The 70,585-nt window shown below is 44.7% G+C and overlaps 6 protein-coding genes across 9 annotated transcripts in view; 3 read left to right on the top strand and 3 right to left on the bottom strand.

The window, feature by feature from the left end:
• The window catches only part of mcl1b (MCL1 apoptosis regulator, BCL2 family member b), a 21,657-nt gene extending 17,474 nt beyond the window's left edge, over positions 1-4,183 (top strand). The window contains exons 4-5 of one of the 2 annotated variants that reach the window (XR_014636754.1): positions 2,633-2,727; positions 2,949-4,163. Coding sequence is in view for 1 of the 2 variants with exons in the window: in XM_084471823.1 (XP_084327949.1) it covers positions 2,633-2,636 (4 nt within the window). In the remaining variant the exon portion in view is untranslated. Of the gene's footprint in view, positions 1-2,632 lie in introns of both variants that reach the window. The other variant, XM_084471823.1, reaches the window with a different exon arrangement.
• Positions 4,184-16,494: 12,311 nt separating this feature from the next.
• tmod4 (tropomodulin 4 (muscle)) lies at positions 16,495-30,422 on the top strand. 2 transcript variants are annotated; one of them, XM_084472354.1, is made up of 10 exons: positions 16,495-16,647; positions 22,158-22,359; positions 22,589-22,745; positions 24,095-24,214; positions 27,370-27,462; positions 27,723-27,853; positions 28,570-28,677; positions 28,843-28,986; positions 29,555-29,699; positions 29,945-30,422. In XM_084472354.1, the coding sequence occupies exons 2-10, from the start codon at positions 22,258-22,260 to the stop codon at positions 29,965-29,967; spliced, it is 1,023 nt and encodes a 340-aa protein (XP_084328480.1). In that variant the 5' UTR covers positions 16,495-16,647; positions 22,158-22,257; the 3' UTR covers positions 29,968-30,422. The 2 variants fall into 2 exon arrangements, with proteins under 2 accessions (XP_084328480.1, XP_084328479.1); XM_084472353.1 differs by having other exon boundaries at positions 16,500-16,647; positions 22,155-22,359.
• Positions 30,423-31,611: 1,189 nt separating this feature from the next.
• On the bottom strand, positions 31,612-34,424 carry scnm1 (sodium channel modifier 1). 2 transcript variants are annotated; one of them, XM_084471450.1, is made up of 8 exons: positions 34,196-34,424; positions 34,013-34,083; positions 33,834-33,922; positions 33,512-33,618; positions 32,768-32,868; positions 32,524-32,657; positions 32,312-32,426; positions 31,612-32,209 (listed from the first exon to the last, which is right to left on the bottom strand). In XM_084471450.1, the coding sequence occupies exons 1-8, from the start codon at positions 34,244-34,246 to the stop codon at positions 32,089-32,091; spliced, it is 789 nt and encodes a 262-aa protein (XP_084327576.1). In that variant the 5' UTR covers positions 34,247-34,424; the 3' UTR covers positions 31,612-32,088. The 2 variants fall into 2 exon arrangements, with proteins under 2 accessions (XP_084327576.1, XP_084327577.1); XM_084471451.1 differs by having other exon boundaries at positions 34,013-34,043.
• lysmd1 (LysM, putative peptidoglycan-binding, domain containing 1) lies at positions 34,422-37,629 on the top strand. The gene is made up of 3 exons (XM_084471452.1): positions 34,422-34,852; positions 35,034-35,347; positions 36,618-37,629. The coding sequence occupies exons 1-3, from the start codon at positions 34,670-34,672 to the stop codon at positions 36,793-36,795; spliced, it is 675 nt and encodes a 224-aa protein (XP_084327578.1). The 5' UTR covers positions 34,422-34,669; the 3' UTR covers positions 36,796-37,629.
• Positions 37,630-38,310: 681 nt separating this feature from the next.
• tnfaip8l2b (tumor necrosis factor, alpha-induced protein 8-like 2b) lies at positions 38,311-45,374 on the bottom strand. The gene is made up of 3 exons (XM_084471147.1): positions 45,063-45,374; positions 39,514-39,837; positions 38,311-39,136 (listed from the first exon to the last, which is right to left on the bottom strand). Exons 2-3 carry the CDS (start codon positions 39,829-39,831, stop codon positions 38,894-38,896), a joined length of 561 nt encoding a protein of 186 aa, XP_084327273.1. The 5' UTR covers positions 39,832-39,837; positions 45,063-45,374; the 3' UTR covers positions 38,311-38,893.
• A 4,370-nt stretch (positions 45,375-49,744) lies between these two features.
• On the bottom strand, positions 49,745-64,914 carry LOC311351984 (soluble guanylate cyclase 88E-like; the record flags this gene model as incomplete). Its single annotated transcript, XM_084472153.1, has 16 exons — positions 49,745-50,114; positions 50,574-50,692; positions 52,350-52,439; positions 52,980-53,089; positions 54,990-55,146; positions 57,455-57,601; positions 57,966-58,112; positions 58,751-58,880; positions 59,272-59,392; positions 59,904-60,029; positions 60,505-60,649; positions 61,482-61,739; positions 62,663-62,754; positions 63,862-64,036; positions 64,403-64,535; positions 64,787-64,914. The coding sequence occupies 16 exons, from the start codon at positions 64,912-64,914 to the stop codon at positions 49,745-49,747; spliced, it is 2,448 nt and encodes an 815-aa protein (XP_084328279.1).
• Between the last annotated feature and the right edge of the window lie 5,671 nt (positions 64,915-70,585).

Raw genomic sequence — 70,585 nt, 5'->3', positions numbered from 1 at the left:
AAAACAACCCATATAACGGTTTGCTGGTCTGGCACCCCCTATCGACTGGCCGAGGAAACAGCAACACGTCAGTATGTCGAGGGGCTGTCTGTCAAAAGAAATGGATGACACAGGTTATCTTCAGTCAGCTTATGTATATGATGTTACTTTGTTATTTGATGCAACGTTTTCTATTTTTGCCATGGTTATTCATATAGACGCTGCTATCCATGAAACCACTCAGTTTGCATATTGTTTGAATCAATGTCTTTGCGTTGTGTAGTCATCGGAGCTGTTGGACTTTGGACTGATTAGGACAACGTCTTTGTGTGGGCACAACGGAAGGCTCTGTTTGCTCTGCTTGCCTAAATAAATCCATTCTGAAGCTTTTTTTCATAAATACATTTTGCTAAGCAAGATAATCATGACACATTAATACCTCTGTTAGATGATGTTCTTTCGATAAAAACGTAAATTGCCGAGTGATCCAGGAACTACATTTATAACTCAAGCCTATAGTAGGCCATTCGAGCAAACAAGATCTTAGTCTGACCGAGCACGTAGAGTTTGATTGTGTGAACGCCTAATATTTTTTACGCATTCACACAACAACAACACAACGTTTTAGGTGTATTTTCTGGTTGTGGCCGGCAAGGGACCTTGAATCAAGGTAGTCGTACATAGGTACATTCATGAGGAGGTTCCGTCAAGGTTATCGAACAGTGTGTTGTGCAGGGATGACTAGCGTTGTACATAGATTACTGATGTGGGCGTCTACAAACATGCTAGATACTCATACAGGCACCTATGTATGAGTATGTGGTTGAGTATGAGTTGTGGTTTAGAAGGACTTAAGCAGGAGACGGTGAAGTTGATAACTTGTTGTAGCACTTCTTATCATTCTGCACATTTAGGGAATGTATGACAATAGCATCAGACAATGCGGAAACAATCCAAGCACATTTCCCCCCCCCCCCCCCCCCAACTATTTTTCTCCTTAGTTTTTATTCTTTTTCTTTTTCTCTACAAACTCCACAATCTTTCACCAAGAGACTCTGTTCCAATTTTAAAATGTTCAGATTAGCTTGGAATCGCGCGCTTCCATTCAAAATTGTCAAATATTTTAAACTTTTAAAGATATTCTACTTTTAAAATCTTATTTTTTACAATAGAAGTGTCATTCTCTGACACTTCAACTACTTCAGACTTCATAACTTGGTACATTTTTTTACCATTAACCTTCTATCAAACAAAAACAAACACACTTGTATCTTCAAGTATCTCAAAACAGAATTTCGATATCATTTATATTTTTTTCAGAATCACAGTTTAACTGTTTAATTTCATACCTGCTTTATATATTTTCAGTTGGTCTCATTGACTTACACTGAGGCTAGAGTGTGAGGACGTTCTACATGAGGCTCTAACATTTTACATTTTTTAAATTGTGTGCATGTTTACATTGTTCACTCCATTTAGACTTTTGAACTCTGTTCAAGTCTTTTCACTTGATTTAAGCCATTCCAAATTTCTTTACAGCTGCCTTTCCTAAAACATATTTTTAACCTCACTTTGCACTACAGCACTCACCTCATTTTCTGCAGGAAATGCATTTTCTAGTTTCAGATTAGTCTTGTTAACACATTGTACAGTGTTTCACGCATATCTCCCCTGTTGCCACATGATGTCCTTGATGTTATGAAGAAAACACATAGAAAATAAGTATCTAATAGTGTGAATATTGGCCAATGTTTAAACAAGAATAATGGCAAATCTGAAACTAATCTGTTTTTTTTCTTTTGCTACATGTATAGTTATAGAAACTAACAATTTAAAATGAATGAAGCTGTGGACAACTCTTACCATCCTATGTGTGCATTGCAATGCATCAGACGTTTTCAACATAGCATGGGTGCCGGGGTGCGTCCTGCTACCCATCTGGAATATTTCAAGCTCGGCCACAATTTACATTTTTGAGTAACCACATCTATAGATGAGGAGCACCTTTGTAATTTAAATGCCACATACCAGAAAGCATACCTTCTATAATTATAGCCAATAAGATGCTAAGTCTTTGTTTTTCTAGTTAACAGGAAGTCGGCTTCTTGCCCAAAGGCCGTGCATTTTATTCAACTACTTTTCAAAAGTTTGCAAGAAGCCTTCTTCTTCTTCCTCCCTGCAGCCTTAAAAGCAATTTGACTCATCTAAATATGTAAGCAGCCTGCCATTGTTTAACTTGAGTCAGGCAGGAACAGGTTTCCTGGCACTGCCATTGTAAATTCCCCCCTACGGGTTGGCTGTTCTAAAATGTCACACACCAATCATAACAATACATACTGTTTTTTGTTATCAAATTAGAAACTGACTTAATATGTGTATGTGCATAGGTTCACACAGGAAACCACTCAATCATACCATGACACCTAAGGGAAAGAGTGCAGGGGTTCTCCAATGTCGTCAAATGCAATTTTGTTTTTCATGCCAATGAAACCATTATGATTGACATGCTGTCGGTGTGTACTGTATGGCCAGAAACATTCTATTAACATTCTAACATTCTAAAAATTATATTTTCTGCACTGCAATTACATATACAGTACATGCTGTGCATGGTTTACAGTACAACTAATGAGTGTTTCTGTTGGTATTGCAGGTGAAATGACTCTTCTAAGAAAGCTACATGCCTCCTGGCCATCGCGGGCAGGATATAACTGACCGTGCTCTGTCACAGAGACGAGGCCGGCCCAGGTAAAGGCCAGCCCTCACCTGGGGTCTTGAAGAACACCATCTGTCTAGCCCTTAATGCAGCTTCAGGGTTGCTTTAATGCTGAAACCTCCAAAAAAAATCCTCTGACTTTGGATACAAGTCTGATATTTATGTTAATTTTACATAAATCAACGCCCAATGAACTGATCAAACATGACTTAATTTGCTCCTGCTTTTCTCTTCTGTCTTCTGATTGGACTAGACTGCCGTCCTACATTGTCGTCCCGCAGCATATTAAAGCAGGCCATGGATTGGTCCTGTGGCTTCAGGCAGAACCATGCATCCAGTGATTGACTCATAAGTATTTTTTTCCAAATGTTTCTGTGTTGAGCAAGAGAGAGAAAATTGGCAAACGCCTGAACATACAAATGGTTTAGGGGGAATACAAATGAAATGATTTCGAAGATCAGGTTCAACCATTCAAGGCCGGCCTTCTACAACCGCTCCTCAGAGATTCTAGAAGGGTTCCCCACCCAACCCACCAATAGGGCCGCTAGGTCTACGGGACAGCTTCATGACGTCAGTGTCCTTGTAGAAAACAATGGAAGTGTAGATGGGTGGGTCTTGAAAGGAAAAGAAGAGCACTTTCACATTTTATTTTTAACCCTACCCCTTACAACACGTTGACCTCACATCTGCCTCCAGCCAAGTCATTCCTGTTTTTTTTGTTGTTTTTTGTTGATGTTATTTAGCTATTTCATCTGAAGAATCATCCAGTGTCTCCTTCAGATTCAGACCATAGGTCCTTATTGGCAAAATGGTTATTTGCCTGTAGCCAATGCGACTCTTGATTTCTGTTCTCCATGATCTTATTCTATTGACTATTGATCATCTTTTAGCATTCTACCAAGATCCAGTATTCAATTCTAACCAATCAGCCACTAATTCTGCTTTGTCATGTTTGGTCCACACCTTGGGTCTGAATTCCAGTGTATTTGCATATCTATGCTTCATACAGAGAGCCATGCAAATGAACCACGTTGATAAAAATATTGATTCCGTATGATATCTTGCTAAATATAAACCACCTCACGATCTATAATATGAGTAAGCTATGTGATCTATAAGCTATTTTCCTTTCAGTAATGGAGGTGCTTCAGCTGCTATAGAAATTGTGTGAGTAAATTGAGACTTGATACTGTGTTCTTATATTACTTTATACTTTAATTTTGTATAATAACCACGCTGATACCGGTACATATTGGGAGTTTGTTTGCACTTAATAAATGTAATTACCAAGTGAGATTTGCCCCTGTTTATTTGATGAGGCAATAACATGGCCTGATTAATTCATATTCATAATAGTATCTCACATAAGTCAAATTTTACTTACGTTTTTTCTAAACTGGATTATGCATGTTGTCTTCTTTGAAATTCCTATTTTCAACACATTGTTTTTTGTTCCTGCCAGGGTTTCTTTACACATGCAAATAAGGCTGTCCCCTTTGTTTAGTATTTCTTGTTGGATGATGGGAAATAAATCAATATAAATAGTCAATGCTTTAAATCCCTATGCTACATCGCTTCACCAAAGGCCTTTCAATAGAGGCAAGAGACTGTGGGTGGAGAGCTGACGTCTGGCAGATTACATACACGATTTGGATGGATTTTGGTTGAAATAAAGACAACTGTTTGTTTTTTCAAACCATCAAGACGTTTCTCCTGTTGCGTCAACCAATCACGGCACCTCAGGCCCTAACTGATCCCCTGAGACACTGTTAATACATTTGGCACATCTCAGTCTCAGTGTGTATTGGAGAAGCATGGGCCAAAAAAAATATGCTGTTGCATCACAATCTGAAAACACTCTCAGTCTATAAGTCTGTGGACCACTTAAAATAACTGACCTACATTGTTGTGTCAATAAGTGTTGATCTCACACAACTATGTGTGTGTGTGTTTATGCAAGCCTTAATCTCTGTCTGTGGCTTTAGTTGTCTTGCACGCTAAACAGCAATCAGGACAAAATGGTGCTCATTTTCTGGATCCCTAAATATTGAGTTAAGCCCACTTTACCAAGTTAAAAAGACCCTACAAAAAAACAACTTAAACCAAAAAGAAAAGCATTCCTATGGCATTTAAAACGTGTCCACACTCAACATGTCAGGGTTGGGAGTCAGGATGAAAGGATTCCTATCTGCCACCTCATCATGGAGCTGGTTGTCCTCCAGAGCCAACATGTTGTTGGTTGTTGATGTTGTGCTGCTGGATCACAAGAATAAACTGCCTCTTCAGGCGCTTTGTGGAACACCATGTTCCAGGACTCAAAGGAGGCCAGGAGAAGGTTTCGCGTTGGGGCTGGGGCTCTCACAGCAGCATGCCTGGACATGAAGAGGAGAGCACGAGAAGCCTTACATAAGATGTGGATGTAATGGCACCAGACATGACATGAGTTCTGAAATAACCGGCTTGCCTCAGCTGATGCGGGGTCAGCTGTTGGCTTGAGTCACCAGCCAACCTCTTTGTGATTAAGGGATCAAACTCAGTGTTCCCTGCATCCCGGAAATCTCATGCTGTGTGTGAGCACAGGATCAGCTGTGTGTGTGTGTGTGTGTGTGTGTGGACTCAAAATACACTCATAGGGAGACAATAAACAAAGAAATGCAGAGCCAATCCTTTTATAAGGTCAACTTAACAAAGCTCAATCATTAAATATAAATAGTCAGGCAAAGCTGTCAAACTTTCCTGCATAGCATTCATTTAACACGGTCTTGTTTATATTGCCAAGGAACAAGGGAAATGTACTGGGTGGGTCCTGTAAAGAAAAACAGGACAGAACAGCATAATCTGAACCAGATTCACATACACGTCTAAAAGACTGCAATACAATCAATTTAATTTGTTTTTCAACAGTTCAAAAACATGGTCATTCATTCTTCCTCTTCATAACATAGAGAGTCAAAACAAAAGATGAAACACGATGGCGGATCGTCTTAACAGATTCTGAGGAATGGATGTAGGTATGCGATGTATCCGACAGGATGTGGACATCAGATACAGACAGATATAGCCGAGACAGATGTATCATATATCAAGTCATGACGTGGATCAGGACACAGTGTTCCTCTTGGATCAATTATGTTAGGTCAATTCAAAAATCGATTTCTCAGAATAGTGAAGTGGATGCTTTGTTTAACTATTTGTATGAGCAACAGAAAAACAAGTTATACGGGTCATAGGGGATGTTTGTCTTTATTGTCTCTCCCTTCCAGCAGTTTGAAGTTTCTCGTGAGTCTTATTTCCTCCCCAGCTTTACTTTGACTCTTCGGCTGCTATATGCTTGTCCCACACAGGGTTGTATCTGATCTTTTGTATTATACTGTCTTACTTTGATGTCTGTGCCCATCTCGCCCCTAGGACTCAATCATGCATTCATCATCATGTCATGTCTTTCATTTTTGATTCACAATGCAGACGCTCCCAGGAGAGATACCCCCCCAGCATCAAATCAACACCTTCTCTTCAACAGGACGGTTGATCACCCTGTGGTCTGGACTCCCCCCTTGTTTAAAAACAGTCTGGTTTCTCTTTTGCAAACCCTTTCTCTTTCGTTCTTAGTAACACTTAAACACTTAAATCCATTTATCCTCTCCAACGCTGATGCCAAACGTTATTCTCACCAAAACTAACTCTGAATAGAAAGCAAGAAAAAAAATATAAGGGGACTTATCTGCGGTCTTGGAATTCTCAAACATTCTTCAGATCTGCTTTATCTCGAATGTGACTCAGTAGCCTAACCTTGGTAGGTGGCATTTAAAAATTGTGAGAAGCTGCTACCACTGAAACCACGTAGCGTGCATGTTGTTTGCAAGATACATGGAATCTCTAGCTTGCAGGTACTTAGCTTGCTAAGGCCTTTGGCTAAAGTCTTGTATGTTTGGGCCGACCGTCCAGAAGGATCCAGAGTTTTCGGTGCTTGCAAACACACTCTTTTGAAACCAGGTCCCAGGGTGAAAAAGAGAAAAACTCTTAATGAGAACCCCAGATTCGCAAACGATGAGGTCATCGCCCCACCCAGCAGGTGGGCAATGTTAGATTTTCCGGCTAATTCGTTTTTGTTTGATTTGATTTGTATTATTTTTGTAGCTTTAAATACAGCCCCTTGGTAAATATAATTACTAACTGTACATTAAAAAGTATTCTTTTGCTGCAGGTTTAACAACTGCTGGTGTTCTTCTTCGTTTCTTCTTCTTCGACTGTATGTTCATATAAAGCATGCAGGCTTGATGCGCATGCTCCGCCTGTTCTTCTTTTTTTGGTGGCGTTCTGGAGCAGAAACAGTACCACATATAGGCCTGGAATATTTACGACAGCGTTTCCACAGCACGATGCATTTTTGCATGTGAGTGAGTGAATGAGTACATCATTACGGAGAAATTCCTGTCACGCTGCCAAGGAAAACGGGGGCAAAAGATAGTTTTCGTAGATGTGGACATGACCTAAGTGTCCTGGACCCCTAAGTCACCTGTTAATTGCATCACTCTCTGTAGCTCTATGACCCCCATGTTGATCATTTTAGTAGTCTTTTGAAAATCATTTTCATCTGCCCTTTACTGACCCTGGATTTACGCTTCGAGCATGAAATCTTTAATTTCGCTCTCATTTAAACCAAAGTTAATAAATAAAAAAGTTAAAGTAAATAAAAAAAAGTTAAAGTAAATAAAATAAACATTTCAAATGGACTTTTTGCTGAGGCAATGGTGAAAACAAACTTCCAGGTTGCCCCATAAAAGCATGTCGGCCTAGTATATCGAAAAGAAGAAGATTAACACGTGGTTAATACGTTTCCAAGGTATCAGCTTCCATAGCAACCACTATAGCAACGATCAAAAATGTTGAAATAACTAACAAACAACATTGTGTACAATCACTGAACGAAGATTAGGACTTTCTTGCTAGAAAGGTTTTTAAAATGTCTTTTAATGACGATCTGATAGATCTGTTGATTTATCTGAAAATATTGCATTTTCCATTGAGGATAAAACGAAAGTGGTCCATTTAGTTTTCTCAGACAGATACTCGACATACGTGACGTATTGCTGGTTTCTTACAGGCCAATAGGGGAGCTGGAACACCAAACGCTCATAATAGACCTCTGAAGAATAAGTCCCGCCTCCAAGGCTCTGGTTCCCTCGGTCAAATGTCTATGGGAAATAACATGGGGTTTATGAATGATCGAACAGAACATAAATTGTTTACTTCTTTAACGGCACCGACAATCCAAAAACACAGTCGAAACTAGATGGAACATGTGTGTAGTTCAAAACGTGACGCAGCTTTTACTTCGCCGCCACCTACAGAGTTTGTTATGTTCGATCATTCATAAACCCCATGTTATTTCCCATAGACATTTGACCGAGGGAACCGGGAGCCTCGGAGGCGGGACTTATTCTTCAGAGGTCTATGGTCATTTTGGAGAACAGGCTGCATTTTAAAGCTGAGCGGGGTTGGGGCGGCTCTGTTGGTCTTCCCTTCCCCCAAGGCTGCGTGTGTGGCATGCTCCTTGGATGCCCGCCCTGTGACTATTCTCTCTGGAAGAACAAGGACCCCCAGTCTGGCTTGTTTTCCACATTCCACAGCCCTGACATCAGCCGGCCTGAGGAAAGACCACCCCCAGCCCCCACTCCCCACCACTAGCGGGGCTGTGTGCGGGAAGAGGCCCCCCACAACACCTTCTTGACCCTCGAAAGTCTGGCTGGCGGCCCCTGACAGGCAAAAATAAAAACAACAGCCTTGGACTCAGGGAGGGCTCCTCGACAATTCAATCAAAGGGATGCTTTACATGCCACATGTTGTTTTGCAGTATAAATCAGGACGCCGACGCTCTGGTTACCCTAAGATGGATTATCCTCCCATGCCCCTAGTCCCTCCCACCCACGGCCACCCACAACCGTAGACAGCCCATATGGAAATCTAGGTCACCATATTTAATGTAAGCACTTATCTTCCGCGTTTGGGGCAAAACAAAAATATGCCTAGTGTGTGTCTTAGCAACCGTAGCAGTGGTGACTTAGTTTCATTCCGGGACATGTTGTCCCAGGGCAGATCCGCGGCGGGGTATGGCTGTGCGTCAACGGCCTTGGCTCGGAGATCATATTTCCCAAGGCAGGGTGGCGCGGGGGTGGAGAAGCGTGGGAGGAGACATCAAACGCGGGGAAATTTGATCCCCCCCCCCCCCCCCCCCCCTCCATCGTTCTCTCTTTCATTCGCTCGCTCTCTCATACAAAGCCGACTGGGGGGTTCAGAGACAAAGGAAACGCGATCGTAGTTATGTGACCGCAAAGGCCACGGCCGCACATACTTCTCTAGTCCCCGGCCGCTCCACCCCCCTTCTCTCCCTGTCTGGCTCCATTCAGCTTTCTGTCCATTCAGCTTAATGTGGCAGAGGGGGAACGCAACGGTCGGGAACCAATGGAGGCACCACCAACGGTTCCTTACGGTGGTGTACAGTTCCTCTTGAGTGCCACCCCCTGCTGTGTGTGTTTGTGTCCATCGTCTTTATTGATTCATTTACAGGGTATTTCACGACTTTGCGTAGCTGAGGTTTGTTCATAAATAGATGTTCACAAAATGGCTTCCTGTGTATCCTAGTCTGTTTATGGTTCTATGCCCACACACACAAAAAGACACACGCACAAACACATACATATAGACACATATGTGTGGGTGTGTGTTTGTAAGTATAGTACTAATGCATCATCATAACCATCACCATAAATACCCAGCTGACACCAGGTGCCACACCTGGATGTTTTCCAGCTGATTGAACAGCGCCTTGTCACATGCAGGTAGATACCTGAGAGAGGACGGGCCTTGGGTGAGGCATCGTAAGGTATTCCCATCATCAACATAGCTGTCTCGACATGCTGCAATGTGAAGTCATCTGCTTAGGTCACTTCAGTCAGGTTTTGTTTTCCTTCCCCTGCATTTCCACTGGAGGTTGCTGTCATTGGTGTCGATTGACATCAAAAAGGTTGTGGTGGTGGGCTTTGCATGGATGAATAGCTTTAAACATGCTATAAATATTTTAAAAGGCCACTGAAAACTGCCCCGCCTGTCTGCAAAGCCTGCGATTGTGTGGAGTGGAGTCACACATTGTTTCCTGGTTCTTTACTGAGCCATTCTACCGAAGAGGAAACTATTTTAGCAAGTAGACAAAGCTTTGAGATGGGGATTTTATGAGTGCATTTGGCACCATGGCCTGTCTACACGATGATTTGAAACCCCTAACACAAACTCTTTTACTTTCTCGCCTGTTACGTGCTTACAGATCCCCGCTTCGAGCAATGATTGGTCATAACAAATTGAAAGAAAGAGAATTGACCAAGACTTCAGACGGCTCACCTGCAGTTCCATTTTCGTGATTCTACCCGAAACTCTGTGTTCAAACCGAAAGCGAAAGTGTGGTGTGAATATTTACAAACACAAAGATCCGTTGGCCAAGCAGGCGGTGCGGATGGCTTCAATGGGGCAGCGCGTAGGACCTGGCTCATGCAGATTTCATGTGATTCTACTCGCACAAAAAATTCTAATTCGTCATTTGTTCAAGCCTAAATATTTGGACTTTCCCGCAAATTTCGCTTGATGCTGAATCACTCGCGTGAGAAAAGTTTGTGGTTTGTGTGAGCAACCTCGCCCAAGTAAGCAAGCGTGTAGAATATTGGCTTTGCTTTTGGTGTGACGGCACCTTTGCTACAAAGACTAGGCCATTTTGCAAGAATTTTCCTAACAGCGTTGGGTTCTCCGACGTGTCTACTTCCACAACAAGTAAAGACTCATAGTGGTGCTTATCTCGGCCATGGTGGAGAATGAATCGGAGGAAAGAAGCTTTGGCGCCCTTCCGCCTACACCCGCGCGAGTAAACTTGCATGAACAAATCACTCCCTCGAGAAAAGTTTGTCTACTTGCGAGAGCAAATTCAGGCGAACACGCTGCGCTAATGATAACGCAGCTTTAAGTGTGATAAATTTCGCGAGTGCGATTATGGTTGAAAAATGCAGCATATTCACACTGCGGTGTGTTGTGTGTGTACAGTCCCATTCAGCTCCATGATTTGGAAAGAAATTGCAACATATAATTTAGTTTAATTAATAAAAAGGACCTTTAAACTTACAAAGATTTAATACTAAATATTACTATACTATAATAAATTAATACTTTCTTGACATGCACAATCATCTTAAACACACAGAACTTATTACACCATATTCATATATTATACGAGCAAAAGTAATTGTATGTCATTTTACGTAAGCATGACCTGGAAGTTCGACGATAGGATCATTTTGCTGGTTTACCAGGTTGACCTTTACACCAAACTATAATTCTCCAGAGCTGATTACGACCGGATGTTATTGATAATCCTCCCAGCCACTCCTCCATTCCATTCTCTTATCTGTGCGTTCACACAGTTCAACCGGTTGCGTTGTGTTTTTCACTCAACAGAACTGTTTGAATTTGTATAATTCTGGTCCTGAATCTAACTTATAGCTGTTTAATAAACATGCTGTAAGTTAGCATGTACAATAGGAATAGGTCAATTACAAAAACAAACACACGTGATAGCCACGCCTTGAGCTCATGCTTTGTGTTTAATCGTGAATAATGTGTCAATGCCTACACCTTGATATTAACAAATTGTTTGTACCATATCAAGGTAAACAAAGGCATAGCTGAAGCAATAATGGCCCAATAATGGATTACACTGGGTGAGTTGGGACATTTGTTTGGTACCATGCCCAGTGTTGGGCTGCAGCAATTGGAAAGAGCTCAATGCTGGCCTAGGAATCGAAACAACAAAGAACCGGACTTGTGTGTTTGCTCCAAAACAAACCAATGTTCTCCTCCCATGATAGGATATTCTGCACACAAACAAGAAGCTGGGTTATTCTTTGGTAGACAAAGGCCTTTTGTATGCCCAGCCCTTCTAGAGCAGGATTGTCGGTAACAGCGACCCCTGGTGATGTGTAATGAAATAAGTATTTCCCCATTATTTTTCCCGGATGCGTTTCTGGTTCCTCTTCAGCGGAGTTCTAGAGACACCAAGGGAAAGTAGACCAGAGTACTTCTCTTCTGGAAATTTGACAAAACTATCATTATGAGCCAGAGCCAAGTGGGGTTTCTCCCCTGGGAGTACTGGTGTGAGTCTGGTCCTACCAGACCCTCGTACTTCATTCCATTTGCACAGAGAGTAGTACTAAAGGGAAACGAAAATTGAGTGGAAGTTGAATGTGTATTTGAATGTGTTTTGGTTTGAATCGAAAGGGGAGAGCCGTGGGGTATTACAAACCTCGCTGAACATACCCAGGCTTTCTTTCTTTTCTTCTTCTTTTCTAACCTGGATCGACAGAGACGCAACTCGCGATCAGAGTTAAATGGTACCACGACTTCAGATTCGATTAGTCGAGCCAGGTTTTCCGCTTTAGGTTCAACGCGCGCTACCTCCACTCTACCACTCTCTCACAGAGACACCTGCGCAACAGCAAGTATTGTCTACATAAAGTCCAACAAAGACGATAAAGTAGCGAATACCCTCTGATGAGAACCTATATCTCTCATAAAGAATATTCTCAGGCAATGCCAAGGGATCGGATCTGTCCCAAAAGACCCTCTGTCTCCGGAGAGACCCCAGTAGCCTACGATACGGGCTCCGAGGTCTACGGGGAAACCCACAAATGGTGACGTCATTGTCAACGGAGGGGCGAGGAAGCTGCGCTTATCTTAGCTGAAAACCTGCTCCCGACCAGGATTGGTTGACAGCATAAGTCACCATGGTGATACAGCGACTTTCGTGTCCCAGCTAACCCAGGCTTTGAGCGCAACATACCTCGCTAACCCACTAATCGAGGTTCGTAGCCTACAGGGCACCGGTCTGCATTCCAAATCGCATACTTTTTTACTTGTACTGGTACTATGTAGGCCTACTGCACCTACCCTTACAAAGTACGTAGCCTACTGTTACACACAGTGCATTCAATTGGAACATACATAACATACGTGATTTGACTAATTAGCACACCTGTTGTGCCACCCACGTATCTTCTGCTGCGCAGAGGATACCGATTGTGGGTTAATAGCCAAAAAGCATGCTGGCTTGCATAGGCCTACTACGAAATGCGATCAGATGTATTACAATATCCTGGTATTTTATGGAATACTGCATTTTCCATACTATGTGAAATGCAAAATCATTTTCTAACATACTAAATAGTATGGTAGTATTTTTGTTTTGGAACGCAGGGCAAGGCTTTTGTCACATCCGCCTTCTCTTTCGTCTCTCAGACACGCCCACAGACCAAACACACTCCGGTCAAGCTATTGAGTATTATTATTTTTTATTATGTTGTCTCGTAAAAATAAGTTACAGCAAAGAATAATAATACAATAAACTATAAACCGATATCACTTCCTGTGTCCATGGAGTAATATAGCTTAACGAGACATTTGAGCCAATTCCTCCTTACCTTTATAGTTTGAAGATGCATAAACTGAAACCAGATGGAAAGACATTTAAATTAAATTATAATACCTGGCCTATTTAATTATATTTAAACAATTAGACCATACGTTTTATATAAAATGTATCGATCCCAGTTTAAAAACAATGTAAATGTTTCCTTAAATCTACATTACCCGAAGAATGAAAACATTCATAACAGTGAATGTCATTTTGCGTACAGGTCAGTTGTGATATAGGCCTACTATTTAATTCATACGCCAATTTGAGAATTGGGCCTAACTCTGAAATCATAGGAAATAGAGTTTGCACCATGAACGCAACAATTTCATAAGACGTACGGAGCTCTAATAATTTCTTATTCATGACTACATGCCGCCATCTTCTGGTAGAAAAGCTTAGCTAACTAATTACATTATGTGTGTCTATGAGCCAAGTATATTGTAATTGTTCAGACTCCAAGCCTACATCAGTAAGGTGCAGGTAGGCCCCCAATGTCATAATTAAACTTATATATTTAACTTAAATTTAAAAAAGTTATTTGGATAAACTTAAGTTACTTTGGATAAAAGGTTACGGTGACTAAACTAAATTATTAATATGATTAAAGGATTTTGAACATGTGAGGACTTTGAGAAAGTGACTATAAGGTGTGTGTATATATACAGGTCTATGAGCTGCCCCAATCTGAAAAAAAGACGACTATCAGGTGGGATGAAACAGCTATGATAGGCCTATATAAGTAATATCGTATAAATAATACAACCAAGAATAAAAATGTTGTTCCCTCTCTGAGAACACAGTTGAGTTGTATTTTTTAAATACTGGGCACAGAGCGTTTAAAATGGCTACTTCAGTTCAACGTCACAATATCGGAGAGAATAGTCTCTGCCAGGCCCTCCTCCCCAGACTCGAGGCTCATGCGAGCAGATAGGACCAACATATATAATTTTGAATTTGTACGTACAGTTAGTGTTCATTGTTGCAGGGGTTTCACATGGATGGTTTCTGACACACTCTGTCACTGGTTTAAGTGTTGTTCAGTGTGCCGGCCTGCAGGAAGAAGCTGTTTTTACATCTGGTTGTTCTAGTGTAGAGTGCTCTATAGCGCCAACCAGAGGGGAGGAGTTGAACAGGATATGTCCAGGGTGTGATGGGTCGGCAGTGTTGTGTCCTGCACGTTTCCTTACTCTGGACACGTGCAAGTCCTGAATGGAGGGCAGGATGGCACTGAGGATTTTCTCTGCAGTCCTGAATGCAGAGAAAGTCTGTTGTTATCTGTTCCTGTCCTGCTCGGGGTCTGTCCCAAACCAGACATTGATGGAAGTGCAGAGAACAGACTTCCAGTGTAAAACTGGATCAGCAGTTCCTGAGGCAAGTTGAACCTCCAGAGCTGGCGCAGGAAGTACATCCTCTGCTGGGCTTGTTTGATGATTGTGTCTATGTTTTGCATGCAACTTTATGTCCAGGGAGATCGTGGATCCCAGAAAGCTGAAGGATTCTACTGCAGACATAGTGCTGTTGAGCATGGTGAGGGGGGAGGGGGAGTGTTGGGGGGCTCCTCCCGAAGTCCATCTCCAGTGATGAGCTCTTTCAGCCCCAAGTTGTTCTGACAGCACCAGAGAGCCGGCTGTCCAGCCTCCTGTCTGTATGCAAACTGGTCCCCGTCCCGGAGGAGGCTGATGACCATTGAGTCATCTGCAAACTTCAGGAGGTGAACAGACGGTCTACTGATGGACTGTGTGTTGAGAAACATGAATAGGCTATGACCTCTGCCATGTCCTACAACATGGAACAAGGGTGACAATGACAAGGATATGCGTTGTGATTGGTTAAACTGAGTCGTTCGCAGGATAGAGATGCCAAAAATCCCCCTTGTTGCGATTAATATCAATTAGTGTTGCTTTTTCGCAAAAATAAATCGCGGCCTATAGGTGTGTGTCACAACAAACAATTGCGCTATGACCTATAGTTTAAAATTGACAGACTAAATAACAAAAAACAAAATACAATTCATTCAATCTATCAAGGAACCTCATCACTTCACACTTTGCCACTCGATGCTGTTGGAGACGATGACATCTTTTGGAAGTAGTTGCGTCTTACACAATACAGGCCAGTATAGACCACCGTAGTCATTGGATTGCCACTAGTGCCGCTTTTCCACCGCCAGTACCAACTCGACTCGACTCGACTCGCCTCGACTCAACTCGGTTTGGTTGCGTTTCCATCTAAAAAAGTACCTCTTCAATGTGGGCGGGTCGTAGAAAAGAACCTCTCCACCATGGGCGGGTCGTCATTAGGTTTTAATCACGGGAGACGCGATTCCCGGGAAATCTGAATCTGATCAAGACTATTTCCTGATTCCCGGGAAAGGTTATGATGGGAAATAAAATAAAATAAAAAGCGCAATGACTGCACGTCTATTGTTGTCATACGGTAACGTTGATAGAGGCGAAACTCGAGCCCTAGGAAAGGAACGACACTGAAATGAAACAGCGAAACGCCGGTCCGTGGACTCCAGCCACGCCGGACACACACAACCACGCCCGACACACATAACGACGCGCAGCCTAACTCTAGCCCCGGGAAAGGAGTGACACACACGGCGAAACGCTGATCAGTGTCCCCCTCGGGAGCGGGTTCGTGGACTCCAACCACGCCGGACACAACTTAACTTGAGTGAATATTCCCATTTACAGCCGCTGGCCAATCAGTTACCAGCAGCCTGTTTACGTCACACAAAAGTACCTACTCCGCTGGCATGGAACCTCGACGGAGGTAGTACTAAAAAAAAGTACCCGGTACTAGGTACCAGGTACTTTTTTTGCCAATGGAAACGCAAATAAGGCGTGGCGAGTCGAGTCGAGTCGAGTCGAGTCGAGTAGGTACTGGCGGTGGAAAAGCGGCATAGGTGTCACCTCTTGGTAGTTCATTCTTAGTAATCCCCTCCAAACACACATACACAGTCACACACAGTCACACACATTCTCACACACAGTCACACACAGCCTCACACACACACACACACACACACACACACACAGCATACAAACAATCTCTCTCCCTTGCACACTTCTGTTTAAGTTTGATGTATAATGGCTTTCGTTCGCTCAGCTGCAATATTAAATGCTGAGCCCGCCTTTGAAGTGATGCAATACAATACAGTGTCAGCACTGCCCAGGCCCCAAAGAGCTTCTGGGGGCCAGAGATATTAGGGTGTGTGTGGGGGCGGGGGGGGCACAGAGTGAGATAGACTGAGTGAGATCAAATCAGAGAGAGAGAGAGAGAGAGAGAGAGTGGGAGGGAGCAAGGGTAAGGGGTTGTGAGGGGAGGGAAAGAGAGACACCAGCGAAGGGAGAGAGAGGAAAGAGAGAGCCTTTCTTTTGGTTTTCATTGCAGGCTCTGGCTTGCCGCGGGGCTTCAGTACTGCTGCACTGTCAAGGTAGGTGGGAGGCTGCTTCTCTCTCTCTCTCTCTCTCTCTCTCTCTCTCTCTCTCTCTCTCTCTCTCTCTCTGTTTCTCTGTCTCTTGATGTGGGGGTGAGGTGGGGGCTGGTTGACCTATTCTTTAATCTCTCAATGTGGGGTTTTTCCTTTGGAGGGTTACCCCGCTGATTGTTGTGTGTCTGTGTGTTAGCCTTGCCTCTGCACACTGCCTGCTTGTGTGAATGAACATTGGGGTGACTTTTCCTCTGTAGAAGACTGAGGCTAGTTTAAGCCTCTGTAAGTGAGTGTGTGTGTGTGTGTGTGTGTGTGTGTGTGTGTGTGTGTGTGTGTGTGTGTGCTTAAGTTAGTGAATTGATATAGCTCCAACTAAAGTTGACATGGAGATTCTGCAGGCGAGGGTTGACCATAGCCTGGATTTAAAATACTTGTACTGAGAGGATGGTATCTGACTGGGAGGTGGAAGGGGTTAAGCTGTACTAATAGCTGCCTTCTCTTTGCGGATCATTCCATGCACAGAGGGCACTGGGTCTGTGGTCGGGGATGTTAGAAACGTTATAGGCGAGGGTTCAGTGGAGCACCTGGCAAGGTCGTAGCTCCTGGACAGCTCTGGTGGGTTATGGGTAGTGGTGGCTTGTTTGTTGCATAGAATGAAGAGCAGAGGGTGTAGCCCCCTCATTTAAGGAGCATGTTGCTATTTCATATACTATTCCCATAATGCATTCCTTTCCCCTGATCCTTACCCATACGTTAAACCACCACAAACCGGTACCTCAATCTATACCATAACCAATGCTGTAACCACAACAAATCCCTTATCTTAACCCATACCTTAACCACAACAAACCCTTAGCTTAGAGGACAATATCAGCGAACTGACGCACATTGATTCCAAAAGAGGAAAGTGCTTTATTGCCATTGTTTACAGTCATGACAGGAGCGCGTACGCTACATGCTCTTCGGCAGAATCGGTACAAGGAAGTAATTTTGGTTACAGGTGCTTGAGTGAAGCCTGGAGACGGTTATGATTGGTTAATCACCCAGCGGTATTGTCCTTTAACCCGTACCTTAACCACAACAATTCCTTACCGTAACCAATATTTTAACCACAATAAATGCATACTGTAACCAAAACAAACCCTTGCCGTAACATACCTTACATTTTAACACATCATTCATGGGAATAAATAAAAATAAATACCTGCTAGTTGCAACCATTGAGGTGAATTAAGAAGAAGGAAACATATTCAGGAACCAATGAATTCAGTTAACCAATGAAACATATGTGAGCTTATTAGTCAACACTTACAAGACCAATCAAAATGTAAACGCATTCATCACTAGGCCTTGTATAGTATTACAATCAACAGCAAGGCATTTTATAAATAATAGAACACACGTCCTGATGGGTGTCTTTGTGTCAGAAGTTGGAACTAATCCACAGTGGGGTGCTCAGTGGAGAGACATCATTCTTAGGCCTTTAAATGTGGCAGAGGCACTTGCCAGAAGCAGCAAACCAAGCTGAGGAGGATTGACACTGCTGGAAGTAGCTGACTTGTGAAGCTAAAATTAAGCTGGGGGCTGATTTGGAATTTTACACTTGAGCGGTAAGACGTGGGAGAGGCAACCTCACAAATAGTGAGACTTCTCCAGGCCGGCCAGTGGAAGTCAAAGGGAAGGGACGGAGCCATGGGGGTGACCCTTGGCTCCTAGTCTTGGCCCCTGATCCCTGGTCTTGACTCCTTCAAACCTTCAAACTTTATAAAGTACACCATTTGTGAAATTGCAATTGTGAATTTCTTCTTATACACAGATCTTTGACTAGTAGAGTAGTCCCTATATATAAGCTCTGCCCAGCCCATATGAAGCCCTAACCTCTCTTGGATGTTTTTCTAATAGGATCACTGGTAAAAAAGGATCCCACACATTTTCCCGTGTGGGATTAGTTAAGTATGTCCTAACTTATCACACCTACAGTATATTTGCACTGAACTCTAGGGCACCTGCCTCAGAAGCAGCACTGGTCGTCCTCGGTCCCTGCTTTTTGAGGTGATTGGTTCATTTGGAGATGTTAAGTACCAGTTACATTCTGCTACGTTGAAGCATGTAGTTGTTTCCAATTCAGTGCAGTCACCTCAGTGTTATATCTTACTCTTCTCTCATTACTTCAGTGATGAAATATACCACAATTGATGACATGAGACTGTGATGAAAACTATATATATATATATATATATATATATATGTATATACAGTATATACATTGTAATCTAGTTGATCTGCATTGAACAGCTTCTTCAGCCCAACAGTTATTTTCAGTTAAAAGCACATTTTTATACAAACCTGTGGCTTACAGACGTCATGTCAAATGTGCCGGAGGAGAAACAAAAGAGATGTATGAGTGTGATTAACTTCAGTAAATCTATCGTCGGTTGTTGAAAGTACTATGTACCACCAGGGAACAAGCAGGCTCATGAACAGGAGGTTGTTGAAGCGTTGAGGGGTGGGGGAAAATGTCCCGGCCAGCTGGAAGTGGCAGGTGACACAACCCCCCCCCCCCCCCCACATCTCCCACCACCCACCTCTGAACCCAGACGCCTCTCCCCCTCTCCTCCATTTTGTTTTAGATCCCACTGAAACCTGCCAGGGGGTTCTGGCGGCAAATGTACATTCACAGAGTCTCCCGGGGTTCCTGTGTGGGCCTTTGTTTCCTTCAACAAAGGCTCAACTCAACGTCAAGGCTCTAGCAGCCACAACGTTAGGCTAATGATAGAACCCATGGACATCATTCTCATTCATTGTGCTGGGTAATGATCGCCAAGGCTCATCGTTTATCCGTTGGTCTGTATGTAGTGGATCGAGAAGTCTCAGTTTATGTATCAATATACTTGATTGATATATAAATACAAGGATTATGGCATGGATTGCTACTTCTATCTCAAATCCAATTTTTGATCTATCCAGATTCTTTCTGATGTTGAACTCTCCCCTGCTTCTGTGATTTTCAGTTTCTTTATCGTTAATTACTGGCCTCACTAGTGCACATTTGTTCTGAACTGCCGCTTTTGGATAACATGTCATAAAATAAACAGCCAGGTATTTCTATGTACGATAACTGGGGCTCAAGGGCTCTGCGGCAAGTCAGATGACTGGCTGGAGTCCAGGGAATAAAGCCTTTTAAAGAGCCACACTCCAGCCCTTGGGGATGTCCCCGACCCAGATCTATGCTTCAAACACATGTCTGCTCTAATGAAGGTTTTTATTTGGTCGTTTGTATTTATTTTGAGGATCTAAATATACAAAGCAACAGGGAGCATGACTATACACAATAGGGAACAACAATAACAAAACAACACATTCAACAAGAATATTCTATAATATTAGTTTACATTTTGTCATTTAGATGGCACCTACAGAGAGAGAGAGAGAGAGAGAGAAAGAGAGATGGATAGATACCTGATAGATGCCTATAGATTGATGGATATATAGCTATAGATAGATTCCTATAAAAAGATACCTATAGATAGATGGATAGATGCGTCTAGATAGACGGATAGATTCCTCTAGATAGATGGAGAGAGAAAGATGGATGGTGGATGGACGTTATCTCTGTTCAGCGGGTCAGTTACGGTGTCTCCTCAGCTGCTGGAGGCTTGTTTGTGTGTCTGGATTTACACATTAGAGAGTCACAGTGAAGAGGAGGCAGGGGTCAAGAGTCACTCAGTCCCGTGGCTTCCTTCCTTAGCCTCGCTGGGAATGTTTCTGTTGCGCTGCAGTGGATGATATCATGATTATGATATTGTGATTATTAATAAGTTAGTAGCCTCTGTTTATTTATAAAGCACCTTTCACAGTCAACAAAGTCATAGAGTGCCTCACAACAATCGAGTAGTCTACAGAGCAAAGTAAAAACGTATACTGTAAATATTAGCTTTCATAAATACATTTATATTTGACACATTTACACGCGCATGCGTGTGTGTGTGTGTGTGTGTGTGTGTGTGTGTGTGTGTGTGCGTGTGTCTGAAATCGAATATGTTTGTATGGTGTAAGGTTAGAGTGCACACAGGTGTTTGATTGACAGCAACAGGACTGATTGTCTCTGGACCAACATGCTGCTGATTGAAGCTACAATGAGTTTCAGTAATTCAGTACAATCTAATACAACGGGGCAGCACAAAGTACAATGATATCCTTAAATATGAAACTATGTCGGTGATGCAACTTTGATATCTGATTACTAATTGAACAACATTGATGCATTGACTACACATCGCTAAAACAATAACACCGCACAGTGTTTTGTTAATGTTGCAGATGACATGACATCATCGTCTGTAGTAGTCAACTGTAGTTAATCTCTTCTCATTACAATGGCTATCATGACCTCACCCAACGTATCAGTTAATTCGCGATGACACGTAGAAGGCTGAGAGGGGTTTTCCTCCAATGGCCAAGTTGGGATGGAATTTGGACGGGACATGCATATTTTGGTGGTGCATGACTCACTGTGTGACTCAAGCGATATCCCCTGAGGTCTCCATGTTCTACGGTTGCTGGTCTGGTCTCTCTCCCTGGGTTCTGCTTCCATGGTCTTTGTTTAGTACTACACAAGACCCCCGGCTGGTGTGTGGGGCGTTGGTGTGTGTGTTATGTGTGTGTGTGTGTGTGTGTGTGTGTGTGTGTGTGTGTGTGTGTGTGTCATTTGTGGGCGATATTTTAGGGTGGGTCATCTTTCTGTGAGTGTTTGCTGAAGATAAATAAGGAGGTGTACTATCCAACTTCATGCACAGCTCAAACTTATTACTTACTCATTTATTTTCTCTCCTCCGCTCCTTTCCTATCTCCTCTCCCTTCCTTTCCTCTTTGCCCGCTTCAGTAACTTTAAACCATAACTCATCATGTATGGTGACTAAGAATAGCAGAGAACTTGCGCTTCTTCCATATCTTGTTCCTGGCTTCATGCCCTCATCGCATCTCTCCTCATCTCTCTGCTGCAGGGCACCCGTGGGTGGCACCCAGTATGCTTCTGTTCCCACTAGAATATACATAAAACATATTTATATTGAGAAACATGAAACAAATGACCAATAAACATCTGCGTGTATGTGTGTGTGTGTGTGTGTGTGTGTGTGTGTGTGTGTGTGTGTGTGTGTGTGTATGCGCGTGCGCGTGTGTGTGTGAGTGCCTGAATATGTGCGCTGGTGTGCTTGTTGGAATGTATGCAGCGATGGATCTAGCAACAGATGTTCCAAGTTTCATTGCAATAAAATAACCTTCTGTTTCCTCTCTCCCCAATCCAACTCTCAACCCCCCATCTACATCCTTCTATCCAACTCCATCCCTCCCTCCACTTTTGTCTCTTCATCACACCTCAACCCCTCCCTCTCCATGCTCCCCTCCACCCCACTCCCACCACCCTCCCTCTCCATCCTTCCCTCCACCATCTGTCCCCACCCCCCTCTCTCCATCCATCTCTCTCTCACCTCCTCCCTCTCCACCCCCAGCAGCGGCTCCTCTTCGCTGGTGTGAGAAGCCTTGTGTGCACGTGCGAGCGTGTGTGTGAGTGTGTGTGTGTGAATGCACATGTGAGCCAGCACTACAGGAGCCATGTCGGACCCCAGGGACATAGATGAGGATGCCATCCTCAGAGGCCTCAGCGCTGCAGAGCTGGAACAGCTGGAGTGTGAGCTCCAGGACTTGGACCCCGAGGTAAGGGCCCTTTAGTGGGGGAGTGATCTGCAGTAGGAAGGTTGCCCATAGTGGGGGAGAAAGCTCCAGGAGAGGGAGCCCAAGGTAGTTAGATAGATAGCTAGGTAGATTTAGTAGTTTAATAATTAATAATAATTGTTAGTGTAATTTAGTAACAGATACAATCCACCCTCAGCAAGATCCCTACTAAAACGATGAGCTTGACCTTCGACCGCCCTCTGTATCCCAGAATGCCATGCTCCCAGCGGGCTACCGGCAGCGGGACCAGACCAAGAAGACCCCCACGGGGGACTATGACCGCGACGCCCTGCAGGACTACCTGGAGAAGAGCGCCCTGGAGCATGAGGACAGGGAAGACCTGATCCCCTTCACCGGGGAGAAGAAAGGTAGACTGGACCACCAGTAATGTACCATGTGTGACCAGTAAAATGCCAATGTAAATGATCCTACAATCCTGAGATTCTCCTATTATTATTATTATGAGTGATAATAGAAGGCTGATCTCCCATATTTAGTATTGAGAATAACATTTTTTTTAGCAAATGAGTGCATTTTATCTATACACTCTTTATCAAAACTGGTAACTATGATCACATTATAGATGTACTTTGTACCTGAGGCTGACAATAGGCCTTAAAAGTATTTAACCTTGTGTCCCAGACCTTGTGTTTAACCTTGTGTCCCAGACCAACAACCCCTGCAGTACCTTGATAGCGTTACCTTGTCTGATAGACTTCATGTTGAAATGCTCTTCAGGCTGAATAACGGACAGTGTTAGGTCAGAACCGGTCCCTGCAGTGCACCATTGCACAGGAGGGCAAGTGTGTGAGTCTGTGTGTGTGTGTATGTGTATGTGTGTGTGTGTGTGTGTGTGTGTGTGTGTCTGCGTGGACACGTGTTTTGGAGGCGTATACGGGCATGCAAGCGTGCGTGCATGCGTGTGTGTGTGTGTGTGTTCATTCTGGCGTAGAGTAGCTTTTTCCATTACAGCCAGTAAAGTAAACTCCTTTAACTGACAGAGAGGAGGCTGTTTTCAATTCTCACCCACATTTAATAATCAACACAAACCTGTCAGCCGCAGTACGATAAGTACTTATTTGTACTAGTGTTTATCTATTTATAAGAAACAGTAACAGTAGCATGAAGCTCTTACGCAGTAAGCAGACGTGAGAGCAGCATGTGAGTCACAATGGAAACAGAATAAAACCTGATAAGCTGTCTTTTACTGGTGTTTCAGGAAACGTGATACTAGCAAAGCTTTTACCAAAACAAGTCCAGCAAGGCTGTTTTCTGTGTTTAAACAGGCGCCAGACAAAGCAGGGACGGGCCTTCATGTTGTTTAACCTTAGAAAAACCCAAACTACTATTACGTAATGCAGCAGATGCCCTTACCCAAAGCAACGTATAGATACAGATACAGATCATGTAGGAGCAGGTAGGGGTTAAGCATCTTGGTCAGGAATGTGCGGACATTGGGGATCGAACCCAGTACCTTTATGGCTTGCAGTTGAACACCCTAACCACTACACTTTACCCTATGCCTCTGATAACCTTTCCATTCACCTATTCATTGTTCTGTGAATGAACTTCGTAACACAGAAAATCTATACCAAAAATATCCATCCGTCGCTGTCTATCTCTCTCTCTCTCTCTCTCTCTCTCTCTCTCTCTCTCTCTCTCTCTCTCTCTCTCTCTCTCTCGCTCTCTCTCTCTCTCTCTGGTCCACCATCTCCAGGCAAGGCATTTGTTCCCACGGCAACCGGGCAGATCCCCCTCAGCGAGCAGATCACCCTGGAGCCGGAGCTGGAAGAGGCCCTGAAGAACGCCACTGACGCTGAGATGTGTGACATCGCAGGTGAGAGAGCTCCCCCTCCCCACTTTAGAGAGCCCCCCCTCCCCACTAGGCACAGTTTACTTACAGGGCTACAACAAGTTTGCACCTGTATGTTTTTGGATTAACAGTGCGTTTTGTATTAACTGCTGTCTCTGCTGCCTGGTTGTTGTACTGTCCGGTCTTTAGTTACTTTCATGTTAAATTTAAGCACCTCATAAACGTCTAATTCCTGCATGTCTAATCGCTCAGTTAAGAGTTCTGAGTCTGATCTAGGACTATGCAAGGGCAGGTTAAGGGGTTAGTTTGTTTGAACAGGTTGACTCTGTAGACCTGGGCTACGGTCAAGGGCTATGACACTAACAGAAATGCAGGCACTGTTTTAAACAACTCCCAAAAGTCACTAATATGGAGAAAACATTGGAATAATTGGGTTTCTATTCAGACACATCTAGTCTCCATTTAGACTTGTGTGTATGGCGTTTCCATGTTCTCATAATGTAGGCAATGATTTTATTATGAAAAAGGGTGATATTGACCCATCATGATGTCATGCTTATCCGTCACCAACACCAGGCATTGCTGAAGACACATTTAATCTCTGCTGTTGTTTTGTCATATCTTCAACCACCTGTAGTTACATCCACTTCTGTCACCACCATAACGACATTAATGTCTGTACGGTGGTGACCATGCCCTTCTTTCACTCGTTGTAAGCCTGCAGCTTCACCCATGTTACCAGCTGTAAAGAATCCGTCCACCAATGCTGTAAAAATATTCCAGTCACGTGACCCAAATGATCCAATCAAACAGTGATCCCATAATGATGTCAGTCAATGTTTGTCAGACAGACTGAGCTGTGAGTGCTAACATGGTGTCTCCGACTCACATAGTTGTATTGTGCTGTTCCTCAGTTCGTACCACCAGGGTTCGCTCCATATTGTTTAATCCCCCCTTCCCCCCATCGGTAACCCCCCAAAACTGCCCAGCCACCCACTGCACTCTAACTAACAGACACGGCCAGACATGGGATGTGGAGCATGGCATGCTGGGTTTCCAATTCCCCATGCTCAGCAACACAGAAATAAATCAATCTGGAGCCCGGCCACTGAAAAGCAGGAGAAGTGTCCCCCGTTGAAGTGGGTGGTGGTGGTGGTGGGGGCAGGGCTTTGGAGGTGGGGGCAGTACATTGGCAGTTGGGGGTGAATACTTTATCTGACCGGGCAAAACAACAGGAAGCCCATGTGTTCACAGATAGACAGTTTGCGTCGTGGGTTGGTTCCTCCAATGTTGATTGGTTAAATATTTTAAAAACTGGTTTGAGTATGTTGGAGGTGCGAGGTGCTTTGGAGGGCGGAATGGAGTGGAGCTGACCTTTCTGTGGGCGGTTTACATGATATAACATGACATCTAGACATGTCAGGGAAGTGCCTTGCCTGATATTATTACCATATGGCAGTAGAGTAGGGCTTTACCAAATGGTTATACAGGAAAGTAGACAGTCAGCAGTCTTCCACCCAAACAGATCAGGGTATCCCAGACAAAGTGGAGGCTGAAATGATGGAGTACTTTTCTGAAATTCGTTAGCGCCATTCTTTTGTTCCTGGTCCAGTTTTGTAATGGTTGTGGCTTCTTAGTTTATTGCCAATTCACCACAATATGAGAGAACAAGATTTCTGTGAAGACAGTATTTATTTGTTATTTTACGTTACAAAATAGCCAGGCCATTATGCTAGGCGGCTAGCTCGTTAGCCTGATTTCCCACAAGATTAGCCTGTCAGTGCGACCACCGTTTTGACCTTGGACAGAGTCCAGATGAGGATTAAACCTCCATCAGCCTCCGGCGCTCTTTTGTTTGGAGGGCTTTCTGGTGGGCACGCTGAACAGTGGATGGCTCCACAATAGTCTAGCTATCTCCGCCTAGCCAGCCTAGCTAACTCCCAGAAGAGACGTTTTGGTCAGGGGAGGGGGGTCGCCACAAACACAGTCATAACATTTAATTATTCGTAATTACTTTCTTTGGACATGTCTCGTCAGCTCATTTAATGGGAGACCAGAAGAGAGCCCTGAACTACTCCCAGGGCTGTGTGTTGGCAGGGGTGCAACGTTAGCATGTTGACACCCACCCATGCAGCTGTCTCCCCAAGGCTTCCTCTCCTCACAAGCCCCCTTCCCCTAGGAGGGGGGGGGGGGGGGGGGGGTGGCAGTTGGGTCATGTGGGTGGAGAGTCCAAATGAAGACAGGCACTGTTGCCATCTCAAGGTCCAGCAGAGTAACAACGATATAAAACTAAAAGCACTAAAAGTTATTTTTACCACCTCTGTCAAACTATATACATATGGTTTTACATGACATATATTTAAGGGTTTTAGGCTTAACCTTCTTATGAGTAAAGGCTGAATTAGAAATACACTAGACAGATTAAATAGATTGAAATGACCCTGATTCATATTTGGAGCCATGGAGATCATAAATATTTCCTGGTCGGGTTTGATGTGGTCGTAGAAAAAAGTAAAATTGACTGTGCCCAGTGCTACCCCCCTCATAAATGTGGACACATACACACACACTTTAATAGTTAACACTAGGTTCAAATTGTCTATTATGGAGCGACAATATCATCCAATGAAAGCCTATGCCTTCGCAACAATTCTCAACCACATTCATTACACATCTTCTACAGGGGAACATGTTTTGGATACAGGTCTGGGCCTCTGGGTAGCCTTGATCTAACCTTGAGTAGTTAAAACTACTTCAACATGGTGGAAATACTACTATTGTACTACTAGTATTATTGTATTTGATGCTGTGTTGTACCTTCCACAATAAAGTACACTTTTGGTTTCTGGTTTCTTATCCATTAATTTGTGATTACATCTTTGAACCGTATCTCGGAGAGATTGTGTACTTGGCCCACAACAGTCACAGTTATCGTTCAATATATGTATCATCCAAGTGTTTGCATTTCATTGTATGAGCCAACGAAGGCATTTACATGAAGTTCACACTATAATTTCTTTGTTGCATTTCTTTCACTGCATAATCGTACCATCTTGCTACGTGCATGACAGAAATTACAATCCGTCATTATGTCCTGATCCTGGTATCTCTCCCCAATGTTCCTTGCAAATGTAATATATAATATATTTATACACTGTGTCCCTTGTGTGTTTCTGCAGCTATCCTTGGAATGTATACCCTTATGAGCAACAAGCAGTACTATGATGCTCTGGGTTGCACGGGGAAGATCGCCAACACGGAGGGCATCAACAGTATGTATTACTCAAATAACACTTAAGGATGAACCCTGACATTAATTACATGATTTGGTAACAAACTAAGGATATGAAACAAAAGGGAAATGGCATTATGAAAATTTAACTTCGATTTGCCTTATATTCTGTTTCGGTGCGTCATTTCTTTTTTGAAACTCACTCACACTTGAAACATTTGTAGTTTCCTAATATTGATTGCTTCGTTTGTTCTCAGCCTCACCTGTTGGTTTGTTTCGGGAAATGTTTTTTTTATGTAGGTGTTGTAAAACCAGATCCCTTCAAGATCTTTCCGGAAGAGCCCCCAAACACCACCAACGTGGAGGAGACCGTGGAGCGGATCCACAACAACGACAGCGGTCTGACAGAGGTCAACCTCAACAACATCAAGGTCAGCCGCTAGGAATAGAATAGAAGAGTTGAGTGGGTTGATATGACTGAATGGTGGACTGTTGCTTTTCTGAGTATTCGATACTCTTAACGTAGATATAAATACTTTGCATGCAGAGAACGGAGTAATGCAGTCAAGGGCGTACATCTCATTATTTGATGTCCCCTCCAGAGTATTTTCTGGAGGGAAAGATATCAATAATATCACCAACGCATATCAAATGATCTGCTGTAACAGACACACAGCCATTAATAGTAGCTTATAATATATATTAATGAATCACCTTGAGGCCATCACTGTACATATTACCTATTTTACAGAGCCACACAACCCCAAATGCAGCGTATGCAATGTCTCAGACCACTGAGTAGAATACATAGGGGGGACATAAACAAAACCTTTAAAAACGTGTTGTGTTTATTTGTGAATTATTTCAAAAATGGAGTCGGCTTATATTAAATATATTTTCAATTACACAAATTTACAAATCATTTTGTGGGGGGGGGGGGGGTCTCACAGTGTCCTTAAGGAAAATGGTGCATGGTGGATATTATTCACTCATTCAGATTCATACAACATTAAAAAAAAACAACCATGGTCACACATGTCTTAGGCTATGCTTTATTCACCACTGTGCGTGTGTGTGTGTGTGTGTGTGTGTGTGTGTGTGTGTGTGTGCGTGTGTGTGCGTGTGCGTGTGCTTGTATTAAAACCAGGACATTCCCATCCCCACGCTGAAGGAGGTGTTCGAGGCCATGAAGGGAAACTCTTACGTGGAGATCCTGAGCATTGCAGCCACACGGAGCAACGACCCCGTCGCCTTTGTCAGTACTGTTTAATGTCTCTTCAATTAGTTTTATTACCTATTTACCTAACACGGATACAACATTACATTTGGTTATAATCACAACGTTGGATGGCAGTATTGTATCCCTTATTGCATTTTATTAATGTGTGTGCGTGTGGTATATAAATGTCTCTGTGTGCAGGCATGTGCGGAGATGCTGCAGGAGAACACCAGCCTCCAGAGTCTTAACATCGAGTCTAACTTCATCACAGCAGAGGGCATGAAGGCCGTAGTCAAGGCCATGGCCAGCAACGCCACGCTGGTGGAGCTCAAGATCGACAACCAGGTCACACACAATTATAGATTCACATTCATTCATATACAGCTCATACACAGTATGACAATAGTGCCGTTATTGTAAGGCAGCACACTGCCCCAATGAACACCCAAGCTGATGTTGGTGTTTTTTCGGGCAGTGTGCATGCCCCTGGAACATTTCCACTGTGCTGTGTTATCGTGGTAAAACTATTCAGCACACCCTTTTATCCGAAGCGACTTGCATTGATTGCTGCTAATAAACAGGTAGGGCGGTCAGAGCCTAATTTTCATGGGTGCCTACAGGTAGACTGACATCATTGGGTGATCTCATGGCCCCCAGAGCAGAATCAAAATAACATTAGTCAAGCATGTACCATGCTGTCATCTGATTAACTGGATGCAGTGCTGAGTTGGCTCGATTCAAATAAGCAGCATGCAATGTCTTGTTCGAACAACGAAAAAGGACGAGGAATTGCTTGTACACTTTGTTTATTCTCAACCCAACTTGTAAGTCGCTTTGGACAAAAGCCTTGGCTAAAAGACTCAATGTAAAACAAACTTTACCGTGGCCTTACCCTGAATTACCCCACTTACAGAGGCAGACGCTGGGAGACTCGGTGGAGATGGAGATCGCCGCCATGCTGGAGAACAACTCCAGCATCCTGAAGTTCGGCTACCACTTCACCCAACAGGGGCCCCGGGCCCGGGCTGCCATGGCCATCACCAGAAACAACGATATGCGTCAGTATCTCAAAACGCCACAATCAATCAGATTGACCTAATAACATTACCCCATCTCCTCATTAATAGGGATATGTTGTAAACACTGAGTAGAGTCTCTCCCAAAAAGGAAAATATTTTATATTAAAATTGCTTTTTGTTCCGTAAACACACATTAGCATGTTGTCATAACTTGTCCATGAGTATCGCATCATCTGTACCGCTGTGGAAGCGATTGATGTTTTTTTCTCTGCTTTTTTTCTCAGTTCGCCAACAGAGGCTGAGATGAGCTTGAAGAAAGAAGTGAATACGAAAAACAAACATCCTGTTTTCTGTTGATCGATTTAGCATCCCCTCGGAGCAAACAATTGTCTATGAAAAAGGAACAAGGTGGATTGCCATCAACTCCCCTTGTGCTGGCTCTGTCAGCACTTCTCTACGTAGTGATGAGTTTTCATAGTGGTTTAACAAAACCTGCATGGTGAAAACTCACATCCATGTCAATGTAAAAGCCATTTCATTTCATTAACTTCAGCCTGCTGTTCTTGTAGCCTGTTGACTTCATCATAAAAGCATGTATAGGTCACAAGCAAAATGTCAAGTGTCTTTCTTGTGCTTTTAGGGTGTGCGTTTGGCCCAAACATCCTCCCAAACCAGTGAACCCTCCATTTATGATTACGTGGTGCTAGAGGATGATAAACATTTGTAAATACTTTAAATAATAAAAACGTTTAAATAATGTCATAGATGGTCATAAAAGAGTGCTGTCATTTCTAAATGTCTAATGTCGTAATGTGCCAAATGTCACAAATGAGTAGGCAACGTTTGATGTTCCCAGCATAAAATGAGCCTTAACTGGACTTCTAAGTTATCAAATTACCAAACCATTCAGAGGACAAAACTAAACTAAAGAGAATGCCAATCATTTAAATGTATGAAATGTATATTGAAACTATGAAATACAAATCAGCCATGATGATCCCCAAAAGCCTGTTTGTTGTTTTTACTCTAATCCCTTAAAAAGTATTTTCTTGAGTTTCTAACTTTCCCCCAATGAGCACCTGACCTATTTATACACTTGTTTTCAACCAGCAAAACCTCCTTGTTCAGCGGTAGGGAATGTAACTTGGCCTTCTGGGCTTGGGTTACCAAGCTCCAAATATACCTCCACACTTGAAGGTTCGCAGGGGCTGGTGGGAGTGCACCGATGTGTGCCCAAGGAACTTTATGGGGCCTTCAGAAACGGCACGGAGCAGCTGCTGAGCTCGGAGGGGCTTCCGTCTTGCCACCTGCACTGGGGGCTGTCGTTCTGTTCCAACGTATGTGGTTTCTCTCTAGATTTGTTGTCAAGCCGTGTTCAACTTCAATCATGGTCCCTAATCGCATGGCTGGCTTCATGTCAACTTTGAAAAGACCACATGTAAAAAAACAAAAAACAAACACAGTTCTCTCAAAAGGTCATTTCATTTAAGACATGTAGGGCTTCCTGGACCGCACGTTGCCTGCCACAGTGACATTTGTCACAGAAAGCAGTCCTGTAATGATTTAAGGGTCAGCATTGCCATGCGGCACTCTATTTCTGGCCATTTATTTGTTTCACTGTAAAACACAGCTGTATTTTTGGACTGTAATGCTGAGTGGAATTAATTACGGAATGGAAACCAACTTGTGTCCCTGTGCAGCTCTGGGTTGATTAAATTGGGTAGAACCGGTCCATTGATCTTGTAAAGGACACATGTGGTGTTAAAGGTCATGATGCAAGACTCAAATCTGGAACAAGCACTTTTTTTACCACCAACTAATAAATAACAGCCAAAACAAATATGGATTCCCATCAAGAACATCACACAGTGAATCTCAAAGGATGAACCATGGTTTTTAATTGAATGTTCTTAAGAACCATATCCCAACGGAGGTTGCATTGTGACAGCAGTGCTGGAACAGAAATGTGATCTGAATGTGGGATATTATCAATAGATCCTTCCCTGCAGGATTAGCACCAATATCACTCTATTCTCTTGGTCCACAGCTGGTTGGAGATTGAAAAGTCCCTCCAGTGTCATGGGCATAGGTTCTTCAAATACTGACGTGTCTCTGATGTGGACTTGAAGCGATGTTAACATAAACTTGTGTTCTAATTTCTTCCCCTAACTGGCTCACAGAGCCCGTGTATGGTTTACCAAGGACAAAAGAAGGTGTGCCTTGGCTTCACTGTCAATACTTTGAGATGGTTGAGAGGTAATGCAGGGACATTTCCATTTGCACAGTGAGCTTTAAAATATAACGTTTGCTTTAACAGAACGATTATTGTTATTAGTGTGAATTGATGGGTGGACACAGTTCGTCTGCCAAGGGCTGCGACTCCAAGCGTCCACATCCAAGTCCAGGATGGGGGCATCATAGACCCATCCTAGTCTTCCTCATCCCCTGGAGGAGGAGGAGCTAAAGGAGGGGGCTCGTCTTCATCAGAGTCAAACTCTACATTTTCATCTTTCACCCACTGGCCACTTCGGTCTTGCAACCACCCGTCGCTAAAAACAAATAATAAAGAACAGAAAGATTGTGTTATACTGACATCTAGTGGTGAGTTTGCACAAGAACAATAACAACACATTTAATGAGAAAAACCATACCTTTTCATTTGGAGGTAGTGCTCCAGTTCTCTCCTCCTCTCGGCTGTCAGCGGCTCCGACGCTCTTGCTTTATCTTCCTTTTTACCTCGAAGAGGCTTTGAGTCGCTGACTTTGACTAATAAAGGGCCCAAACACAAGGACACCTCTAATTAAACTCAGGGCAGGGTCTTTGGCTTGTGTGAACACACACTCTTCTCACACTCTAGATATACCTGCCGTGTAGCTACTGGGAGAACTTGCTGCTGGTGCTTCCTTTGAACCTGCGGTCCTTTCACACGCCTCAAGTGGGGCTGAGCCTGATGGTGCCGGGGAATCGGCTGGGTCTGAACTGCTACCCTTTACTGTTCTAAAAAACAGCCTTTTCTTTAGATCAAACCAGGAGTGGCACTTTCAAAAGGTGACCGGGTGTAACTAACCCAAATGGTGATAAAGGGGGTCGAAATAAAATTCACTCACCTGAGCTTTTTGTGACAACTATTGTATGGAACAGTCTTGAGCAAGGCATGATGGGTTATCTTCCTGGTTTGTACCAATAGCGGGGCTGAACTGGAGGGCTCCTGAAATCACAAATGCTTTAAGCTGGTGAGAGATATAGATGGTTGGGGAGAGAATAGCAGCATCTTAGGGGAGAAATTATATATATATATATATATATATATATATATATATATATATATATAATAATAATAATAATAATTAATTGAATTTATATAGCGCTTTTCTAGACACTCAAAGCGCTTTACAGTGAAGGGGGGACCTCACTAACCACCACCAATGTGTAGCACCCACTTGGGTGATGCACGGCAGCCAATCGGCGCCAGAAAGCTCACCACACACCAGCTTGAGGTGGAGAGTGAGGGAATTAATGAATGAGCCAATTATATATATATATATATATATATATATATATATATATATATATATATATAGGGGGATGATTAGGAGGCCAGATTGAATGAGCCTGGTTGGGCAGTTTTAGCCAGGACACCGGGGGATCCCCTACTCTTTGCGATAAGTGCCCTGGGATCTTTCATGACCTCAGTGAGTCAGGACCTCGGTTTTACATCTCCTCTGAAGGACGGATATATATCTATATATATATATCTATATATAGATATAGATATATATATATGGCTCTGTGATTAATTAATCTAAATTAATCGCAATTAATGCACCATGGTGTATGTTAGTTATTCTCACCTGTCTTTCAGTCTGACTGTTTTTTTCCTCTTGCACATAGTTTGTATGTTGCCTCTTTGTAATTTCATGTTTAAGCTGGGATTTCTTGCCGTAGTACCATTTCATCCCTATGTGTGCAAGTTGAGAGAATGCAGGCTGTTTTTCCAAACACAAACATTTACTTTACACAATTATACTTCTATGGCTCAGAATGTGTACATTGTAACTAGTATTAATTGGAGATCATATCCCTATACAAATATGATTATATTGACTTGAGCAAAAGAGCAAGAGTCTCCTTAAGCACAAGACATATGCTCTGGTAAGGAAGAGAGGTCCTTACCTTCTAGGTGCCTCCTCCCCTTTCTGTGGACTGTGAGCATGTCAATAGTGTCGAAAATAGGGCGGCTGGTACACACAAGGCAGGTGTATCTGGAAAGCAAAACAAACGTAAACTACTTAATCACACAATGAGGGTCAACAAGCACGACGCCGAGGTCACAGTGAAATGCGTTGAGTTACCTTCCGTTCTTCATCAGATCCGCTTCGTCTTCTGGAATAAAGTGTGATAGAAGATCAGCCACACGTCGTTTCTGGAACAGAAAGCCAGTGTGTGGAAGACTTTACTTCATAATCATCAAAGCTGGATATACCGTTGGGAATGTATGGCAGTGTACGTCCACAATGATACAACATGCTACTTACCTTTAAAATATTTAATTGACTCGAGTCATTGCCCTCCCTCTTAAAGGACATTTCTACTGGTAGTATTGTTCTGACGAACAGGGCATCACAAGTGAATTTCTATCTTTAATATTGTTAAAGATCCGAACCGACCGTTTCATTTGAGTGGATTACTTCCTGACTTAAAGCGAGGCATGATGGGAAACCACCGGAACTGCAGCCATCATAACAAAGTTATAATCACGCGTCCTCGATGATAACCGGCGAGCTGACTTTGAAAACTAAGTATGTGTTGATTTTCTTTGCTCAGTTAACGGCAAATAAATTACCTTTCATCATTGTTGATGATTGTTGATAGCGTGGACCTGATATCGGTGACTAGGCAACGGTAGCGAGATGGTACCGTGTTGATCGAGGGGGCGCGTGATCGGCGGGGAATGTGACTTGCATAGTCCCGTGCCCCGCGCGCCTCGGCAGGCTGTTGGTAGACTCTTCATGTCGGTGGACGAACGACCTCCGGTCCAGCCGGGCGGCCACGGACTGCTCCGCGGACACCGCAGCAGGTCCTACGGTAGTCTGGTCAAGTGTGCCGCTCCTCCGGTACCACATGAAGTTCTCCAACACAAAGTTCAGCCCGGAGAGACTCTTCAAGGCCTTGCACTGAAATACGGAGTTTCTGTAAGTATGGACTTCTAATATATTATTCGTTTTAGTATAGTTATCGGGTATTTGGTATAACATAAATATGAAATACAGATGACCACTAGCGTTACACCACAACACATTCCTAGACTGTATGCTTACTGGGCAAAAAAACTCATGTCTGTCTATTATTGAACTATTCCATCCTCTGTTTCAGACGGAACAAATCAAGCGGGCGAACAGATTGTACACCAACGACTCTATATTCCTGAAGAAGATCTTGTTTATCCCAGCACTACTGTCAGACTCTCAAGCTGGCAGCTGCCCGGATTTACTCAAAGAGGATTCAGGTGAGCGCACCACCTGTGTTTCTTCTCCGAGTGACAACACCGGCCTGTCGGTGACGATACCGGACTGCGCAGAAGAAGATGGGCCGGAACTTTCTCCCATGGACTTCCTTAAAAGAATGGACTCTTTGATACGACAGTCCAAGAAGGCAGCTGTTCAAGGATGCCACGAGTGGGAGAAACGGTAAGAAACAGTTTTTAATTTTTTTTATAGATTTTATTATATTTATTATTTTACAGTTGCTTAAGCAGCATGTGTACATCATCATGAAGGCATAATGTAATAATCATAAGAGAGTATAATACATTCAATCTAAAAATTTGAGTTATTAAATATAACTCAAAGGAGAATTACACACGGTCCAACTCTTTGCCTCCTAAGCTTCCTAGGTTCCTTGTACCAATAGTAGAGGATTAGCAGACTGAAGCCATTGAGCTTGCACTATGCTGTGGATAATGCATAAACATTGGTCCAACTCTGTGGCTCTTCAGCTTCCTAGTTTCCTTGTACCAATTGTAGAGGATGAGCAGACTGAAGCCAAGAGAGTAGAGAGACAGGTGCCACGCATTGATGACTTTAGAGGTGTCAGAGGTGCAGTCACTGTATAGTAAACAGCAGGGGCTTTGCTAAACATACCGGTAAAGTTATTCTGGGGCTCAGGCCCAGTATAAAATATTTATTTCAACCTGTTTTTAAGCATTTACGGTAAGTCTCAGGCATTAAACCCTGCATGTGGAAATAATAACAAAACCCGACTCAAACCATTCAAATATTGCACATTTGCATTCTAAAAATGCAAATTCAAAAATTTAATTTCTTGAGCATTAAGCTATGCCGTCTATTTTTAATTTTGTAAAATGAGGTCAATCACTTGACTGGGACTCAACTTTATTCCTTCTTAACCAATAAGACGGCAGGCTGGTGAAGCCTGTCATGTCCCCTCAGCCAAGTGTGGCGCCGTCTCAGCATACTGAATGACCGGAACTAACTCCGGTCCCGGCGTATCATCATACCTCAATCCTGGTTTTAGTGCGCTGATGGCCAGATTGCTGGATGTGCAGCGTGTGTGGACCCGGATCACATGGTCCACAGCTCAGCTTGTACTTAGCTAAACTGCATTGCTTTGACATTGTGGATTAAGAAAATAAAAGTCCTTTCTCTGCATCATCAATCTAAAGGAAACCAGTGGCACACATAGGAGCTTGTTAAAGCTTGAACATGAGATTTGACTGGGGCACAGCAGATCAACACTCGGCCACGGGCCCCGGTAAGAGGGGTCCAGCGACACCTATGTCATAAGCAATGTGTCTGGTTAGAAGAACTTCCCTTCCCCCTCAACCATTTTAAACAAAATGCCCACAAATCGTTTTTTTAAACTGCATGGTTTTTAACACGTAACACGTCCTGGCCGTACGTCTGACAACGTGTGTCTCTTCCCGTCACTTCCCCCTAGGTTTGCCGCCATCGAAGCGGCATGTAACGTCCCAGAGCGGCGATCCCTCACTCGCTCCCAGAGCAGCGTGCCGTCGCCGGCGCTGAGCCAGCAGGCGTCGCTGGTGGCGGTGCCGGTCACCGTCACCAAGCTCACAAAGACCCTCAGAGAGACGGAGGACGAGATCTTCCAGCTGTGATGCTCTGGGTATCCCCGACACCGCTGGGTGGAGACCACGACAACAGTGTTTTAAAACAGGCTTGTAGGTTGATCTTTATGCCATACAGCTAGGTGGACACTCCCATTAGATAGATCAGCAGTTGGTACAGTCTACTGGGTAGGCTTGTTGGTACATCTATCGCTGTCATTTTTGAGTGATGTCACTGTACTGCCATTCATTGTTAAACTGGTTAAACTGGAACTGCATTGCCAGGTAGTCTAGTCTTGTATCACTGTCGTTAGTATGCAATGACTTAATGGTGTGCTTGACAAGCTATTATTGCACTCCTAAAGTTTATTTATTGTTGGATCAGGAGCGCTTGACATTGGCTGGTGAAATTGCTTCACGTTTTATATTTCATACAGATGGTTGATTTCACGATAAGCGATTGAAGGGCCAAGTGAAAAAATGTTTTGTATTTAAATAGGGCCTGGTCATATGAGAGCTCATGTTGACAGCTGATCAAGAGTACTGCGTAATGATGACTAAGGGCCTGCTCATGTAATGTTCATGTTAGCTTATTTATGCAGACCGTAGCTGTGGACAACAGACTGTTTGTGTAGCTTCATCCAAATTCCGTCTTGGATAAAATAATAAATAGAAAGTTACAATAGAATGGTACCAGATAATAATTGTTACCTACATTTCTAGGCTTTTTTTTTGTATACCAATATCTACTTATTTGAGTGAAATAGTATTTAATAAAGATAATAATTAATTCCACTGTTTAAATGTGTCCTCAAATGATTGCACTACTTCTCTCAAGATGAACTCTTAAATCTTCCAAACTATTAAACTACTCATTGAGTGTCATTTTTGTGGTTACTTAAAATGCATACTTTATATGCTGATAGTAAATTGAGACTCATTTTAGTCGTACCAATAATGTATCTGTTTGAATTCAAGGCAAATTACTATCATTACCAAGTCAATTAGAAACTCATTGCTAAATTTCACATTTGTATTCAGAATTCTTTGTCCTGTCGGCAATCAGTGATTGCAGCTGTAGGCCTGCACAATTGTTGCATAGAGTTAACCCTCTTAATTTTTATAGGATAACTTTACATTATACTTAACAAACGCAGATTGTCAACTCATTCTATACCACCATCAAATATTCTCCATGCTATTTTACCGTACTATATAGTAGTGCTGCTAATATACTTGCTTTACTTTACCCAAATGTCCAGTCTGGGATTATTCATTTAAATACTATCCTTTTTTATATATTCTGTTACTTTGCGGTACTATACTAATACTAAATCCTCAGTACATAGCGGCTGGCATTCTGTTGGAGACCCCATGTGTGTAAAGTTGAAATGCATTGCAAGTAATACGTTTACACAATGTGTGTTTTTGTGGTAGAGTGATGGCCTAAATATTTTCTAAGAAATCCCGCAAATATTGTAGTTTAACTATGCTCTTTCATGGTAGACAAACCATGTGCCGCAATCTCCAGAAAAAAACACAGTAGCAAACAAATTCAAGTTTGTATTTATGCTCTTGTGGGACAACAAAGCAATCCGTTTTGGGATTTTTCTTCACGTATATTCTCTGGCAACCCAACTAGATTATGACTGATTGTAAAGATGCGGATGACTCACCACATTGACCACAAGATGGCAGTGTCGTATCACTATCAAACTGAATAACCATTAATACTTAACGTCAGTAGTTACATTAAACGATATTAAATATATTATTGGACGGTAATTCCAATATTTATGAAAGAGGCCATATATTGAAAACCAGCAAAAACGTGTGACTGCATTTCAATGAACAAAATATACACAAGGCCTACTTTGTAAATATGCTTGACCTTTGAGCAACTACAGAAGTCATTTCGACTTCTTTCTTTCTCTATTATTCTTTCGTGCTTGTTCTCAGATTTCAGATTGACAGGGCAGTGTCGTTGAACAGGAGTCCACTCTTCTCGCACAGCCTACTGTTTTTATTGCCTGTTCCTTGTCTGCATCACAGAAGTGGATATTTGCGTCCGTCGCAAATCCGGCTACGAGCGTCTACGTCTCCCATAGGGGGCCGGTGGCTCCTGTCAGTTGGACCGGAGGAGTCGGCCTCATATAGTCTCCTCCTCCACCATTTTGTTGAGTCCTGCGCAGATCTTGGTGAGGTGGCCCTGGAAGGGCCCCGTGGGGTCGTAGAGCTTGGTGAGGAGCTCGGGGTCGGCATAATGGTTGAACACGTGGTTGATGCGCCCGTGGGACTTGGGGGTCAGGTGGTTGTTCACCAGCTTCAGCAGTAGGTCCCTACAGCCGGTCAGGATCTCGGCCATCACGGCCTTGTCGAAGGTGAACTCCACCTGTCATGGTTCAAGATGGGGATCATTAGACACCGCGATGGGATAGAGGCGGCTAGACCTGTTACTGTCTTGCTTTTTCACTATCTACAATCTTAAAAAAATAATGCAGATAATCCAATATACTATTAGAATTGGCAAAAATGAAGTTGCAAATAAATCACATTTCTTCATGCCCTCACCCTCAATGACATGCACATGCAGAGGCAGAGACACTCCCACCCTCATTGTCATACATCAACATGGACTCTTGTTCCTCAGGGGACAACCGTTGCTATACCATACAATGGTGGGTTATTGTCGTGACTGTTGTTCCTCAGGGAACGAACAAGGGTTAGCATGCTGACATGGCCCATGGGCGTGGCTAACAAGCTGCTAACCTCGTGGAAGCTGATGGCCGTCATGGCCCCCTGGCGGAGTTTCCTCTTGAACTCCTGCGCCAGCTCCATCTCCTGCTTGTTGAAGCAGGAGTGTCGGAACAGCACGCCGATCTTGACGGCGATCTTCACCAGGTTCTTGGTGACCTTCTGGGCCTCGGCGCGGTTCCCGGAGTACTCCTTGGAGACGCGGTACAGCTCGTCCAGGATCTCGCTGGTGGTGTCGTCGATGAACATCTGGACTGAGGACTTGGTGGCCATGCTGCTCAGGATCTTCTTCTGGGCCTTCAAGGCCATCTCCTTTGAGCTGAACGACTCCATGGTTACCTGGAGGGTAACAATGTGTCAAAGAGTTGCGTGAGCCAAGCAAAGGGAAGTGTGCATCTGCATGGAAGAAACAAATTGGTAATCAAAAGAAACAAGGTAGCAAAGGTATAAAGTTAAGTATTAAATAGCAGGTGAATAAAGTGTCATGTTTACAAGAGATAATGTAATGAAGTTACGGGATGAAGTGCATGGTTTAAAACAGTTGGAGAAGGTCTTCCACTGGTGGATCGTTACCTATAAAGATAACCCCACCCACAGCGTTGCACGTCTGCATGTTTTTTTTTATATATTGTTTTGTTCTGGTGAAATACCTTTTGAAGGTACCCCTGGTACATGTCCTGTGGTTTACTTGGTAGCTAGGAATGAGTCCCAACTGACCTGTAGAATTTAATTCTCTTCCAACTCATCCACAACAACACACTGGGCTCATTATGGCTCTGGCTTCATCCTCATGCTGCCTGAATCCAGGATAAATACAACTAGAAAATAACTGAAGTTACTAGAGGTTAGCCAACATTGTTGCTCCCCCCCCAGCCCATTTTCTATTTTTTGAAGAAATGCATCAAGGACAAGGGTATTTACAGGGACAGCCGGAGGAAGAGAGAGAATCACCCACAATTCCACCTGTTAGGTCCTCAAAAGGACTGCAAGTCTTTCATTACACACCGCTGAGAACAGTGGGTAGTGGGAGGTCAGGTGCCTTGTTCAAGGGCAGGGTAGAAGGAAGTAGTTATGGAGGAAGGGGAGAGGAGGGAACACATGCTCTCATGTCCATGTGTCCCAGCTGGCGAGGGATTCTGGGTTCTGGAAATTACCAGACCTTGCTTGTCTGACTTTTTGCCTTACGATAATGAGTGCTCACCTTCTTACACCAAAAAAGACCACATTCTAAATTAAGTAGACAAATTAAAACTGAAAACAATACACACACAGATTAGTGCCATTGCTCCAGGTCATCTTTTTATAATTGGTATTTTGGATTCAAAATGTCTGCAAACGATATTTGCTAAAGCAGTGTAGACAAAATCGAAAAAAACACATGACTTTGTGTGTGTATGTTTGTGTGTGTGTGTGTGTGTGTTTTATGTATGTGTGTTTCTAGATCTAGAGCAATGTTTCGCTTTTGTGCCTGCGTCTGTCTCTATGGTCTGTCTATGTAAATGGCAGTTATTATTAATTGGCTTATTCAAATAAAACCAATGCGATTACTATCTCACACATACCAATTCAGATCCACAAACTGTATGTAAATCACCCTCTGGTCTTTTTTTTTAAATCTGAAGCCCTTGTGAATGCCTCTGTTTGTTTTGGCAGTTGCTAGCATTGCCCGCAGGGAAAATCTCCATGGAAGGGGCTCGCCACGGAGACTGCAAACCCACCCCTTCAGCAACCCCAGTGGGTACTTTGACCACACCTAACCCTTCATAGTCTGGAGGATTCCTTAACAAACCCTTCTTACAATGGATAACCCCCAATGGATGCACACACACACACACACACACACACACACACACACACACACACACACACACACACACACACACACACACACACACACACACACACACACACACACACACACACACACAGGCAGAAACAACACACATACACTCCCTGGGGAGCTCATCAGTGTACCAACTGGAAGCCTCTGTGTACAGTGACAGAATGATGCAGATGACAAACATTTCTTTTTCAACAACAGAGCGCTTAGAGCGTTTGACATAGCTACAGCAAATGTTCCAAACCCACAAGCGCAAGAACACATACTGTGTCATAAAATACACTTATTTTCCTGTCTCCCTGGTTCATTTTATTTTCTATAAAAAAAGAAAAAACTGATATTAGAGTTGAACATTTGACCTTTGTATTCCTGCCTGAGTCACATAATCTGTACATATGTAGACTGCTTATGTTAAGCATAGAAAAGTTAAATTATGAGATTGGGATGGAAATTATGAGTTTTTCACTAATATTCAGTTCCACCTTATAGAACACTTATAAGAATTGATTAGATGCCATTTCATAATTTATCTGAAATATGTCATTCTACAAGCTATTAGGATTCTTAACGGTTGTCCAGCATGGGACCAACAGGCAGACATACTGTATAGGAGGGTTGTATGTAGGCCTATGAGGCATCGCTTTACACACAACCCCACCGAGACCTGTGTGGACGTGTGCTTGACGGGAACATGGCAGGCAGCCTGCATATCTTAGACAGGTCCTTACGTGTGTGTGTGTGTGTGTGTGTGTGTGTGTGTTCCTTCCTTGTACAATCCATTTTATGATGCACAACACAGAAGCCCAACCTGAAGTCGCTATACTGTAACATTATGTATCCCTTTGGAAGCTGCTATTGGACAAAGCGATGCCTGCTTATCCCAAACAGAGGAGCTTTTTCTGTGTAGATCCTTAAAAAAAAATACTGGATGCACCATTTGTTTATTATGGCCCGGGTCTGTGCGCTTTACGGCTGTTTAATTGATAGAGCTTGGTGTTTTTTTGTTCCTGAATGCGGCATCAGCATTGTGAACAAACGACCCCGCCCGGCATAGGGCCCGCTAATATGAAAAATGCAATTCCAGCCGAGCTAACGACCATGCCCTGTTAATAGGCAGTGCGTGTGACTGCCTCTCCATCTCCGGCGCGCTGTACTGCGCCCAACGCTCAGCATCCATAATAAGAAAACAGCCTTTTTACCGGATACCCCACCATTACATCACACCATTTTCAGAACAAGTGTCACATCCATAATGACTTTGCATCGCCACGCACGCCACTCGTTCACCGCGGGGGGGAATTAAAGCACATTCATTTGAAAAATTTCCCTCAACAGTGATAATGGAAGTGGTGTGCTGTGATCGCTATTTCAGATGTGTGTGCCAATCCCATTTATTTGCTAAAAGGACTAGCAGGATTTGAGAGACGCTCCGCACAGTGGGCATGCCGTCAGATATCCGACCTAGTGAAATATGACGCCACAGCTGGAAGCAGCTTTAGCGGTTTATTTATTTTTTTGGTTTCTCACTTTGCCAACTGTCAAGCGTATGTTTGTGGGGCCTACTGACATTTTAGTTTGGAGAGTGGTTAATGAAGTGTGTGTGATACATCTCTTTCTGCACAGCATCCACTTTCAGACGTTGAAAGCAACGTCGTCAGTGGCATCGCACAGTTGAAGTGTTTACTTTGGTGTTTACAGCAGTGCCAGGAACTTGCAGAAAGAGACAAGCACCTGTGTTTTATCCCCCCGCCCCCCCCCCCCCATGATAGAGAGGCCTACAACGGAAACCTATAACATACAGGGACATTATTTCAGATCATCGAGTGTTGGTGATGCAAATCAAGGTCAATCATTTAGCAACCAAAAAGTTGTGTTTTAGAGCGGTCAACTGGGGCTAATTGGATGGTTGTACACAGGGGTAGGCTGCATAACCAGGAAAGGTAAATATTTAGCATTCCACAGATGACTGCAGCTTGTAGCCTTTGGCTGTGTGTGTGTGTGTGTGTGTGTGTGTGTGTGTGTGTGTGTGTGTGTGTGTATATATATGGGTGGGTGTGTGTGTGTGTGTGTGTGTGTGTGTGTGTGTGTGAATGGGTGGGTGCGGCTGTGTGTGTGTGTGTGTGTGTGTGTGTGTGTGTGTGTTCCTGTGTGCGTGTATTTGTGTATGTAAAGGTAACATACTCTGGACACGAGCAGGGCTTAGCAGGAGGAAGGCGCAAGAAGCTGGGTTTGACTGAGTCAAAATACTCTCACTTGTCCTCCCAGGACTGAAGGCACTGATGCTATGAGGTTCAATGGTATTACTCTGTAATAACAACATGTAACACCCCTGTAACATCCCATTCAACTACATTTACTTAGCTAGACCATTTTGTCCAAAGCGACTTACCATAAGTGCATTCAATCATGGAGATACAACCCAAAAATTTAATCATGAGAGTACATAAAGGTTTCTATGCGTATGTGTGTGTGTTGCCATCTTCTCTCTCTGGCCTGTGGAACTCAGCCCCTGGAGGGACAGAGAGAGAGAGAGACAGAGCGAGGGCGAGCCAGCCTCCATTCTCAGCTGATTGCTAACCAGATGAAGAGTGAAAATACCAAGCAGAGCCAAACGGGGACCTGTCAGTGTAAACCGCCATCATTATGATATGCATGAGGCTCAAAGAATGCAATGCAAACGTGATGGTTCATGACGAGGCTGACAGGTTACAGAACACCCCTCATGAGTGCTCTCTGGCCATTATGTCATCTGGCCACTGTCATCGGCAAGGAGCAGCGACAACAACGCAAGAGATAATCTTATTTCTCCAATCGTGCTGAGGTCTTTGACGTGGTAACCAGTTCATAAACAGACGTTTAATCTTCCACTACCGGTCTTTACCCCATCATCAAATAATGGGAATTATTTTCTTTCACTTTCTTTAACTTCTCTCAGACAGAACCACATCAGTTTTGAGTGTGAACGGGGCATTTCACATTTCTCTTTTCAACGTTTCACAAGAATTCTGCAACACACCAGCAGATTTCTCAAGCTTTGTCAGTCATGACCAGAAAAGGGGAAGAGAAACAACCTGTGGGGTGGGGGTGGGGTGGGTGGGGGGGGGGGTTGGGGTGGGCAAGGCATGGGGAAGTCGTGAGTCCTGATCACACCCCTCCACCATTGCCCCTCACCCTGGAACCATCTACCAATGCAGGCAGGGTCCTACCCACGGCTGGGCCGTGATTCAGCCACTCGCAATGAAAAAAAGATTGAAATCAAAGAAGGGAGAGAGAGGAAAGGTTGGAATTGAGCAAGCACTCTCTCTCTCTCTCTCTCTCTCTCTCTCTCTCTCTCTCTCTCTCTCTCTCTCTCTCTGTCTCTCTCTCTGTCTCTCTCTCCCTCTCTCTCTCTAGGTGTCAACAGAATGAGATGTACAGTTGGGCATGTCTCAGTGCTTGTTCCAGCATGAATGTTACCATTCATTGGTGTGTGTGTGTGTGTGTGTGTGTGTGTGTGTGTGTGTGTGTGTGTGTGTGTGTGTGTGTGTGTGTGTGTGTGTGTGTTGTACATACATATTTGTACACATAGCACACCTCAAATGGGGAAGTGAAGAACAGAGCAACACACACAAAAACACACCAAACCACCACGAGTTCCCAGTGCAAACAGTGGGTAGAAATACAATAGGACTATCAGACCTATCATGACAGGTAACATAGGAGGAGCGATAGAAAACGGCCTTACCTGGGTGTGTGTGAGAGCTTGTGTGTTTGTCCTGTGGCCCCCTCCCTCCTCTTGGCTTCTGGGTCTCTCTCTGTGCGTGTGTGTATGTGTGTTTGTCTGCGGCAGAGTGTGTTGGCAGAGTGGGCCGCTGGTCTTTTTAGTTGGCCCCCATCATCTCGCCGGTCCCGGTCCAAACCCCCAAAAGAGCCCTCCTGCTGAGCCACTGGCGGGTCACGGAGCAGTCTCCAGATACTGCTGCCTTGCACTCACTTCCTTGAGGAACTCAAGTGCTATATGACACACCCCTCTGTGCTCTCTCTGTCTGACTCTCTCTCTCTCTCTCTCTCTCTCTCTCTCTCTGGCTTGCTCTCTGTCGTCCCTTGACTACACACACACACACACACACACACACTACTACTAGCCTAACTTCTCTGTGTCTTTCTGAAATTTCAATTCAAAACAGTATCTCTTTCTCTCTCACTATCTCTTCCCCTTCCTCCTTAGACTTAACCCCTCCCTCACTCTCTCTCTCTCTCTCTCTCTCTCTCTCTCTTGCTATCTGTCACTCTCTCTCTCCCCTCTCCCTCCCTCCCTGGTCTGTGGCTGTATATGTGCTGACACCGGGCCTCTCTGCCTGTTCTGACAAGTGAAAACCCCAGAAAGAATTTGGCAATGCAGCCGTTTGAACAGGGAGAGGCTTAACCCTTTTTTGTGTCCACCTGGGGTGGAATGTGTATCTGTGGTGTGCGGCGCTGTCAGCTACGCCTACAGCACGTCCCTATAGCCATGACACACACACACACACACACACACACACACACACACACACACACACACACACAAGGACATACATGTGTATCTATGCCACTTCTAGTCTTCACTTTGGCTCACTCACGTGTTTGTGTTTTTGTTTGTGGGTACTAGTTTGCCATTCCGATAGCATGATGATGGCCGTGCAACCACCATTTTATCCCAGTTCTGAGAAGCAACACAGCCTGCAACGGAAAAGTCACCTGCGAATGAGATCCATGGGTTGTGGCGGTTGCCATAGAGGTTATCACGGCTCTAATACCTTATCTTGTTTGAGGAGAGGGAGTATAAATAGACAGATGGAAGGTGGGGATGGGGGGGGTGGGGGTGGGGGGGGGCATACAGAGATATTATCCAGAGTAACCGATGTTTAAACTGGTCATGATGGTGTCTGGTAGATCGACTCCAACAACCTGGGGTTGTAGGGGGAGAGGGAGGGAGGGATGGAGAGAGAGAGAGTGTGAAAGAGAGCAAGAGAGTGACAGAGAGAACGAGAGACACAATAGAGCATGAGGGACAGAGAGAGGGAGAGCGTATGAGAGTTTTCAAGGGGTAAAGGGGTAGAGAGAGAGACACCCTACGAGAGCCTGTGGACCACTGTGGTCGCTAATTCATCTGGTCCGCACCCAGACCCACTTAACCTCAAACACGAGATATCTGAATAGCAGCCTAGAGAGGCTGGCCTGTGCTCAGGCCAGTGTCCAGCCAACACTTTGCGTTGGTAATGACTGTCAGATGTTTGTGGGGGGGCTGTGGGACACGGGAGAAGAGGGTGGTTGAGCCACAGCCCCGGGCAACAAGGAGTGACTAGATGTAGAAGTAGACACCTGTGTCTTTGTCTCGCCCCCCCCCCCCTTCACTCTGCACCATTCAGCCAGAGACAGTAGCAATATGTGCAACTGCCAAATGAGGGCCGTCACCTAGGCAACCGACAGGAAGTGGTGCTTAAGCAGTTTCCTGATGGCTTCCTCTTTATCGCGTAATGACATCTCACTAGGAAATGTCGACATGGCTTCTTTGACTGCGTGTGTGGTATGTGTGTGTGTGTGTGTGTGTGTGTGTGTGGAGGTGGGCATGTGGGTATGGCCGCTCCTGTTTGGTTCTTACCTATTGGGTTATTACCTGCACTCTGTGTGTACACACACACGCACACACATGCACACACACACGCATTTTGGTTACGAGTTAAAGAAAAGAAGCCCAAATTATGGCCACTTATTTTTCATTAAAAGATTGCGTGGTGTTTCCAGGACCACAGCATGCTGCACAACACACACATTAACCCACTGTGTCACCAGAGCCACGGCGTGTCGTCAGCCTGTGACTACAGCGGCTATCAGCGACCTGGGAACACAGGTCAGGAAACGATACCTCAGGATTGGAGGAAGGAGGGAGGGGGGGCTTTAGCTGCTATCTTTCCCTCTGTCTCCTATCTCTCTCTATCTCTCCATCTTTTTTTGTTTCTGTCTCTTCATTCAACTTGGACTGTCTCTGTCTTGTATGTATTTTTTCCATGTAAATTGAACCTGCCCTGTCAAAGAAGAAATTCTGTCACTTGTGACAGACAATAAGGTTTTTCTTAACTCTTATCTTATCTTGCTTGGAATTTTTGTCTCATTTTCAGTCTCTACTTTTTCTCCCAAGTTCCCATTTGTCAATGTTCCTATCTCTATGTCTCTTACTATCTCCAGCTCTTTTTACATTTCTGTCTTCTTCTAATCCTCTCTCTCTCTCTCTCTCTCTCTCTCTCTCTCTCTCTCTCTCTCTCTCTCTCTCTCTCTCTCTCTCTCTCTCTCTCTCTCTCTCTCTCTCTCTCTCTCTCTCTCTCTCTCTCTCTCTCTCTCGGGGGTCGAGGCGATGGCCGGCCATTTCAGCCTTGCCCGGGAGATAAAAACCTAATCTGGCGGCAGGCGTCTCGCTGCCTCCCTGTGGTTTGGGCAGATTAAGGACCCTGGTGTTCCCCACCTGTACGCCATGGGCTCAGTCCACCGCAGCGCAGCTGGCCGTTTCCCTGGAATCTGTCACAATCAGCCTACAATCAGTTTCCTTGTTGATTTGTTTCTTATTTCCTTGTGGATGATAAGTCGGTCAGCTCTATAAGGAAGTCGCTGAACAAACCTGTTTGCAATAAGATTTTCCGGATTTGCAAGACCACACATAGCAGGACATGGAGGGGACCCCCCTGGCATCTGTCCCTACCAGCGGTAAACCAAAGTAAAGTGGATAGAAATGAAGAGACGACGCAATGTTGGCTGTTCATCCGTTTTTATATAAATGAAAGACTAACAGACAGTGAGACAGAGCAGACAGATAGACATTTCACAAATGGAAATCAGAGAACGGAACGGAAAGGATGAAGACTGTGAACATAAATAGTGAAATCAAAGGTACTATTAGCCTAATTCACACAATCAAATACAATTCAATGATATAAACTTGAACCCGTGTAAATGAAGCACCCCAAAAATTGGCTGGACACAAAATAAATTACACAAAAATAATGATAACATCCAGGATATTCAAGCAATTCTTCCTCCTTTTATGATTCCACATACTTGCAAATATAACCAGTATTATTATCTGTGTTATAAATGGCTTATTAACATGAACAATACAAAAAGGTATCATCTTAATGCTCAATATCTTCGTCAGGTCTCTTTGTTAATACATACATACAATAACTACAAAGTTATTGGAGTTATTTGAGTACCTCCATTTACACATCAAAACTTTGTATGAGCATTTCAAGAATGAGATAGAAGTGTGTTGATTGGATAGACACTCTGTTAATACCACCTGACCCCGCCCAGCCCAACATGTCTGCTTAACTTTAAAGGGGTAGTGAACCAAAAATCGTTTTTTGTTTTAAAAGTGCTTATATCTCTGATGTGAACCTCATCATAGTGATCTTTGTCTTTTGGTCATTGTTGCTAAAATTGTCATATAGAGAAAACAGGTATAAAATCCTATGTTTTTGCCAGTCCCTGCCAACCAGGTTGTGAACGCTCTACTCTACTCCAAAATCAAGTTGCGTTCTTTTCATGCCTCAGAAAAGGCCCTTTAACATCACGGTGAAAGGACACAGCTGGTGAGGTGTGTGGGGACTTGTGGAACTCCGCCTGGCCAGCGTTTGATGTTGATGGCCTCGTCCTCGTCCTCGTTTCGAACACCTATAGTATAATGCTATGGTGTGTACGGATGTGTGGAGCTCTGTCTGGGCAGTGGTGGATGTTGGGTGTCCACGTCCGAGAAGGTTAAGCTTCTCGGAAGCTTATCGTATTACACCACGGTTAGTGGCGCATTTCATATTCAACATCATAAAGTCGGCCTGGGACGTAACCATGGGGCTAAAATTTATCTGCTGGCTGGATCTCTTAGTCCAAACACGTCTTCATACATCTCATAGTATTTGAATTTGTGCTGAAAGAGTTCCTTTACACTTTTCAAATGGGCCCCTGCTTTACCACCAGGTGAGATCATTCTACCAGTTGGTCCGGTCCACCTGTTGGCCAGGTGTCATGCTGTACATCTGGGTAGACACTCCCCCACCAGTGATGTCACTAATGGCTATATTGTGAAATGGCTTTTATTGGCTAATCCACATCAGACCTGGCTGGGTAAAACAGCGGCCCTTCATGAATGGTTGCCTTAGATGCGACGTGCCATTGTGTTGTGTGGCGGGCAATGGGTAACCTCCAAACATTGTCATTACATGTCTTATTTACTATATCTTACAATATCTTGTATCCATGATTTTCTTCAATCAACGGGACGACCCTGAACCCTTCCCGCATGCGCGTGTGTGTGTGCGTGTGTCTGTGTCTGTGTCTGTGTGTGTGTGTGTAGTTGTGTGTGTGTGTGTGTGTGTGTGTGTGTGTGCCGACGACGTCCCCTCACAGCAGGGAGCAGGAGGAGCTGCGCATGGGCAGGCTGGAGGGCAGCTTGACGTACTGCTGCCTGAAGCTGTACCTCTTGTTGTTGAGCAGGGGGCCCGCCGGAGTCTCCGGCACCTCGTCGGGGACGGCCAGCTCCGGCACGGGATTGGCCGGGGGAACCTCCAGCCGGCTCATCTTGCTGATCTTAGTCTTTTTGGCCTTTTCCCGCTCCGGCAGCTCCTCGGAGAGGGCGGGGTGCTCGCCGGCGCCCTCGGGTGGGTGCATGGAGTCCAGCGGCAGGTCGCTGGGCGTGGGCTTGCCCTCCGCCTGCTCCTCCGTGCGGATGTGTAGGTTGGAGGTGGAGCGCTTGATGTCGGTGAAGGTGGAGCTGTGGGGGGACGGTGGGGGTGGGGGGGGGGGGGGGGTGCAGTGTGGGCACATGTCACAAATGGTTCACAGAAAGCACTTGAGTTAGAGATGGTAGCTCTGTTGACGTCGGCGCTATGACTGTGGCGGCCAACTTGTCTGTTTACACCCTGTCTCTCAATCACTGTCTGTTTCTGTTTCTTTGACCTTCTTATTGTCTCTTTTCTTTATGCTCACACGCAAGCAAGCGCGCACACACACACACACACACACACACACACACACACAAAGATCCACCACCTTTGAAACCTCCACCATTTCCTACATTCAACACAAAAAAGCATATACTTCACCTTTGGGCCACGGACGCTAGTTTAATAACACAGACATATTATAACAGAGACCCTCCAGAGGCAGCTGCTCTCCCGTCTAGACCCTCCGCTGTGAGCTGAATACAGATGGCAGCCGGCGGACCGCTCACCCCTTGGAGCTGCGGTCCTCCGAGTCCCTCTGCTCGCTGCTGTAGCGCAGCTCAGCCGGGGTCTTGAATGACAGGTCCTCCTTCCCCTTCAGCCAGTAGGTCTTCATGTAGCCTTTACCCTGCAAAGACGCAGCGGATGAGCCTTAAGAAGACCCGTTGGCGTGCTAGTGCATTTCCCTGCATGTTATGCATATGTAAACCATGCTGTCGTTTTGAAAATGTTCACACAAGTGTTTCTATTAGGGTGACCAGACGGCCACGTTTTACCGGGTAAAGTCCCCGTTTCAGGTAGCCTGGCCCTGGCTGCAGCTGTCTGAAAATGTCCCTGTTTAAAAAATTTATCGATTTTTTTAAATATATATTAATTCATTTTGAAATGGCAACGGTTCTAGCTTGCTAAACAATATTAATTATGAGGCATTTTGTAATTAGGCTTGTGTTTATCAAATCTGCTTTTTCCAATGTAGACCTCGCTACACAGATCAATTGACTTTGTACCTTAGCAGGCATGACTGATCGTAAACAATATGCTATCAATGCAATCTGGAACAATTCACTTTTCAAGTAGCCTACGTGGGTTTGTTTTTAGCTGGTTTTCCAAAGCAATAAACACATGAACACTTCAGTAGGCTACTCCATTTACCGTGAAATCGGTAAATGCAAATGTAAATATGTTCCCTTCTTTATTTCATAAATAGTTACATTAGATATTTAGTTGATATATGGAGCGCCAAACTATAAGTGTCCTTGTTTTTTATTTCAGAAATCCTGCAGCCTTATCTTCTATGCACTTGCAACTGTTTCTGTGAGTGACCTTCAATAGCATAGAGCGGTCATCAATGTTTCCTTCTTTCGGGGGAGACATTAAACCCGGGTCCTGACTCACTGTGCTCACTAAAGATCCCATGGTCCTTGATGTAAGAGTAGGGGTGCTAACCCCGGTGTCCTGGCCCAAGTCCCAACTGGTTGTGTGCTCCTGGGCCAACATGGCAACCAACCTATCCCCCTGGGTCTCTGATTGGACGGTTTCATGCCTCATCTCTCCGCTGTGACACCCATCACAGTGTGTGGTGAGCATCACCCAGGTGGGTGCTACACATTGGATGAGGTGTCATATCCCCCACGCTGTCTATGTGAAGAGCCTTGAGGGCCTGGATAATTATTACAACACACTTGTTGTAGAATAGTGTCTCTCTGTCTCGACGCTGGCTTTCCCTCAAGCTGCCGGCAGCTCAGTGGTTCGTTGACCTCATTTGAGATTAAGAAAGTCTTATTTTATCCAAGCGATATAAACACCATGGATTATTATTACTATCAACGATGTGGATACATTCAATATTCACTGTTCAACACGTTTGCTGAATAAATAACCGTGTTGAGGGGAAAGTACAAATTACTCTTTAAAAGTCAAAAGTTGCCCATCAGTCCGTCAGTGAGTTTCTTCAAACGTTTCTATCATAAGTCATTATTTTCATGTCATTGATCATCTAACACGCATCCTTTTTTCAGAAATCGCGTGAACTCAAATTGAATTTCAACGCTTCAAATGTTCTTATTAAGAGGCTGACAGGACTGCACATTAAACGCATCAATCATGACGTGTATTGATGCATGGGTGGGAGGGGGGGCTGAAAATGGGCTGAAAAAAATGATCTGAGATCTTTCTAGTGTAACCAGCCATCTTGATGTGAAAGAACATCTAGATGATGGATGTTTACCGAGGGGGTACTGCAGTCTCTTTAGACCGTCCTCCACACCGTGACTCTGTGCCTCTACCTTTACAAATATCTTGCCCCTCTCCTCGATGATGTAGGGCTCGTGTTCCAGGTGGTCTTTGGTGGTCTGGCTGATGTGGATCTGCATACCCTGTGTGGACACAGTCGGGTGGAGAAAAAAAATGGTTCAATATTGGTTTGGATAATTGTGTTGAAAGTGTTGTCAGTTTGGGTTTCAGTATGAGGAAGAATGAATCTCGGAAGGAGCTCGCCAGCTGTCTGCCATGGTCTGTTACGTTAAATGCTGACTCATATCATGATATTATTATTAGTTTCGATATAAAGCCTGCTGGTGTCAGCTCTACAGGAAGTTAACTTGGATGTATTATAATAACTAATAAAGAATGTTTTTTTGGGGCATATTTTGTTGTGAGTGAAATGACTGTGTAAGTCAACCTAAAAAATGTGTTTTTATTTAATGTTTAGCCGAAATCAACCACAGGAAGTGGTGTTGTATTAAACTGCAATCGTTTGTTCATCTCCAGAAATTGCTCAGGCTCATCAACCCCAAGAAATAAGAAGTCTATTATCCAGCTCATTGAGCCCGCCGGGAACCCGGTTTTGTTCCGATCTGATTGGCTCGTACTAGGTTCTCCTCGGGTTTGATTGAATGTGATTGGCTGATACTCACTACTCCATTGCTCTCCATCCTGGAGGCGGTGTTGACCGTGTCTCCGAACAGACAGTAGCGAGGCATCTTCAGCCCCACCACGCCGGCCACCACCATGCCCGTGTGGACCCCTGGGGGGATAACCATACGGAGGGCTGTTGGTTGAGCTCCCTTACCCTGACATTAACGCTGTCATCAGATTGAGGGTGTGATCTTCCCACAGAGCCCCCCCGCCCCCCCTCCGCTGATAAGAAATCCATACACTTGTGGTATTGGAAATATATATCATCCAAATGATATATATTTCCATGTTTCCCGACCTGTTTTGCCTCATGTAGGCCCTTGTTGGGAGGTATAACAAAGCTAATCTAAATCCTTACCTGTACCCCCCAGAAGATGCTCACACACCCTGGGATACAAACACCCCTGGGTTACACGACGTAGCCCCTGGTTCCTATAGCTACTCTCCACTGTCCAGTGGTTGCTGGTGTTGATTTTCTTATTGTCGTTCCTCCAATATTAACTGTATCCTTTGCTACATTCCAAGCCTAATTGTTAGTTGCTTTGGATACAAAAAGAGATCTGCCAAATGACTACATGTAACTACATATTGTGTTTTTATTGAAATTAAAATGATACCTCAACAAGGAAATACCAGTAACCTTAACAGACTCATATCCCCATATTTGTAACATCACAACTACGCTAGTGAGGAGTACATGGCTCGGAACACCAGGAAGAAGGAATGCTCAGGAAGTGGGACACAGCTTTGTCACACATGACAACGCTCCCGGACGTGTTCCGGTAAGGGTTTGTTCAACAAGTTTTTTGAGCGGAACTCGGCTGTATCCACTTTGTACTCTGTGCTCTAATTTGTTTATTTCAGGCCTTTATTGGTTGGAAAAGTATTCTTTAATTTAAAAAAGATAAGTCATGGCTGAGTCATCCACTATTAGCACTGCTTGACAGGCTTCAGTGAACATGAGACCTATTTCAACATGGAACTGTCTCACAGGAAAGAAAAAACAACCCGCCATCATTTCCATTTGTCAAGTGTCATGGTTAGTGAGGACACAATATATCTATATCTATTTTAGAACAGAGATTATTTAAAACACTGATAAAAAAATTGAATTACATCGTTGACCTTGGAATGGGGAAGGGCAAAAGACATTGATTGAACCTGAAGTGTTTGAGTAAGAAAGATAAAGAACGTTTATCTATACGTATATAGTATACTATATTTATATATAGTATACTCAAATCCCAGTTTAATAACGGGGCTGTCAGGACACCTTCCCTCCTTGGTTAAATCCTTGGCAGAGAGCAGAGGTTCGAGTCTGGTTAGAATCTCAATCGTCTCCTCAGCCCTCCTAAATCCCAGGGTAGCCCCACACCATACCAAGCATCGGACCGAACGGATCCTCCTCACACTGAGTCCCAGTGCCGCCTCCCTGTGAGCATGCATCACTGGGGTATGGAATAACTTTATGACTGACGGGTTACATTCGCACCAGCTCCAAATACCAACTGTACTTAGAGCTGCTGGCCTTCTTCCTTCTAGCTCAACCGCTATAGCGTGGCATTATCACTGCAGAGGTTAGATAGATATAAATGCCATTTGGCTGATTTTATATACATGCCATTTTGAGGACGATTATATTCAAAGCGTCTACAATATTGTGAGTGCATGCCTTTTATTCTGCTCTACTCTGTATTCGAGCTAGACAGGATTTGTTGCGGTAGATTCCCAAGGGGGTCACCCATGGTAAGAAATGTATTCACTCACAGAAATGAAAAACACTTGAGATAAAAGCTTCTCCACAATGGCAAATCCAAATATATATATATATATATATATATATATATAGACAAACTTAGCTACCTCTAGCAAACTGGCTGCAATTCTCCCTCATCTCATATCATATGTGATAGTTTTGTTTTCCCATAAACTTTCCACGTTTCAACAAAAGCCACGTTTGATGAAACATTCCTGCCTAGCGGCCCCAAGCGTGGCATTTGGCCCCTCACCGACTCGAATCTGTATGTTGTCCCCCGTGGAGGGATCCTTGAGGTGGTCGATGGAGCTCAGCATGTCCAGGGCCATGTCGCAGATGTGGTGGGCGTGGAAGGTGGTCTTGTTGGGCACCCCCGCCACCACCATGTAGGCATCGCGGATGGTCTCCACCTGCCCCGCACCACCAACACCGCCATGGGTTATTCTTTGTGTCAAGGTTACATTGGATTAAGACATGGGAGGCAACAAGCACAAGAGAGCAAACAGTTACCGTCTCATCCTGCTTCTCAGGCTTCACATTGTACAACACTACTCTTCATCTCTTAGACTTGTAAAGGGCAACACTAGGGTCAAAAGGTGCCTGATCAGCTGCCTGCTATATTGGTAGCTCAAAGCAACGTAGAAAAGAGTGGAGAGAGCAAGATTTTGAGACTGAACAACCAAAAAAACCATCCTTCCTATGTTATATGTCAAAAAACTAAATCGGCTCTACAGAGACTGGCACAATCAACTTGAAACTGATATTCTCACAGAGCTCTTTCACCTGATAGCTAACGGGTGGCTGTGCCATTTCTAACAAATTACACTGGATTAATAGCTCTTGAATCTTACCTTACAGCACCTTTAAAGGTGCATCACAAATGTACTCTACGAGATCATAAAGCCACCCGTCAGCTAGATCATAAAGTAAAATGACCATGATACGTCATGATATAAGGAAACATACTTTAAAAAAAACAACGTTGTTTTTCCTTTGGCCTGTGTGTTATTATTCACTATTCTCTGAGTTACCTGGGCGGCCAAATATGAAACCAACAGCCACACAAACACAGCGTGCTGCAGCCATGGAAGCAAGAAAACAAACTGGATCAACTTAGTTTGTACTGGTCTAGTAACCTAGTAACCCTTCAAAAGAGATCCATGACCAGAGCCGTGCTTAAACATGAGTACGTCTTGGTGTTGAAAGATGGACACATCGGAGAGGCCAGAAGGATCTCCAGACGGATGCCACTTGAGCTGGTTTATCATTTGCAAACAACAAATGCATTGCAAACATATAAATAAGCTGATACATTTACAGTGTAGGGCTCGTCGTCGATTGTCAACAATAGAATCATTTTAATTGTTTCAAAATATTATGTTGTTCTCGGCTGCTCTCATGTTCTTTCAGTGTTCTCAACCTGGCAACCCGCTTGAACTTTGGTCTGTGGAGGAGGTGGCGGGCAGAGACAGCGCTCTCCAATATTGTGACTTTGGACCGCAGTATCCGCTCAGTGTCAATGTTACATATTGTACCTTTCAGTAAAATGATATGAAAGAGTAGGTGAGAAGATAAAGAAAGATATCAGGACGGCGGGATAGTCTGTTCATCTGACACATGAAAAGAGTCATTCTTGTGCTGTGTTTTGACGCATAACACCAGGATTTCACTGAACATTGCAGAATCAGGGACTGTTAACTTGAATATGAAGCATTTCCCATTTGCCAAAATCTGTTCCATTGCATATCCTATCTTCTTCCAACACCACAGTGGTAGAAGATTCCATTACTGGGAAGATTAAACACCCAGGCGCTTCCAAGTCACTTATCTTACTTATTTGACTGTAGCAGAAACCCCTCTGTGTTGGCAACTACTCCAGAGTATTCATTACCTGTCCTGATTCACAATACGAAGAGACGGCTTCACGGTAGTGATGGGCTGCCAGCCTCTCCTCTCTAATTCCCTCTATTGTAACCCTGTGTTTCTATATAAGTTCACACGTTGCCTCTGAGAGATGACTGTCACATTTGACACTCATTACAATGCAATGATCAGGGCTCACCAAAAGTTCACGCATATTTCATAGATTTCCCAAGTCGCTTGTGTATTGTATTTCCCCCGAGGTGCGTTCAAAATTCAATCTAATTTAATCTAATTTATGTGAAAGATTTCCCCTCCCTCTCCACGCCGTCCCTGGAGGTGGGTGCACACAGGGCCTCTGTTTTAAAACAATTTGTCTTTTTTAAACTAAATAAAGAAGGCAAAGAGGAGAAAAGCGCGGGGAAGGCATACATAATACATGAAACAAGTTCTCTCAGCGGAACACAACGGTGAGTGCAGCTATACTCTGCATTGTTTTAACTCAATGGTTCGCCCTCAAAGGAACCAATTCTCTCTTCTTGCAGTTGCAGACTTCAGGAGCTCCTCTACTTTAATCTCACCACAGCCAGACAGATAGGCAGGCAGATAGGTGGGCAGGCAGACAGACACATAGACAGACAGAAAGACAGCAGGCAAGCAGGCAGGTGGCAAGGCAGGAAGACGAGCAGATGGATAGATAGATGGATTGGTCTGTCGGTAGATGGAGAGATAGACTGATTAGACGATAGCAAGAAAGAAAGAGAGAGAGAGAGGGAGAGGGAGAGGGAGAGAGAGAGAGATAGATAGGACCGGTGGGAAGCTAGATAGATAGAGACAGACAGACAGACGGAAGCTGACCTTGTACACGTTGTGCTTCTCGCTGAGCGTGTCGAACACGATGTAGATTTCGTTCAGCATGTCCACCACCTGCATCGGCGTGATATGGATGCAGATCTCATTGAACTTCACCACATCGCTGAACAGGATGGTGACGTCTGGGAACACCTGGAACACAGGACAGACGGACACGGGAATGTATCACAACGGCAATCTGAATAGTGTATGATGTAACTCTGTGTGTCGTATTTTACATTTAAATGACATTCCGCAAATACGTTCGTAGGACACATATAAACATAAATGTTGAGGGCCGTGGCCGTGTAGACTACACAAATCCATGCAAAGGCAACACTTCATGTTGTGTTCTGCTTTTACCTGAGGAATATCAGAACATCCATACATTAACCTTTACTGCGCGAGTCAGCGTAACATACAGCTGCCCCCACACCCTCTTGTCTGCTGAATGGCTCTATGTGTGCTTTGGAGGGAAGGCTTTCCATCAGTCCTATGGCCTCTTGTCTGGCTGTACCTGGCAGGTCTCCAGCGCCGTGATGCCCTTCCTCAGTCGGTCGGCCACGGCTTTGGGGATCATAGCGTACAGTAAGGAGTCGCCCCTCTTCTTCTCCTCGTCCAGCTTCTTGATGATCTCTTGCAGCTGGGCGTACTTCTGTTGCTCCTGGAGTGGGAGACGAGCGGGGGAAACGCATTAGGGCCGCCGGGCGCCACAAAATACGTCCACGTGGAATCTAATCCGTGCTTGTTAGTGCGTTAATATCCCGTGCACACTAGGTGAACAGAAGGATACCTGTGTTTGTGAAGTTAAGGGCTCATGTTTAGAGGCAACTTTTATTTAATTTAACTTTAACTTCCATGTGTAACAACCCCGTTTTCATATTGCATACACTGTGTTACCTGCCTTGGTTATGTGTGGTCTCTGGTGGCGCCCACACAACAGCATAGATCATATTTAATACATTATACAGAAAATATGAAATGCAAAATGGCCTCTTAGTGCCTTGAACTGTTGAACAGCCACTCGGGAAACACAGAATGTTTTTTTATTTCCCAGCAGGGGGTAGGTATCTTCCCAGAATCTAGGCCACTTAGCTCCGGCTTTTATCAAAAGTGACTTGCAGTGAATTCAAATACAGGTTATAAATGAGCAGGTATGGGTTAGGGCAGCTTGCTCAAGAATGCCCACAGGTTAGGCTGTGGCCATAGGGGATCGAACCCAGAACTTTTTGCCTCTTGACAGGAGAGGTGAATAACAGAGACGAGCATGGTGGTGGGTGGGGGTTTGTGGTGTAGCTCCACCTGATCCAGGGCCAGCTGTAGCTCGGCTGACTGCTGGGTGCCGGCCAGGATCAGCTCCCTGCTGGAGTCGTGGAGGTTCAGGTCGTTGACGTACACCCCCATCTTGATCATGTCCTCCACCGTCTCGATACTAGAGGAAGAACCCCGGCCAGGAGACAGGCATTGTAGCGGGGCCAGGAGGGATCCGTGTTCACGAACATGTAAAAAGGAACGCCGCTAGATCATTTCTTGAAATGTCACGTTGACTCCTGTAATTCCCAGACGGTGGAGGCGAGGTGTGGATTCAAAAAGGTAATAGCAGGGTTTGACAAAAGAGGCGCAGACTCTGCAAACTGACTGACAGCATGAAAATGAAATAAACTGTAAAAAAAAAAAAGACAAAATCTACCAACAGCGCTGTGGAAACCACAGATTCTGTATCAGTGCTGCTTATGCCCTAGTTCTGGGATGTGATGTGTGACGGGACCCTGAGCCCTGACCCTGACAGGGTCCAGGGAGGGGAGGCGTGGTGGTGACCTTACATGGGCGTTCCCAGGAAGATGAGGGAGTCCCACTGGGGGACGTACTTCATCTGGCCCTTCAGGTGGAGGGGCTTCTTCGGGGGCTCGCGCAGGTCCTCGAAGATGGTCTCGCTGCACTTCCCTGAGGGGCGGAAAGAGGGAGGGAGGGGGAGAGAGAGCGAGAGAGAGAGAGAGAGAGATAGAGAACCACAGGGATGAGGTATATCAGCCCTGAACAATCCATGACCTGAGGATTGAACTTCAGAAATATGACTTCATCCTCATCAGTATTCTGTAGGATGAGCCAATGAGATTTGTTTCCCCACAAAATGTTGGTTGAAGGTATGGAGAGAGTGAGAGAGAGAGAGTTATTTCCAATCAGAGCACTATGTGACGTGTTGAGAATGGACCCAGGACAGCTCTTTGTCACTGTCACTCGTCTTGTACTTTCTGTACATACAAAGTTTTTGTCGCACACCTGAGTGGGAAGAGAAGTGTGAAGACTAGATCGAACACTGCCTGAATGCTAACAGTATTTCATCTAAGCCCAAAGCCCAAATCCCCGAAACACCTCAATTTCCCCCCTCACACCATACCTGTCTATCTGCCAAAGACAGAGCAGAAGTTTGACTGAGCAATAAACGGATGCTGACCAGTGACTGTCTGGAAGGCAAGCAGTTCGATGTCCTCTCCCCCGGGGTTGGCAGAGCTGTTGTACTGGGTCAGAGCACTGCTGTACTCCTGGTCGCTCCCCTTCATCTCCTCCACTGACATGGTGTCTGGTAGAGGGGAGGAGGAACACACCCATGTGATGGGGAGGGGTGGGGTGTGGACGGATGGATGGATGGATGGATGGGTGGGTGGGTGGGTGATGGGTAGGTGATGGATGGATGGATGGGTGGTGGATGGGTGGGTGGATGGATGGGTGGTAGATGTGTGTTGGATGGATGGGTGATGGGTGGGTGGTGGATGGGTGGTAGTCAGATGTGTGTTGGATGGATGGGTGATGGGTGGGTGGATGGATGAGAGGTGGATGGATGGAATGAAAGGTTGATGGATGGTGGTCATTCAGGAAGTAAATGTTTCTTGTGGTGCATTTCAGACTCAAATAACCTAGATGATATTGAGTGGAATGTCTGGATCTATAACCATAAACACTTAAACAGGGTGCTCTTTTAGGACTGTTAATAGTGACTCCTTATTTCAGATTCTAAAGAACAAATTCAAGGCATAATGCTTTTGTTTTATGGTCACCTCGCTCCTCCTCTCTCTTGGCCTTTTCATTCTCCTCCTTCTCCTCTGGCTCCTCCTTGCTGAGCTTGGGGATGTTGACCTTCTGCTTGCTCTCCACCACCGCCTTGGACATGAGCTCAAACACGTTGTTCAGATGGAAGTAGATCTGGGGGGAACAGACCACCGTGTTCCTATCATGATGATCAAACACCACCAGCAGCCATGTTTGTGAGTCTCATGCATAAAACCACTAGCATGTGGTTCCTCTGGCGGCCTTCAGGTGGAGTCTGGTAATACTATGGTTAGGTTCTCAGTGGCTAGTTAATCTCAATAAAATGTATTTTGTGTGGTCCTGGTTGACACTTTTCTTTCCTTTAACCACTATTACGGATTGCATGTTTTGAGTTTTGGTCATTCAAGTCAGTTTTGGTCATTCAAGTCCCACCCTAAATGTGCAAAATATGGATTGTTTCTGCTGCCGTCTCAAAAATCTCAGAAAATGGCGATGCTACTTAGAAGAAAAATCTACACCCATAACCGTAATGTGTAAACTAATGGATGATTATATTTTTTACAGTCTCTGGCACATAGACAGTACACAAACTGTAAATATTGTCTTAAGGTATAAGAAGATAAGTAAGTATTAAGTAAGAGTAAGATTAGATTACAGGAAATTAGGTAATTCATGAGTCAATAGGTAAGCATGCAGACATAGTATTAGGGCTAGTCTGACGACCCTTATCCGGCCATAGTCAGTGAGTCAATATGGTCAGTCAGTCAGCCCCCTGCCAGCCAGTATCTCATTCTGCATTCTCATTCTCATTCTGTCAGTCAGTAAGTCAGTTAGTAAGTCAGACGGTAAATGCAGGTAAGTCAGCCTGCCAGTCTATCATTCTGTCAGTCAGCAAGCCAGTTAGTAAGCCAGTCAGTAAGATCAGGTGAGTGTATCGACCAGCCATCAGACGGAGAGGTCCCAGCCCCCTCCCACCAGGACTCACGTTGTCCCAGCTGAACTCCAGCATGGGCCGGACCAGGGTGAACTCCTCGTTGACCTTCTTGCCCTGGAGGTCGGAGAAGACCTCCTTGAGGCCGTCCCCGATGCGGTACATGGTCATGTCGCGGCGGAAGATGACGCTGAAAGGGAACATGTCAAAGAAGATGCCGCGCTTCATGGGCAGCTTCTCGTAGCCCGGCGCCGTCTTCTGCTGGGGCATGCGGTGCTTGAAGGCGGCGTTGTCGAAGTTCATCTTGTACACCTGGACGGAAACCAAAGAACATGGGCTGCCATGGTTCTCTTTGTTTGGGTTCAAGCTCATGTTTATAGACCTGGCCCTTTTGTTTGATTCTCTCGTTTCTGGCGGTGTTCATAAAAATGTTGATTCCAACAAGACACAATTCATAAAATACCTATTATATATTATACATATTTTTTCTTCTTCAAAGTCACTACGTGAGTTGTTTGTTTGTTAGTGGGCGTTATATATAGCCATGATATCTTTTGAAATATCAAAGCAATTCACTTTTACTTGTGGGTTTTCTCATTTTATATTCATTCTTCAGAGACAATGACATTTTTGTTGTTGACATTTTTCGTATTGACATTTCTCTTGTAGGCTAAAATAAAGTGTGTTGTTGTTTGGAGAGAAATAATTGCATTATTATTGAAGAGCATTTGAGGAGACCCATTAAAAACTGATACAATTATTCTCCTCGTCTCTTAATGGCACTTAATGACAGAGATGTCTGGTTTCATACCACCGCCGGAATCAAACCAGCAACTTTCTCCATGTACCGTCTCTATGGCGACTACGGCTGACATCTAATCGCGGGGGGGGCAGAGGTTGAATACATTGCTGCTGAGAGTGCTGGCAATGACAGCCGACAACATGGCGGCGGTCTTACAGCTGAGCGCCCGGCCCATGGATTATGCTTCCATCTCCACCTCGCTCAGCTGCGCACTGCGTCCCAGACCCACAGCCCCATCCTAACAAACACTTATCTCTGTGCAATAAACACTTGGCGCTCCGAGTCTAAACAAACGCTCGGCCGGGGAGGCGGTCTGGATATTACAGCCTTGATGGAGACGTAAACTGGGTCAAGGAGACGGCTCAGCTGAGAGCCCGGCTGCGAGCTGCCTGGACCTCTTGACCTACGGGACACACGCTCCATACGCACGTACCACGTATGTCATCTTCTCCGTCTCCTCCTTGGAAAGGATCTCTACCTCGATGTCTGTGTTGTAGAACTGCCGGCCCACCTGAGAGAGCTGGCCTGTAGGGGCAGGGGTGGGCGGGGGGGGGGCACATCAGTAATTAACTGGTGAAGGATAGCATAGGGTCTCTAGTGAAGGATTATGGGTGATGTAGTTAATGGGAGGCTTTGGAAATAAAGCCAGGGTTGTGAGTGCTGCATCATATCATATAACCTTGGACGTCCAATCCCAAACAAATCCACAGGGCTGACCTAGTTGCCAATCGCTGTTCTCATATTGAGATAATTACTTGTCGTGTTGGATTAATCCGGTTTGATGCAGTGGTGATAAATGCATTCTGTGTCAAGGGCTTATTTCCAAAATATTTGCTTGCTTTAGGGGGTGAAAGCACTCCAAATGTGGTGTCCAATATTCATCAGAACAGTTTGTGTTCATATGCCGAATCCTTCAACACTGTGTTCTGTTTCATTCTAGAGAAATGACAGACTGTGAAATACCTAATTTCCCTTTATATCAAAAATATTACCATTCCACATAAATATGTATCAGCTCCACTAGCCAGTTTATTGCTATGTGACACTCACATCCTGATAGTAATGCAAGGTAAAACCGTAATGATAAAAATATTCTAGGTTCTATCAGGATATCGGTTCGAGGCTTTAGACAAACTTTTAGTTTGGTATACAAAGATTGCTAACTCATGTATAGATACCTATGATGTAGATGCGTTTGTATCTTGTGCTTTCTTGCGTTGGTTAAACCATTAAGGCTTGACGGTTTTGTGTACCATGTTTGGTTTCGCCTAACACAGTCCAGCGTGAACGCTTACCCAACCAAATGGAAATGCCACAAATTATAAACCTCACCCCTGAATTGTACAGATTCTACCGAACTATAGGTGTGAATAGTCCCACATACCTAAACTGAACATTCTCAAACCTTCTACCTATACTGAACCATCTCTAACCAAACCAAAATAATCTCTAACCTAAACAAATAACCTTAACCTTTGCATTTTGAACAGTAGCCTATTCTTCAACACTTCCATCCTCAGTGTCACATCTAACCCAAACCCTGTCCCACTAATGCATCATGGGGAAAGAGCCACCCTAGTGTCCAGTAGTATGAGTTCCACTAGCCCACACCAGTAACACACGCGTGGTTACCTTTGACGAACTGGGTGAAGCCCTTGCGGGTGCTGCGGTAGTGGAGGGTGAGGCTGGTTTCGCACTCCTCCTCCACGCAGAAGCTGGGCGGCTGCACCTTGGGGAAGGAGAAGCGGAAGTACTCGTGCAGGTTGTCCAGCTCGTTGATGAAGTCACGCACGTTGCGTCCCAGCACCTGCAACAGATCCATCATGGCTGCCTGATTACAGTGTTGAGGCGCGGTGCGGTCAGTAAAGCATCGTAATGGTTATAACGCAATATATTCCGTCTCCTCCGTGGGGAGGAGCATTGACCTGGTGTACACACAAATAGAGATAATGTGGGGAGGGGGAGAGAGAGAGAGAGAGAGAGAGAGAGAGAGAGAGAGAGAGAGAGAGAGAGAGGTGAAAGTTTGAATTGAATCACACAAATTAAATCTAAACTAAAAAGTTTTTGGTGACAAACAACTTTGTGTGAATGTTCATTGCATTTGGTAGCATGGTGGAGATAGCTTGGTGGTGTGTGGTGTGTGATGGTTTTGAGGGAGGGGAAGGGGGGTCACCTTTAGAATCCTCTCGTAGCCATAGTTACCGATCCTCTTGACCATGTAGACCCCGAAGGCGTACATGAGCTCATCGTGGGTCTTCCCCAGCACCTCTCCAGCTGCCTTAGCCAACCGCAAGATCAGGTTGTCGCTAGAGAGAGAGAAATATTCACACTCAATCGTCATCCCCAAAGGTTCATGAATGAGGCCAAGATCGAAAGTAATTAGCAACATGAATTAATTGTAAAAATGTATTTGTCAGATGTTTTTATTGGATTTTAAAAACCAATAAAAACGGAAATATTAGGAAATGTTCTAGCCTGCTGATCTCTTAGACCTTCAGCCCTTCCCCCCAAAATCGACAGGCCTTGCAAAAAACGTAGAGAAACAGTTGGCCCTTACTTGTACATCTGGTGCCGGACAAACTTGAGGTGGGGGATTTCCGCTCGGGCCTCAATCAGCCTCCATACGTCCTCTCCGTAGGATTCGTTGATGTAATCGTTCACGGCTTCTAAGTACAGGCCGTACATCTTAAGGGGGCTTGGGACCTCCATTCTACCCCAGATAACAGCTCAGCTGGGAACACACAGAAAAACAACGAGGTAACGAGCTATAAACGAGCTGCTAATGACTAGTGAGGTTCTAACGTCGATAACTAGATATGGGTATATAGGTATATGTTATTAACTAGTTATTAAGAAATTAACTGTACAGTTAAGGGGCAACAACGAATGATCTGGGCATATATATACAACACAAGGTTTTGTAAAAAGACAGTGCCACTTTAGTACCCTGGAAATCCAGAGTTCTCAAGAGATCACAATTTGAATTTACTCTGCGAGTCACTCTGGGAACGAGCAATATACTCGCTCCCCAATTCCCCTGGCCCACAACATTAATCATATTGGTGTATCTGATATAGGCGGGCCAAGAGTCTAATCTATTGGTTAGCTCCGCTGGTAGCTTCTGGTATTCTTCTGATTGATCGTAGTGTTATCCAATTGTGTGCAGTGATATTTTCAAATGCATGCTTGGTGCCGCCCCTCAAGTTTGGCCATTTTCATTACTCGTTGCCAGACCCTACAACTTTCTAGATGTTGGGCTGGATTTCCAGGCTACCACTTTAGTTGAGGTGACATAAAATATGCTCCTGTAATACATTTCAAAGCAACTAAAGAGTATTCATCAATTTTTGTTCTCACCTTAAATTACCTTTCCATTAAAAAGATTGAGATAATTGATGGGGCTCTAATTGAAGTGTTAATAAGCATGACTGACACCACTTTCATTATTTCGACAAGCCGTAGCATTAAACTGCAATACTGTGGAACTACTGACTCTTCTATCCCTTGGCTTGCAAGGAAAACATGTTTTTTTCTGCTACCTGTTTCACACACAAACCTCATGAAACCTCTACAGACCACTACCAGATCAACTACATCTTTATAAACATCAAGGAACATGGTAGAGATCAGTGCTCTGAAACAAACCGATAGTAAGCACTATCCTCAGGGTAAGGGCTGGAGTGTATGACTACATGCCCAAATGTTCTGGGTTCGAACCCCAATGGCTGCATTCTGCCCGTAGGCATCCTCCAGCAAGATGCCTCATGAAAAGGTCATTTTGAGTAAAATCATCTGCTCAACATCGAAATAGTTCAATATTTTAAAACATTGTTGAAAGAGCTGCTTCCCTTCCACAGCTGCCAGCTAGACCCATTGCTAAGCCCTCCCTGCCAAATACAACTAGCTAAAACAGCACACACAAATCAAGCCACACATTAAAGCTTTTTCTGTCCCCCAACATCCCATTGGTGACCATACACCTAAACACATCTCCTGGTATGGTCATATATTAAAGTTAAAAGGCGATCTGAGGCAATATGCCAGGCATAAAGAGTTGTCCTTACCTGCAGTCCTTCAGTACAATGTAGTCCTGCAGCACCGACTGTGCCCTGTCTAGCTCCGGCCCCTGGCTTCCCACCGAGGGCCGCCACCTGCAGCTGACAGGGGCCCCTCTCCTCTGACACTTGGTTGTCAGGTCAATGGGCGGCCGGGAGCCAAAATAGCAGTGGCCCGGGCGTGTTTCTGGCAGGTACCAAATAAAAGATTGCGCCCATGGAAAGAAAAAAGATCTACTGTCACCTTATAGATCGTTTGGCTTATTGGTTCTGCCTGTGGCCAATTTATTGTTTGAATAACGCAGAATGGATGGCTGATTTATTGGTCTAGATCTTTTTTTGTTTTTTTAGGACGACTTGGATGTTCTGTAAAAACAAGGACACAATGTGTCATGGTGTTATCACAGATTTTTTTCATTCAGCAACTCGTCAAGGTTTCCAGTTTTCCCGCTACACAGCTCTGAATTTGCATAATCACAACCAGGTGCATTGTCAACTGACATGCACTGTTCTAATGTTTGTCATTTTAATTTATTACTTTTTTGTGTGTGTGTATTATTATATTAGCATGGTTGAGATATTTTTTGGAAATCATTTTGGTCTCTTGTGAAGCCCGTAACCGTGGTGAAAAAAACGAATCAGTTTTAAATGAAACGCATTTGTAACACAAATAGCTTTTTTTCACACTACAATTCTTGGTGCTAATGTTCCAGCTCTGATCATGTGTTTGGTACACATTGTTCACAGCCACATGCTTGCCAAGCATGCCAACTTGTCGTATATCAACAGGATTTGTAATCCACTGCTTTTTTTTTATTCAGTACAATTGTTGGTTGCAGGGCTAGGCTACACTGACAGTAAAAAAAAAAAGGTACACTTCACCGAATAAACGAATGCCACACAGTTAATGGCCACAGCCATTTGCGCCGGTAACAATGAGCCACTGGCAATCACACGGCGAGGAGAGGAGGAAATGCAGTAAATCAACCATAACATTTAGTCAGTCTGGTTCACTGTTCTGGCCGCCACCCTGTCCCTTTCTAACTCCATCCACCAGGGAGCACTGTTATAACACTGTCGATCCGCACCGTCACCTTGTTCTATCAGGGAGACGGTGGGGCGAGAGAGCATTAATCAAATGACACAAATAGACCTCCTGCCAAGCAGCCACTCGCAAAATTTAAACCATGTCAGGTGACCGTGATCAGGCTCTGAATGTTTCGGGAACTGTTTCTGTGCTACATGAACCCTGTTCTCCAGGCTGAAATGGCCCAGGCTTTGGGCCATTAAAGAGAAAAACGTGAGTCAGGCGTATAGACCCGGACCTGTTTTCCCTCTTTCTGGTACGTTCCACTCCCTTCCCCTTTCCCGCCTTTCCTTTAGTACCCCGGCACAGCGGCGTTGGCCTATTTGCCGGTACCTTCCGGCTCATGGCCCAGCAGTGCAGCTGTGCGGAGCCACGGCCCGGGAGGTCCGCGGCTCTCCCCACAACGGAACAGGCTGATAACAATGTGCCGATGGGGCCAACCACAGGGTCCACACACACACACACACACACACTCTCTCTCTCTCTCTCTCTCACACACACACACACACACACTCCCTCTCTCTCACACACACACACACACACACACACAGACACACACACAAACTCTCTCCCTCTCTCTCTCTCTCTCTCACACACACACATAGACACAGACACACACGCCACAGGGTCTTTCATTAGAAACGACATGACTCATCCTCTTCCTACTACACCTACATTACACCTCCTTCATTCCTGTTCTCCCAGATGGAAGGAGAGCGGGAGCGTGTGAGAGAGGGAGAGGGAGAGAGAGAGAGACGGAGAGGGAGGGAGGGAGAGGGAGGTGGGAGGGAGAGAGAGAGACGGAGAGGGAGGGAGGGAGGTGGGAGGGAGAGAGAGACGGAGAGGGAGGGAGGGAGAGAGAGAGACGGAGAGGGAGGGAGGGAGAGGGAGGTGGGAGGGAGAGAGAGAGACGGAGAGGGAGGGAGAGAGAGACGGAGAGGGAGGGAGGGAGAGGGAGGTGGGAGGGAGAGAGAGAGACGGAGAGGGAAGGAGGGAGAGAGAGACAGAGAGGGAGGGAGGGAGAGGGAGGTGGGAGGGCGAGAGAGACAGACGGAGAGGGAGGGAGAGGGAGGTGGGAGGGAGAGCGAGAGAGAGAGGGAGGGAGGGAGAGGGAGGTGGGAGGGAGGGAGAGAGAGAGAGGGAGATAGAAAGAGAGGGAGAGCGAGAGAAAGGGAGAGCAGGAGGGACTTTTTTCTTTGGAAAAAGTCGTCCTTCTAATACTGTCGGAGAGGGCAGAGTCGCTCCATTATCTTTTGATAGTAACACCACAGCCAACCATGGAAGCCACAAAAATAGTACGGACAGACGGACACACATTCCCTGACCCACACCCACTCCCACACTCACTCCCAACCAGGCCAGTGTATGTTTTCATTATATCTATGACTTGTTATCTTCAAAAGGAGTTAGGGGGGTTTAGCCAGCTTTGCAGGGGGATGATGGAAATCTCCAGGGAGCAGCGGTTGGGGGGGGGGGGTGAGGGTGCCACTGACTCGCTCTCCCTCTCTCCCTCCGGAGAGAAGGTTCGGAGGGAAGGACAGATTTCACATCATGTTTAGAATCTGCAAAGTGAACAAATGAAAATAAGCAGGCAGGATAGTCTTGCCAAGTGGTGAAGGTGACTGACTCCCGGCCAAAAGGTGCCCGGGTTCGATACCCAAATGTCTGCCTGTACCATTCCCTAACCAGTAGGTCAGACGCCCTACAACCCCTACCTGCTTCTCGACACCTATACAGAGACATTGGCATGTTATGCATGTGCCGTAGTGGAGCGACCCACGCAGGTTTGGTCGGACTGGGGAGACATTATGCATGATACAGCAGGAATACTTTTTGGTTCTTTGTGGGCAGCCTGCTGCTGATAAATGTGTAAATCTCAGCCAGGTAACAGAATCGTGATGGAACAGCGGCTCTGCGGATGAGTCCTGGCGTGTCGCAGATAGAGAGAGAGAGAGGGAGAGACCGATAGAGGGAGAGAGAGAGAGAGATAGAGAGAGAGAGAGAGAGAGAGGGAGAGAGAGAGACAGAGAGGGAGAGGGTCCCTCAGCCCCCACATCTCTGTGGCTCCTACCACTGAATACTTAATAGGAGTCTATCTATTCCCCTGCTGCCTATCTCTAAATCCTATTCTCTCGCTCTCTCTCTCTCTCCCCCACAAAGACACACACACACACACACACACACACATACAGACTCTCTCTCTCTCACACACACATACACACAACAATGTGCTATATTTTGTTTCCCCATGCAGTCCCATGATGCCTGGCTCTTATTGGTTTTACAGTAGGCACAGCAGCAGCAGGGCCGGGCTGGAGCACCGCACAGGCTGAATGCTAACAATGTTAGAGATGGGTGCAGGGGGGCAGTGGCGGGGGAACTTAATGTGGCTTGCGGCCCCCTTGGTCTCCCTCAAACACTACCCCCCACCCCCCCTTCTCTCTCTCTCTCTCTCTCTCTCTCTCTCTAAGTGTCTATTCAGCCTCTGCATCTCAATCTACTCAATATCTCTCTCTCTCCATCCCCAACTCTTCAATATATTTATGCCCACCTCCTTCTCTCTCTCTCTCTCTCTCTCTCTCTCTCCCCCTCTCTATCTGCATCTCTATCCCAACTCTTTAACATATTTTTTCACCACCTCCTATTCTCTCTCTCTCTCTCCCATTCTCTCTCTCTCTCTCTCTCTCTCTATCTGCAGGGAACATTCAGTCACATCATCTACTACGTGAACACCTCTTATTTACATACATACGTTACCCCTCGCCGACGCCATCCTGCGCACACAGTGGTGGCTGATAGGGTTGGTCGGAGGAGATATGCTAATAGCGCACACACGCGGCGCTAAACGCAGCCCGCCGACTCGGCTCCGCGTATCAGCCCCTAATTGAATCCTCTTCTGGACGGTTGAAAAAAAAAAAGGCCGGTTGTTGCATCGCCGGCGTAGAGGTCGGCAGTACTTCCTCTCCCATTAAGACGCGTACACGGCTGAGGTCATAGCGGACCGCCGAAGACGGCTCGGCTTCCCTCATTCTTCCTCAGCCCCCCCCCACGATGCACCACCCCCCGCCACCCCCACCCCCCCCCCCCCCTCCCCCTCCCTCCTACTGACGACGGGTACACAGGCTTCGGAGGTGTAAGAATTGTCAAACTCCTACAAAGGCGAATCTGCAACTAGAAATGGGTGAAGATTTGGGCGAGGGAGGGAGTGATGGGG

The sequence above is a fragment of the Micromesistius poutassou genome (assembly GCF_964030765.1).
Source record: "Micromesistius poutassou genome assembly, chromosome: 8".
In the NCBI taxonomy this organism is placed as follows: domain Eukaryota; kingdom Metazoa; phylum Chordata; class Actinopteri; order Gadiformes; family Gadidae; genus Micromesistius; species Micromesistius poutassou.
The sequence above is the reverse complement of the archived record's forward strand: the minus strand, read 5'-3'. Positions and strand labels throughout refer to the sequence as shown.

What these genes read in the sequence shown, in the direction of transcription:
- tmod4 (XM_084472354.1), top strand. Translation starts at nt 22,258, where the DNA reads ATGTCGGACCCCAGGGACATAGATGAGGATGCCATCCTCAGAGGCCTC. An exon ending in TCCAGGACTTGGACCCCGAG is followed by an intron (nt 22,360 to 22,588) that starts GTAAGGGCCCTT and finishes TCTGTATCCCAG; the next exon opens with AATGCCATGCTCCCAGCGGG. An exon ending in AGCTCAAGATCGACAACCAG is followed by an intron (nt 28,987 to 29,554) that starts GTCACACACAAT and finishes CCCCACTTACAG; the next exon opens with AGGCAGACGCTGGGAGACTC.
- scnm1 (XM_084471450.1), bottom strand. Translation starts at nt 34,246, where the DNA reads ATGTCCTTTAAGAGGGAGGGCAATGACTCGAGTCAATTAAATATTTTA. An exon ending in GGGGAGGAGGCACCTAGAAG is followed by an intron (nt 33,619 to 33,833) that starts GTAAGGACCTCT and finishes TTGCACACATAG; the next exon opens with GGATGAAATGGTACTACGGC. An exon ending in TCCCAGTAGCTACACGGCAG is followed by an intron (nt 32,427 to 32,523) that starts GTATATCTAGAG and finishes GCCCTTTATTAG; the next exon opens with TCAAAGTCAGCGACTCAAAG.
- lysmd1 (XM_084471452.1), top strand. Translation starts at nt 34,670, where the DNA reads ATGTCGGTGGACGAACGACCTCCGGTCCAGCCGGGCGGCCACGGACTG. An exon ending in CACTGAAATACGGAGTTTCT is followed by an intron (nt 34,853 to 35,033) that starts GTAAGTATGGAC and finishes CCTCTGTTTCAG; the next exon opens with ACGGAACAAATCAAGCGGGC. An exon ending in TGCCACGAGTGGGAGAAACG is followed by an intron (nt 35,348 to 36,617) that starts GTAAGAAACAGT and finishes ACTTCCCCCTAG; the next exon opens with GTTTGCCGCCATCGAAGCGG.
- tnfaip8l2b (XM_084471147.1), bottom strand. Translation starts at nt 39,831, where the DNA reads ATGGAGTCGTTCAGCTCAAAGGAGATGGCCTTGAAGGCCCAGAAGAAG. An exon ending in CGGCCATCAGCTTCCACGAG is followed by an intron (nt 39,137 to 39,513) that starts GTTAGCAGCTTG and finishes GAACCATGACAG; the next exon opens with GTGGAGTTCACCTTCGACAA.